The following is a 62,076-nucleotide window of genomic DNA, read 5'->3' on the forward strand; positions in this document are numbered from 1 at the left end:
AGCAGATCTTAATCTGTGGTCTGGATTAATGGACCTTTAGAAATTTTCTCATGTTGTGCTCAGTGAAAGTAAAGGACATCATATAAATGAAACCAATATAGAAAAATGGGTCCCACTTAACACAAAGTGACCCTAATATCTGTGTATTTACACTATACCTATATAGGTATAGAGGTACTACTGGGTACCTATATGGTAGCTAATTTGTCCACACTGTGCTTGTTAAACAAGTGCAATTACACAAAGTACAAACAAGTTAAAAATGATAAATCCTTGTAACTATGTGCATATACACAGTAGTTATGGGATACCTAAGAAGTTACCATGTAATTATACGGATGTTAGGGCCACTTAATGTGCCCAAATTATGAAATCAGATTTAGTATCTGCATATTAGACAAATTAACAGGAAATAGTTGTTTTGTGCCTCATATATTTTTAGATGACTTTTACTTTAGCAATGACAGATTTTTGCAAAGTACAGAATATCTTTTAAGGATACAGAATACTGTGGGCCATCTTTGCTTTGAATTTCACAGCTGCTGCTCCAGCTCCAGGGACCTGTTGAGTAATGTACAGTTTGTGTGAAAATCTGTGATCTCAGTTCATGTAAGGAAAATATTGTGCGTTTTGTTCAAGCTGTGAAAGAATCCACCAACCTGCAAGACATTGTTAACATGGTATGAGTGCATCATTTTGTTTTAGGAGAGAAGGCTTGCCAGGAGTTTTGTTTGTTATATTTTTCCCTCTGGGAAAAGCTTAGTTATTAACAAAGACATTTCAAACATCATAAATATAATCTGAAATGAATTCTTTGGTGGGAGGTATAATTCCTCCAATGTGCTATATCATTATAGTTTCCATATGAGTGATTTCTCTGCAAGGTTAGTTTGAGAAGCCAAAAACTGTTGACCAGACTAGTGTTTTAAGCTTGATTGCATAAAATTCTTTACAATAATTATTACACACTGAATTGCTGGCATAGGTTAGCCATAATGTTTCAGAAATCAATATAATCACATGCAGAATGTCTACCCTGATTTTTAACACAGGAAGACTGGGTGCCTCCCTTAGTAATGTGACTGAAGCAGTTCATTCCAGTATGGAATATAATATCCTATCTGGTGGTACTGAAGAGAAATGAAGCTAATCTGGACTGTATAGAGGGCTTGATTCCTGTGGAAAATTAATCCTGAATGGGGACAAGGAGGGAATCATAAGTTTATCAGAACTGGAAACTACACTTTTCAGGCTTGTTTTATGTGGAAAATGTGACTCCATAATGTTGTATAAAAACAGGCATTGTCCGCTTTCTATAAAAAGGATTGTGGGTGGCTGCTTTGTTCCACCTGCCTCCCATAAAGCTTTGGAACAGTAATTTAAAAGTTTAGTAAAATATTAAAATGGAATTCATTATATATATAAAGTATATATAGAATATTGTGTTACCATGTTATGAATTTGTTGAAATTTTATGTGATATCACATTTTATGGGTCACAAGTCATCAAAGTAGAGCTGCACAAGAGAAAGCATCAGTTTTGTTAAGCAGATTTTCCCTTGAATATGGCCCACTCTCTTTGCTTGACAGATCTAAACAAGGGAACGATACTGCTCAGGTGGATGTCATGCAGTTACTGTACATTCCTGAATCAAAGCTCCCAGTGATATCTCCTTTAACCATTTCTTCTTCTGTTATCATCAAGAATATGTTCATACAAATTTAATATACTGTGCTGGTCAGATCATGGGAAATTTGTAGATTGCTTATTTGCATAAAAATCCTAGTGATATCGCTGGCTTGCTGATAAGGCCTCCTAGCATGGTTCTCAGTGACATTTGAAAATTTACACAAGTGGTTTATCACACAAAGAACATTAGTCATCCTCACCCCCCTGAAGCCCACCCCCTGGATTTAGCCCTAAGCATTTTTATGATCTGCATCATACATTTGTATCATTATCTATGAATCAGCAGTAGCAATAAAACATAGAAATTGAAGATATTTTTCTTTCACTCTTGGAGGAAAGTGAAACCTGATGTTGTCACTGTACTGTATCATTTGCTTTTTCATTTATTTATTTCTACATTACATTTACACAGTCTGTCCGGTTTTGAAAAAATAGTTCTAAACAGAGTAAGGCATTTGTTTTTGACTGGATCATCAAGTGTTTGAAATGGTTATCCATGGCCCCCACAATTTCGTTGTCATTACTGAGGTATTGATCTTCTACCAGTAAGTCAATTAGAGACAGCTTACTGTAACAAGGGCATCAAGGTGATTAGGTGTTTTGGAGGTCTGGATCTGATTCTGAGAAACCTGAAATCATTTGCAAATCTCTTCAAAAAAAAAAAAAATAAATAAATAAATAAATTTGAGCAAAGACCTTTATCAAACATTCCAGGTGATGTAATTCTCTGACATTTCTTGTCACTTTTAAGTGGCACTGTTGAGACGAATAAGAATCTCATATATCCCTTTTTAAATCTCAAAATCAATACAATTGCTACCTGCCAATCTTGCTGAGAAATCAATGTACTTTCAGCAATAGTAACGAAATGTGACAATGCATAGCTGAGCAGCCTGAGGAGGGAAAGACAGAGAGTGAGGAAGACTGGAGGAGGGAGAGGGGGAGGGGAAGAGAGTGGTTGGCAAGAAGAAGGGAGAGGGAAATATGGGGGCAGCAGCACACAGTCACTCTTAGCTGAGAGGAAGAAAACTGGAACCTCATTAACATATTTTGGGGGATAGTATTTCTGAAATGGAAGCGCAGTTCATCCCTTCCAGTCTTTACACAGGAGCCCTCCACACAGCATCTCTCTGAACTTCAGGGTGTAAATTGTTGTTTTGACAACAAGCTTTTGAAACATCCTTGTTTTTATTGGATAATGTTTGTTTTTGCAGAATGGGAGCAATTCTGCTTGCTAAGAAGTAAATAACTGCAACCTCACTCTATTATTCTACCAACCATATCATACTACTACAGACTCATTACCATAAAACGAGCCATAAAACCTATTGCCAGGCTTTATCTTACAGCCTACGAAATTCACTAAAAACTCCTTCCTTTGACCCACCATTGCTCGGCACTCTTCTCATTGCACTCACTTTAAAAAAGTAATTGCACTTTTTTACAGTGACATTCTATTTTCAGATGCAGAATAATAATTCCCACATGTAGTATGTAAGTTACCACTCAAACCACAAACAGACAACACCATACAAATCACTCCATGTCCAATCTTCATAATTCTTTGACACTTTCTAATAATAGCTGTGGATCTTTTTTCATACTTGTACTGTCATTTAGAATACCACCCCTCTATCTACCAGAACAACAACTCTGTTTACATCTTTATAATGCAGATAAAACAAATGAACCATGTAAATGGAAATCACCTTTCATTATAATCACCTTGCCACAGAGGTACACTGGGGGCATTTGGGAAGAAAGATGATATTGTCATGTCAAAAGTAGTTTCTGATATAACTGATATTACAGAAACAGAAATAGCAACCACTTCCATAGTAACATGCAACATCTTGGGGGCAGCTGCCTCTGAAGACTCATTGACAACAGCCTTAATTACAGTTCATTGCTTTTTTCATGTTTCTAATAGTGGAAATAAAATGAAAATATGAAAATATCCAGAGATCCAACCCTTCATCCAAATTATTACACTGTTAAATTGTCCCCCAGTATTCAATTAAAGCTCAGAAAGGAGATCCTACATCACTAATGATCATCTATGCCCTTTTGATACCCACTTAATACCCTTTGTCAGTCTCATGCAAGTGATACAACTACGGGATGATGGTAAATGAGAATAGTTTATCTGGAGAGAGGAGTTTAAATCTTTCCCAGGAGAAAAAAAGTACACTGAAGTATACTTAATTTAAGTATACTTAGTATACTTCCATGCACTCATGATTAATGTACTAAAGTGTGCTATTTTCAAGTGTACTAGTTATATACTTAGTATGGTAATGATATATCATTAGTGCTAGTAAAGATATACTTAAATACGACTATGTGTACTTGACTGTTTTGAGACACCATTAAGATGCACGTAAATATACTTACGTACATCTTTCTGTACTTTTTACAAATGTACTTTGTTTCAACTTGGAGTATATTTGAATCCACCTTTCAGATTACTGTTAACACACTTATAATGTATAGGAAATATATTTGTAAATCAATCAAAATGTGTGTATAATACATTGTAAATATATGTATAAATATGTAGTATTATATATATATATATATTAAATTACGTCTACTTCAGTGTACTTTTTTTATCTTATTCATCTAATCTATCTAATTTATCTATCTAATTTACTTGAATTTAGAATGAGTTTCAAGTGTGTCTGCAATTAGCAACAAGTATATTTAAATACATTTTAACACACCTTAATTGTGTGTCAACATAGTCACTTAAGTGCACTTAGGTGAAGTAAAGTGGATGTTAACTGTTTACTTAAACAATACTTTAACACTAACGGTCATGTGTCTGGTATGAATTCCACTTTAAACTTTACAAGAAATATACTACTGTCTTCAAGTGTATTTAACATCTTTAAAATAAAGGTATTACTCATGAATTTAATTGTATACCCTTACTGGTAGAAACTCAAATTACCAAAAGAAATCCGAGATGCAGGACACATTTATTGTTTAGTGAAACAGTTGCACACCAATTAAAATTTAAAGCAATATTGTCAAACTGACTTGCAATCTAGCCATCTAGTTTCAGTCTGAAAGGGGGCTAAACAATAGCATAAGCACCTGGACCAGCTTTGAACGCTGAAAATACTGATGCCATAATCTGTGTGTAGGATGGACTTTAAATTACAAAATGAGTAATACTGGTTGTATATTAAAAAAACTGGTTGTACTACTTTGTACTATGTTAAAATGAACAAGGATCATGGTTATTCTAAGAAACAATATGCTTCGCTTTTTTTTTTTTTTGTATTTGTACATGAAATGCAGGCTCACATCTTTTCTGCTTTCACTTGTTTGAAGCATTTGTTGTTGCACTTCTTGCGTATGATCCTCCGGACATCTTGCACTGTTACTTCTTTGAATTTCTCCATAGCATGCCCTGTAAAATACAAAAATTAAAAAGACATACTGTCATTTAAAATAACCATAAGCACTATTCATTTTTAAGGTCTTGTGTGTATTTTGTGGGATTTTGAAGCTGTCCACAACACCGTGTCAAAAAACATGAAATATCTCCAGTTTCCAAAGCGTAAGAAGTACCCTTTTTAAAAACAACTGCAAACCTCCAGTGCAGCAACACATGCCTCAAACAATTATCGGGTCACAGATATACATTAAAAAATCCGAAGGCATGTGTCACAGCACTGGAGGTTTGCAATTGTTTTTAAAAAGGGTATTTCTTACTCTTTGGAGGCTGTTCCACTCAGCACCATAGCTGGCATTATGAACTGCTGGGGAGGAATTCAGTGCTCGTAAGTTCTTCAGAACGACACCATTCTGTATAAAGATGCATAAATGCATTTATTGCATGTCAAAACAAGTGAGATATTTGTGTTATTTGCCAAACTGTCGATGTTGTCCTTTAAGATATGCTCAGAGAAAATTTAAAGTCTCTAATTCATTAAACATGTGATGGACTAATCTAAATAACATATACTGCATCATTAAACAACAACTTCAATGGCAGTTATAACAAACAATAGATTGTGTTTATTTAGCCTACTGTACCATCCTTCATATGGGGTATGTTTATCTGCTGTAGCAGCTTCTAGTTGATACCACAGCATTCTGTGTATTAGAAACATACCTGGTCTTTAAGATTCCCTGGCACAACGCTCAAAGACGGAAATGGAGAAGGATTATCTGATGCACTGTAGGGTGAGGTGGACCATGACGATGGACTTCGCTCCAGTATGGCTTTCAAGGAACTCACAATTGATGGAAAGTCTTTATAAAGAAGTAAAGGTGAAAGAGAAGAATTATATTTACCATGCAATGAGGTAGACAATCGCATTTATAATGAGAAGCAGCCTTAAGATTTTAACAATAAGGGCATGAAGGCTCACAACTGTAATATGTTTGGGCACACTGCAGTTTTACATCATGAAATGTTTCTTTCCTAGAGAAATTACCTTTGAGGGTGTGACGGAGTGCTGTCACTACGGTTGAGTATGCGCTCTGACTGCCATACCAACGAGCCTGGCTCTTTGGTGTCATGGTCAAAGTCGCATGGTTGGTACCCCGTAGACCCGGGTTCAAGGCTGGGTGGGGTGACTGCTCTTGCCCTTCGCCGCAAATGGTGTCAGTAGTGGGATGGCTTGCCATGAGGCCATCGGAGGCATGCGCGGTGTGTGAGCCGTATGAGGGGACCCCCAGGTTCAGTTGACCCCGGTGTGTGAAGGACCCCAGAGATGGGTGAAGCACAGTGTGAGGGACCCCAGAGATGGGTGAAGCACTGGTGAGTGGGGCACTCTGGGATGGGAGAATGCGTGAGGGTGCGCTTCCTGAAGGGGAGGGCAGTGTGATGGAGTACCGTCACTATGGTTGAGTATGTGCTCTGACTGCCATATCAACGAGCCTGGCTCTTTGGCGTTAGGGTCAAAGTCGCATGGTTGGTACCCTGTAGACCTGGGTTCAAGGCCGGGTGGGGTGACTGCTCTCGCCCTTCACTACTGAGGGCATGGAGGATTTCCTCATAATTACTGACAACTCATTCCTTCAGCCTTTTATTTTCTTCTCTAAGCCTTTTTACCTCCTGCCCTAACTTCCTTCTCAAGTCCTCCTCTTCCTCTGATTCAGAGTAACTGTAAGACTACAACACAAATGTACAGTACTGTAGTAGTTTCAACTAAGCTCACACACCAAGCAATTCCACTAAACTATTCATCATGTAGCCAGCATATAATCTATCCATTTAACTCATTGAACAGATTAACAACTGCATTTTTGCTACCTAAAATTCAAATTTCAAAAAGGTAATAACATGGTAATGCTTACTTGCTGATCAGAAGTGCGCTTCCTTTTAACCATCAGCTCCTCTTTTAAGCTTTCAATCGTTTTGTTTGCTGCCTCCTTCTCATGGCAGTGTTCCTTTTTGCCATTTAAAAACAGAATAAAATAATTACATTATTGTAAGTAAATATTTAAAAAAATAAAACCACTGGATTTAATTGGTAAATGGCTAACAATTAGACTAGTACTGATTTATTTAACACATTCAAATATTATGTTGCTGGTAGATTGATCCCTTTTGAAATATACCTTTTTGACTTTTGCTGGTCAGTCTTCTTCTTCTCCATCACATTTTCTTGGGTTTTACTTTCCTTTTGTATCCATAGGTCCAAATGTCTTCGCCTTTGATGAACTGATCCCGTTTCTCACAAAGCTCATTGTAGTTGTCTGTTAAAAATAACAATAATAATAACGTTAGTTAACAAGGTAAACTCATGTTGAAAGTAAGGCACACACACAAACATGGCATACAGGCATTATAGCTAATGTTACTACTTGACAATATACGTTAGTTAGCTGGCATGTTAACGTTATACCAGAGACTAGTTATAACAATAGCTACAGTAGCGTTAGCTGTAGTTAACGTTATGTTGACAGAACTTATACAGACAGCATTCTTTTAACATTACAATATCTATGGAACATCTGGGTCAATTGCAGTGTACATAGCTGCAGCCGGTTGCACCAGCAGAGCGCAAGTTCGATCTTTACCTAGCTCAAACATAAATCGGCACTACATTCAAGTTTATGAACAACTAAAAGCTGGAGTTTAAACCTATATATCTAGGCTATATAGACAGATATAAAGCTATATACTTCAAACGTTATCTAGCTTTCTAGATAGGTCCGTTAGGTCGTCAAAAACAATTTAAAGGAACTGGTTGATCGAGTTGTTGTCTCCAACATTCCGTCATCATCAGCTAAAAAACAGACTCACCGCTTAGCATAAGAATCTTGGCGGGATATTCTGCAGCGTTAGATGCATTGCCCTTTGTTCTGCCCGCGCTGCGCCATCTCGCTTGCACCCACCAGTCGTCCCCTTCTAGATACGGACATCAAGTTATTTTTTTACCAGAGATGCATTGCTGATCCTCATCATTCATTAAATCAGTTCTTCCCACTTCCACACTTATCTTGAAAGAAATACGAAGCAAACCTCATGGTGCGAACCATAGATTGAAAAACTCCCAAAGACGATGGTTGGAGGGGAAAAAAAATAAGACGATTAGCAACGTCACTTCCGTTACCCAAGCACGCAGAAAACAAACTGTCTCGTGGTACTAGACCGTATTGCTAGTGGATGGTACAATTAGCTTGATAGTTGATTTAGTCATTTTCAAGCATATGTGCTTACATGAAAGTGTCTGGGTTACGTATGTAATCCCAGTTCCCTGAGGGAGGGAACGAGACATCACCGCGTATGGGGAAGCCCGACCCGGGCTTGACCAATCACGAAGTCACTCTGAAATCCCACCGAATGGCTAGAGAAGTGTCAGCAGCTGAATGGGGCCCCACCCCCAATACTATAATAGCTGTGCCGGACCTTATCAATTCCTCTGAGCTAACTGAGCGCTTAGTTAGGGCACAATAAGGCAGAGGTTGGTGATGTCTCATTCCCTCAGGGGAATGGGAGGAATTCCCTCCCTCAGGGAACCGGGGTTACATACGTAACCTAGACGTTCCCTTTTGGTCGTTCACTCGACATCACCACGTATGGGGAACGTATACAATAGCGCCTTATTGTGCAACCGAGTGAGAGCAAAGGCGAAAGTACACAAAAAAACTGGTTCCCCAATTATCGCTAACGTGCATCCGTGCCGCTGCGATACATAAACAGGACGGGTGGCAAGAACCAGCCAGTCGCATGAGAAATAACCCGGTGAGAGCGTATTGAATGTAAGCTCATACACCGAAGTTATGTGCTGTCGCACCTAGGACACCCTGAGCAACAGAGGGTCCCATGACGTCCAACATGTAAAAACGGACAAATGTGTGCAGTGAAACCCAGCATGCCGAGGCGCAGATGTCCTCCACTGACACCCCTTTAAATAAGGCCCATGAAGACGCGACCCCTCTAGTGGAGTGAGCACGCAGTCCTACTGGGGGTTCCATACCCATGCTCTTATATGCTAATGCGATGGCCTCAACGATCCAATGAGCCAGTCGCTGCTTCGACAGAGCCCGGCCTCTCGCCTGGGGTCTGAAACACACAAACAGCTGATTACACTGACGCACATCTTTAGTGCAATCCAAGTAGCACTGGAGAGCATGTATAGGACAAAGCGTATGGAGCCTTTCTTGCTCGTCCAACCTGAACGGAGAAGGAGAGAAGGCAGTAAGCTCAATGATTTGATTACGAAAGGGGGTAGTGACAACCTTGGGTGTGAAAGCCGCATTAGGACGTAACACCACTTTCTTACCAGCCGCCGAAAACTGCAAGCAGGATGGGTGGACTGAGAGTGCATGTAAATCCCCCATCCGTTTCACCAAAGCTAATGCGAGGAAGAGGGCTGTTTTCAGTGAAATGGTTTTTAAATCTGCAGCATAGAGGGGCTCAAATGGTGCACCGGTTAACGCCCGCAGTGCGGCCAGTAAATCCCAAGAGGGGAACAGGCACTGCCTCGGGGCTCGTAATCGTCCTACTCCCTTCATAAAATGGGATGCGAGAGCGTGGCTCCTTGGTGGTGACCTGTCCACTCCCAAGTGACAGGCTGAAATAGCAGCCAGGTACACCTTCCGTGTGGAGGGCGTCCTGCCCCGGTCAAATAATTCCTGCAAAAATGTCAGAATAACCCCAATAGGGCATCGGATTGGGTCCTGATCTCGGGACGTACACCAATTTGCGAAAATGTCGATGTGCTATCTGTCCTGACCAGGACATGCATACCCTCAATTCTGCTTTGAAAATGTTTTAGTGCAAGAAACACCATAAATAACTCCAGCGCATTTATATGGGCTTTCGCTTGAGATGGGGACCACAGTCCGTTCACCATTCTGTGGTCGCACACAGCGCCCCCTCCCCTGGAGGAGGTGTCTGTTGTGACAGTCATACGGCGTGTCACATCTGCCAGCCTCATGCACAGGCAGACAGTCGAGCTGTCAATGTTATAGTTCAATGTTATATGGGGGGAGACTGAACATCTATGTTGGGAAGTAACTATCTGCTCATAATCATTATTCTGTGAGGATGAGGGCTTATGTTCGTGTGGCCCTGTTATGTTCATGTGACTTGTGACAGGGGGACGTGGGGAGCAATGTGGTTGTGTGCTTGTGTAAACGTTATGTCTCATGTAATTTTTACAGGAGAGTGATAACGTCTTCACTTTCGTCTGGGGGTGCAATAGTGATGCTATGCCGGAAAGCGGGGTTGAGGAAACCAGTGCGCCTAGCGCCTTCAGTGGAGCTGCTGGTCCAGCTGAAACCTGTTCCTGTTCTAACCCCTGTGCTCCGTTAGCTGGTGGGCAGGGGGAACTGGAGGCTTGAAGTTGTCCACGTCCTGCCTCTATACTCTGTGCTCAGCAGAGAGTGAACGGGAAGCTGGATGTTGAGCGGGGTTAACTCTTCTCTCCAGTGAGAGTGGCTTGACTCCCCTGTTCGGCCTCGAATCTAGCCATCATAATATCCACCGCTTCGCCGAAGGCACCTTGGGCGCAGAGGGGGGCGTCTAGCAGTGGGGACTTCGCCAGATTTAACCAGAGGTGGCAATTGATAGCCACAGCTGCTGCCATAGCCCTTCCCGTAGCCTGAGCAGAGCACTCAGACAGTCTAAGAGAGAGGTCTGTAGCCCTACACAGTTCAACGATGTTCTCTGGGTCGAAATTGGCAGCTAACTCGCTCAGCAGCTTAGCTTGGTACCTTTGTAGCAGCGCTGCAGTGTTGATGGTACACGCTGCTTGTCCAGCTGTAAGGTACGCCTTCTCAGCGAGTGTAGCAGTCACTCTACACGACTTCGTAGGCAGTGACGGTTTGCCTCCAAGCCTCACAGGGGAAGAGGGTGAGAGGTAAGCCGCGATAGTGTCTTCCACCGCTGGGTAGGTGGAATAACCCAGCTCTGTAGCTTAGTCGACACACATGTAGGGAGCGAACCCCGGCACAGGTCACTGAGCCAAATACGGGCGGCCCCAGGACTTCCTTACCTCTGCGTGTGCGTCGGGGAAGAAAGGAAGGGGACCGTGGGTGGTGGGAGGGGGCTCGTCATAGAACTCCCTGTCCATCAGAGACTCTTCAGGAGCAGGGGGGTTGGGCAGAGGGAGGCTGAGTTTAACGGCGGCCCTGCTAGCCACTTCCTGCAGCTGTGCCCCGAGCAACTTATCACCTCTATTCGAGTGGATCGAAGTGGGGGTGTCATATTCGGCCATAGAGAGCTCGTCTCCCGAGGCATGCAGTCGTCCTCTGAGTAGAACGATAGCCCATATTCAGAACTTGGGCCAGGGGGCTATCGTCCATGAAGACCACTGGTTCCGAGCTCGGGGGTCGAGCTCGCTTGGGGGCAGGGCGCATCAGTGCCGAGGCGCCAGCTTGCCTGTGGTGTCCCTCGTCGACAGAGGCCTCAGGAAGGTCCTGCACAGAGCCCACTTGAGGGCTGGCAACTTCTTCACTGGCGGACTGAGCCTCTGCATGGTCCAAGTGCACCAAACGACCCTTGAGAGTTCTGACGTTCATACGGGTTTAGTGGTCGCGGTCGGTGGAAACGTTGAGGGCGGCCACTGCGTGTTCTCGGCCCAGGCAGAACATGCACAGTCGGTGTGTGTCGCCTTTCACCTTCCCCCGACCACAAGGGCAAACATTGGATATATTCCGGTCAGGGAAAGATGTTAAAAGCAACAAATCTACTTAGCTAGGCAACAAGTTAGCTAGCTAGTAGGGAACAGAGGTAGCTGGCTAGCTGGCAAGCGAGCTAGTCAGCCTCCTCGAAGCAAATATCTATATGCTCACTAAAACTCGACGATGCTCGAGAGGTAGTTGCTTCACCAGCTGAAAAGAGCAGTTAAGCCATCGAGTAAGCAAGTCTGAATAGGCAATACGAAAATCAATGTAGATAACGAAGTGATACGTGCGGTTCAAGCGCGAAGTTGGCTCAGAGGAAGTGATAAGTTCAGTCACAGCTATTATAGTATTGGGGGCGGGGCCCAATTCAGCTGCTGACACTTCTCTAGCCATTCGGCGGGATTTCAGAGAGACTTCATGATTGGTCAAGCCTGGGTCGGGCTTCCCCATACGTGGTGATGTCGAGTGAACAACGAAAGAGAACCGTGTAATCTGTGGTTGTATGAAGCACTGCTGTGTGCTAATTGAGGAACTTCTAGCAGGCCACCATGTCAAGATGTACAAGTAAACATAAAGAATAGCTTCTTACACAAAGATAGAAAGAAAGAAAAAATTAGCAGTCTGCCCTGATATGATAAAAATGAAATGTATCTGCCAGTGTATGTGGAAAAACCTACATCGTCCCACTGCCAAATCCATATGAATGGGAATAAAGGTCCAGCAGCAGTTGTTCTTCTCTTTTGTTGCATCTGTAAAACGTTTAAAAATATATTCATTTTCTGTCTGTCCGGGACTTTCAGTCCTATTACTTTTGACAAAATGTGGAACAATAAAAAATATAATCAATAGGCCGACTAAATGTTTCATCTGACTTTTCTGTATGTTCCATACACACAATACATACAGTGAGTGCTGTAGCTGAACTGATTTGTAGACATTCAGTATAATATAAGCAATATTCCCTCTAGTGTTCAATGCAAGGAAAAGGAGATGAATCAAAACGTAACTCTTACTCGTGTCGGTGTCATCATGGAATGAATGCAACGGTGAAGCAACCTCTATTTATATGTCAAATGAGCGGCAATATAATGGTGGGAAATCACAGCGGTAGAATGGGAGGGAGATAAAGTTTTCAAATCAAAGTGATAAAGATGATCTGTAATTCTTAAGGTTATTGGTTAAAGCACAGTGTTTATGTCGATGCAAAAGGTTGCCTGATTATGCAAATTCTTTCTTCAAAATATGTTTAATCAACTTACTCACTTTTATTGAACTTCGATCACTAGTCAAGCAACTGAATTGAAGGAAACAGCCCGTTAGCTAATTCGTTTTACCAATGCCATTAACTTCCTGGCACACAGTGCATAGCCTACAGTCTCTCCGAAATCCACTGCAAAAGTTAGTTTTTTCAACGCACGCGAAGGCAAATTCTGGACCTTAAAAAAACGAGAAGGGTCTGTATGGCATCAGATTTATGTCAAAAATCGCGAGCGCAGGAAACATGCTGTGAGCGTATAAAACATTCTCGCGAGCGCAGAAAACATTCTCGCGCACAAAGCAGCCACCAGGCGCGAGAGAATTTCTGCTTAGCGAGCGCTGCAGGGCATACGCACTCGCTGCAGGGCATACGCACTCGCTGCAGGGCATACGCGCTCGCTGCAGGGCATACGCGCTCACACAAATCAACCTGAGTTTTGACAATTTGTGGGTGGAAACCAAGGGAGGCACTGGCCCTCTTATGATTGGTCACTTTCAACGCAATCACACCTACACGACCTCCTTGAACCTTAATTGACAGTTTCCATTAACTGAAAGACAGGCAGACACCAGGTGTTGTGTGCAGTCTTCCTCCGGAGTGTCGAGCTCATGGCTGCTGTAATTTCTGCAAACCACCAGATGTCACTGTGTCTGTCTTTGATGCTTCGTTCGAAGCTTCGGATCTTTTTTCGGCACAATCAAGAAGAAGCTTCAAAAGCCTCACAAGGCTTTGTCCACCCATCACTAGTACGCAGTAGGTCTTTTAATTACAATATTAGGTACTGCCGCTAGGCTAGGTTTCTCACTCTCCTCCTTTCCCCTCTCTAACATGAAATGTTTGACTACTCCTTGGACTATTATAAGTGTAATTGTGCAAAAAAATTGACTTTTGACAGAGGAAGATCAGCCTAGTTAGAGATTTGTTCATTTATTGTCTGAATTGTGTGAATAATTCATGCTCTGTCATAATTGTGTTTTGACACTGAATTGAACAGGTGTAGTGAAGTGGTACACTCTTTCAGTGAAGCACAAAGAGACCTACAGGAAGCCCTACACCATTTCCAGGTGCAGTCGCCTACAGTGTAGCAGGCTTTACAAAGACTGTGGGGCTGGTTACCGGGGAAATGGTCAGCAGGGAGTCCTTTGGGGGTTTTACTCTTCAGATGACCACCCTGGATACTGCAGCTGGGACTGCTATTTAGACGATGGAGGCCTTGAACAATAACTGACTCCCTTTCATCCCTCAAACCCGTTCTGTTTTCTTGTCCTTTTCAATTGTTGTTCTATTGTTGTTGGTCTATTACTTCAGTGGTGTTTATATTTCTAAAGATAAGAAAGCAATAAATAGATGAATAAATGAATGAACAAGTGTGTTGTTAATATGTTTACGCTCTAAAATGTATGGAATGTTACGTTGGCTAGTTGAACTGTATGCGGAAAAAAAACATGAACAAAGTCAAAATATGTAGGTTAAACGTATTGTGATGTTTTAATGTAAGTAGTCCAAATTGCTGGGGAAAAAATACAAAAATACTTTCGATGCCTTCGTCTCGTATACAGTAAAAGCTTCGTCTACCTCAACTGTCAACTATCTCAAGTGGAGGTGACGTACTTCCTGTTTGAGAGTGGAGCTCCACTCACCCCATAGGTCTGCAGCCAGACCCTTGTGTAAAAAACGGAAGGAGGAGTTTCGTAAACACATCGGAGATCACGGAGGTTCCCATAGGAATGAATGGACTTCCGGTTGACTTTCATACGTACACAGGGCTATATGAAAATGAGGCGTAAATTGAAGATTTGCACAAAGGTTCTAAATAAAAGGAGACAATAATCAAATGTGAGTAAGTACCTTTTATTTGTCGAGTATATAATTCAAAATGTAATGAGAAATAGGCCTTTCCATGTGGTCATTTTATATAAACTATTTATTCATTGAATTTACAGAAAATGTGCTATATCGTGATATGTATTGTTATCGAGATATGAAATGACCTATATTGGGATATGAGATTTTGGTCATATTGCACAGCCCTAACTCCAATTGATAATTCTTTAACAGTATAAGAGTATATGGCTTCATAATGATTTATGAAGTAATAAAGGTTACAGCTTCAGTAACAAAAAAGCTTCAGTATGCAGTGCATAATAGAATTTCCTTGGCATGAATACTTAGTATATACAAGATGAATCTCAAAAAAGTAACTTCTGCTGTACAAGTATTTTGACTGTTTTGGTTGTGTAATGGAAGTAAACTTACATCCTACTCCAGTATAAATGTATACTATTTTTTTCTATTTGGTAGTATACTTAAAAGTATAAAGTGTTAAATAAATAAACTATTTTCTAAGTGTACTTCTTGAAAGTATATCAAAAGTAAACTAAACTATCCAATTTTTAGTATACTTACAGTATACTTTAATAAACTTCTTTATTAAAATGCGCATTATAATTATTAATACACTTATTTTAAGTGCACTTCAAAACTGCTACGCTAACAGTGTCTTGAAAACATATTTTGAAAGTGTGACAAAAGTAATTTTTGTCAAGCCATTAAGTACACTTGATAATCATATATGAAAATTCACTAAAATTGAACTTGTATTTAAAGCATTCAAAGCACGCTATTAAGTAAGGCACTAATAAAACATTTCTGTATATTTCTGGGGTAGTGTACTTTTATCTGAATACACTAAATTTAGTGTATTAATATATCAATTTAAGTATTACTGCTAATTAGTCCGCTTATATTAAGTACACTGAAGTACTACTGAGGTAGAAATGTACTTGTAATTAGTACATTTGAAATATATATTTTTTGCACTTACATTTAGCACACAAAACATTACTTGCTGATATTAATGTACATTTTTAGTACATTAAAATATACTTTATTTTTACCTGAGTTGCTTTATTCTTGTTAAACAGAGAATGGAAAAACTGTGTTTTCTAGGTTTTGATTTCTTTTTTTTATTATGGTTTTATTTAGCTTGATAATGTGACTGCAAGCTTCACTTAGCCTACAACTAGCTAGCTAGCTATAGCTGTTAGCTATATTGGTTAGCAGAGTAACAGAAAGAAAAGTTTTGCAAAAATTGCTTGCATGGCTGTAATGGTGTACATTGTGGATGTGATTTTATATGACTCATAAGTGTAAAATTAACAAAAAACTACTACTGATTTGGTAGAAAAGTCAACATATAGAAATCTTTTTTTTTCAGTCCTTCTAGAGTGGTTTACTGGCAGCATGGTCATTAAGCGAATGTACTGCTAGCCCAGAATGCACTACTGCGACCCAAATATAGTGCTAGAGATGGCAGATAGATGAATCTATAGCCGTTTTCACATATGAACTTCAGACAATGTCCGGAGAATCAGGTCCGCACATTGTCCGGAGTTGCCCTTTCACACATGAAGCACACAACAGGAGCTTGTCCGTGTCAGGCGCGTTCTCACCTACTGGAAATACTCCGTTTGGTTTAGGCGAGGGGTGGTGCCTGGGTAGAGCGTGCAAGAGGCAGGACACGACACAAAAAGTACGCTGCAGAAACTGCAGTAGCTGTATTCGAAACCGCTTACCTCATACTTTGTACTGCGTACTACACAAGTATATAGTGTATACTGCATGCTATTTTTCAGTGTAGTACCCAGTGTGCGAACATTAATGATTACATTTGTAGTATGTTACATTGTCGCGTGAAATCATTGCGAGTTTAGAAACTTCCAGATTTCCTGGTGGTATTTTCCAGTTAGACGCCACTTGTATTCTAGTGGGTGAAAAGTATTGACGAGTTCACGAAAAGTATTCGTGCATTGAAGTATTTTCAGGTTTTTTCTTTTCAATGTCTTACCTTTCAGTGGTATGGGCACATAATGTGGCACGGAGGAGAAGGCAATCATAGCTTGTAGTATCTTAAGTACACAAACAGACACGCACATGAGAGGGGTCTTTTCTTAGACCCCTGCACTACATGCAATTACAAATACTATAGTGCCACCTAGTGGACTTGTGGTAAATCCCCAGGTTACTACACTCCCCAACCATTAAGCTAACAATATATGGTACAGGCAATCAATGCCTGCCTTCTGTGAGATCAAAAGGCGCATTCTTGCCTTTCCGTGAACAGGATCTCACAACTATTTAATATAGTCTTTCAAGTGTCGCGGTGACACCCGTTCTCTGGTGGATCGTTGCAGCACTGCTGGTGGAGTTCCTGGTAAGTTCAGTCTTTCAGGGACTGAACACTGATTTTCACACTGATTTTCCAGGTCACCAGAAGGCTGTGGCTCTGCCTCTGCCTGATGTATAGATGTCTCGGCCTCCTCGTCCTGGCCATTGGCCTTTGGGGGTTCCAGGAAAGCATTTAAATGTTCATCAAATTATCAGATTGCAATGGTTAAATGGATATTTGGTATTTAAATGAAGAGTTGAATCCTGTGTTGCTGTTTTCCTTTTTCCTCAATGGAAGAGTACTTTTCCTTGCCACTGTCACCCTGGTTTTGTTTCTTCACATATTCAACAACATCCCATGAGCCATGTGTTTTAAGAGTCTAACTGGCAACAATAGTCGCTGTAGTGGTTTAACTTAGCTAGGTAAGTGAGTATGTTAGCTGTCTAGCAAACAGGCAGTCTGAGCTTGCTAGCAAATACAAATGATGAATGATTCAGTGTAGATCCTTCCTTATATAAGGGGGCAGTAATATCCAGAAGAAATGGCACATCTTACTGTTTTCAAGCCAAAAATCTGCTGCTACTTGGTGAGAGTTAAGCTGTAATTTAGTACCCAATAGTATAGAGTATAGAGAATTTTAGAAGTGTCATCATTATGCAACACATGAAGCTCCGCTACACATGAGTTTTGTATACTTAAAAATAGGAAATGCCTTAACAAGCAGTTTCATAATTAGCAATCATAAATCAATTAAAACATGTTGGAACACATTGATTAGCCATTGATTTTTTTTAATCCATGCATTGCTGCACACCTTTTGATGTGAGAACTAAAGTGGATATAAAAAAGTCGACATACCCTTATGAATTTGCAGGTTTTTGAAATGTAAAGACAGAAATAGCAACAATGTAAACGTCAGACTTTTTCCATCTGTAATGTGATCTTCCAGCAAACAAAAATCCAGAGAAAAAACAAAGAGTTAATTATTAGGAACATTTTAAATAAAAAAAAACAACACCCTGATTGCATAAGTCTGCACACCCCGCCCCACTAATACCTTTTCCATTTATTACAGCAGCAAGTCTTTGTGAATAAGTCTCTACTAACTTTTCACATCTAGACTTTGGAAGTTTGTCCCACTCTTCTTTGCAAAAAAAGTTCAAGTTCCTTCAAATTGCAAGGGGAATCTCCTGTGTACAGTTCTCTTTAGGTCATTTCACAGGTTTTCGGTGGGATTGAGGTCTGGGCTCTGACTGGGCCATTCCAAGACTTGGATTTTCCTTTTCTGAAGCCATGCCTTGGTCGACTTGAATGTGGGTCATTGGATGCTTTGTGTCATTGTCATGTTAGAATGTGAAATTCCTCTTCATCTTCAGCTTTCTGACAGAGGCTAGCAGGTTTTGTGCCAAAATATCTTGATATTTGAAGCTATTCAATATCCCATCCATCTTGACAAGAGCCCTTGACAAGAGCTGAAGAGAAGCAGCCCCAAAGCATGATGCTATCACCACCATGCTTCAAAGTTGGTATGGTGTTGCTTGGATGATGAGCTTTATTGGCTTTGCGCCAAACATATCTTTTACAAAGATAAGTTAAATTAAGCTGAAAAGTTCAACCTTTGTCTCGTCAGACCATAGCACATTTTCCCACATGGTTTGGGCTAACTGAATGAATCTTTTGGCATAATTTAGACGGGCTTGGATGTTCCTTTTTGTAAGAAAGGGTTTCCGTCTTGCCACCCTACCGCATAGCCCAGACATGTACAGAATACAAGGTGGTCACATGCAAGGATTGACTGGTACCTGCCAGAAATTCCTGTAGCTCCTTCAGTGTTGCTGTTGGCCTCTTGGTAGCCTACCTGATAAGTTTTCTCCTCATCCTCTCATCAACTTTGGGGGTCGTCCTGATCTTTGCAATGCCTCTGTGGTGCCACATTTTCTCCACTTACTGATGATGGTTTTGACAGTGCTCCATGGTACATCCAGTGCCTTCGATATTCTTTTATATCCCTTTCCTGACTGGTACTTTTCAACAATTAGCTCAATTAGTTTCTTTGGCAACTCTTTGCGGACCATGGCTCTCTCCCAGTAGGATGCAACCCCAAACATTCAAGCAAATCCTACAGCAACAGTTTACTTTAATCTGGGATTAAGAATAACTTTCATTGATGGCAGGTAGTGGTGTTACCCTTGAAACCGAGGCTTCAAAGCTTGTGTCAAAAACATGAATCACGTCCCGTCGGAGCTCTGTATCGAGGCTTGTATTGTTTTGGCGAAATGACGTCACCAGTGACGTTCGAAGCCTCGTTTAACCGCTGCTTCAAGAAAAGTTTCAAGTTTGGTGCAACATTTCGACTATTTCTCTCGAATGGATGGGTTGTTGTCAGTGTTTGAGGTAGTTGGAGATTTTGAGTTGCGATTTTGTGATAATAGTATATTGATTGAGATGGAGCCAGCAACGTGTAGACAACTCTGATGTGATTTCTCCAGCTTGTAGGCTATGATTTCTATGAAACATTGCCTTTAGTATAGTGTTAGTTACAATTAGTATAGTGTTATTTCGTGTTGTAACAGATAATTTTGCAACATGTTTTCCACTCTGTCCACTTTAAAGAACCTTAAATGTCAGAATGGCTTACACTACCCAGGTAAACACTGATCGGATTATTTATATTCAGTGTGCAAAATACCATCATTTAGGTTTCAAAATACGGGGTTGGGGGGGGGGGGGGGGGGGGGGTTGTGGATAGTAAATAAATAAGCATTTGAAAAAAATATATGCTTAGTCCCTAACAGAAATAAATATTATTGTTTTATTCTCTGTAGTTTTGTCACTGAATCATTGGATGAAGAATGTGCTTTATTTTATGAAAACCTGCGCACGTCTTTTGAACACAACTTTTGAATCATGGCAATGAAAAGCAAATACATTATTTTATGTTTATTTTTCATACAAAGTGGGATGTAATGTCAGTCCTATGTTGGAGACAATGCAGAAATTTGCTGTGATCTCAAAACCGGATTACTCAACAAAGCTTTGTCGCACAGAGAAACTAGTATCATCGGAAAGGGTAAGGTCTGCTGTTTATTTTGATATGCAGCACGTTGTGAAACAATAGGGACTTTGTGACTTATTGCAGCTGAGAAGCAGGAGTATGAAAATGGGTGAAGAAATTAGTAAAGATATTACTTTGCAGAAGTTTGATCTGTCTTCATAACGTGATTACTTCGGTATGTACAACTATGTGACTAGCATCATTACAAAGCTCCGGTTCCGCTCTTTCTTGTGATATGTGTTCCATATATCCAATGTTGAGTTCATGAGTAATTCACACAAGAGTAATGGGTGTGGAGATGGACGCAGAGCTGTAGGCAGATTTTAACTACATTTACAATTTTTTATTACATTTACAAAATAAATTTTAAATACTTAAAATGAACTATTTCTTTATTTGACATGACTTTCATGTGTAAGCCTATGCATGTTGATGCATCAGGCCTTTGCTAACCCATAGGCTAGTGCACATCTCGGTGCTGTCACCATGCCGAGAATTTTTCTCGTATCGTATTTCCATTGACCAGCAGGTGTCCCTAGAGTGCATTCGAAGCCTCGAGAAATGAACCACTTTTCGACACATCTGGCTGGAAAGCTTCAGGGCTTCATGAAGCTTCATCTCGCCATCACTAATGGCAAGTGTATGCTGTTTACCTACAGGCATGATTTTGACTGTGATCGGTTAACTTTGAACACAGTTAGAGCCACAATTATGAAAGGGTGTGCAGACTTATGCAATCAGGGTGTTGTAGTTTTTTATGTAAAATGTTCCTAATAATTAATTTTTTTTCTCTGGATTTTTGTTTGTTGGAAGATCACATTACAGATGGAAAAAGTCTGACATTTACATTGTTGTTACTTCTGTCTTAACATTTCAAAAACCTGCAATTTCATAAGAGTGTGTAGACTTCTTATATCCACTGTATGCTGCTGCCTGGCTGCCATATTGCTAACCTTCTCTTATCCTTTTCGGTCTTTTTTCTTAGTACATTTATACTGTTTTTATCTTTCTGAATTCTGTATAAATAGTCTTGCTGCATTATGTCTGTATAATGTTGTATTTTCCTTTCTTTATATTATCTTAAGTTTTTAAAGAGAGGACCCCAAAATTTTTACACTTTTTTGTAATGATATGTAACGAATGCTTTTAAACTTACCATTCCTGTCTGTTTTAATAATAAAATATATTTTGGAACTGAACTGTCAAAGATCCAAAATATTGATTCTGTAATGTTTATAGACAGGCCACCCACATTTGGTTTATAAGGTCTGATTGCTCCATCTGTTTTGTTTGGCTTTCAGGTCTGGTCCTTGGCCTCAGCCAATCACAGCTCATGGATTTCCTAACAGAATATGCCTACAATAAAACGTACTATGGCAATGGGACAGGGGTGGTCAACATCACAGAATATGTGGAGAAGCACCGGTACAACTATTATGCTATGCTCCTTACATTGCTCATCTTCATCATCGTCTTTGGCAACATACTGGTGTGCATGGCCGTCTCCAGGGAGAGGGCACTGCAGACCACCACCAACTATCTGATCGTGAGCTTGGCTGTGGCAGACCTGCTGGTGGCCACCCTCGTCATGCCCTGGGTGGTCTTCCTTGAGGTCAGCCTCTTCTTTCTTCTTTTTTTAGACAAAAAATAAAGAAAGAAATCGTGAATGCATGAAATGAGATACAAGGTTTTACAAATTTCACATGAGACACAGTGGGGATAGAAATGTTAGTACTCAAGAACAAATGATAAGCACAGAGCAAATATAAGGAACTGAGATGAAAGAGAGAGGAATGAAATGAATACATTGAAGAACAATGTTGGACATAAGGGGATTACATTGGAGTTGAATATTTCACTTTTGCTCATAAATCCCTTGCAAATATATTACAATATGACTATAGATGCATACATACACATGCACATACATCGAGATACATATCTGTAAACATAAAAGAACAGGCATGCATGTGCTATAAACAGGAAATGTGCTTATGTAACGTAGGTAAGTAAGTATTCAGCCACAAGCCATAGTGTGCATAAGCCCCAGTATCTGCCGCTGCAGCACTACAAGCTGCATTTTATAGTAGACTGTCCATGTAACAATGTCTTTATTTATTGTCTTGTAATCTTTGTCAGAAACATTATTTTATTTTTATAATGTTCTGAAAACCATGACTTATTTTACTCAAGAATATTTCTGATAAAAGCAATTACAGTGGCTATTATTGTCGCTGTTGTATGTTTCATATGTTGCTGTCACATAACAGATGGGAAGACTTTTGAGCACTGTAAGAAATACAGAATGTTACTCCCTCAAAGCTTTGTTTTATATTTGTTGCTTTTTCCTCATTAAAATTGCATCTATTGCACTGTTGGAGAACATGGATGCACTATTCACTTTTTGAGCATGTCAGGAACTGCGCACATTGGGAATTTACAGTGCGTTACCAAAAAGGACATGATTGTTCTGATTAAAAGGAAACCATACCTTAAAATATTTACAACATCTCAGCCTTATCAACAACACTGTATGCCCTAGGATGCTTGTGTGCTGCAAGTGTATGTCACATAACCAGAAGCATTAATTGCTGTGGGAACACACGCTATCATGTTTTATTAAATTAAAATCCTCTTTGTGTTTTTGAGAGCTTAGGCTAGGACCAGATCCCTTGATTCATGCACATTAAAATCTGATTTCCTGTTGCTGTATAGATAACCATTTTTGCTCTTTCCCCCCAAGCAATTGCTAAATAATATTGCGTATTATTGTTTGATGATACAGCCCATGTTAGATCCAGTCATTCAACACGTTCACAGGGATAAATATCCAGAGTAAATATTTTCAGATCGTTTTCACCATTACCATGGATGTGTCAATGCAACATTTCTTTTGTGGATAAGATACCCAGGAGTTCATCTGCAGTAGAATACTTGTGTGGAATATTATGGCAATGCATGATAATGTTTGTGAATTGATGTAGAACAGAGTTGAGGAGGTTGGTAGAATCAATCAGCCATTGCTTTACAAATCCAGCAGGAATGACTGGGAGCACTGCCTGTTTAATACAGTTTAGTGGTATAGTTGGTATAGTTTAATTGCAGCTATAGTCAATGAGTAAATATGACGTGTGACCATCTGGTAACAAAATTCTTCTTTACCACATATTAGCAGTCTGCAAGTATGTGACCATGCAAGTAATCAAAATGACTCTGACCTTAGACCTACCCCTAGCCCTAGCCTTGAGAGTCATTAAAAAGATGCAGTCAGCTATTTAGAATGTTGACCTCAATGTAACATTGTGTCAGAAGGTGGTGTCACAATTGATTATTCTTTTCATTGGGGGTCTCTAGTAGTTTATGAGGTTTTATTCACCATTATTGCCATGGGCTGATTGTTTATATCACTTTTTGTCATGACTCAGACAGGGACTCGGGCACAGACAGGGAGGCAGGATGCACAAAGATTATTTAATAAATCCAAATCGGTATCCAAAGAACGAGGTCAAAAACAGTCAAAGTCAAAACCAGGGAAACACAGCAAACAATACCAAAATCAGATCCAAAAAACAAGGTCAAGAGAAACAGGCAGGCTAAACAGGACAAACCGGCTCGTAACGAAACAGGAGAACTGAGACGAGACATGAAACAAACGGGGAATATAATGGGGCGAGGCTGATGAGGTGATGGGATGCAGGTGCGCAGGCAGGCGGGTGGAGACAATCAGGCAATCAGGTGGGTGGAGACAGGGCGGAGAGCAGGGCAGGGCTGGAACACAAGGAAAAACAGTAAACAAGGGCACATGGACAAGGAAAACAAAAGCAAGGAGCCACCGTACTGACACTTTTAATGTCAGTAGAAAACCGAGTCCATCTGCTTCAATGAATATCCAAGATACTGTGGGTGTCACAAAATGTTCCCGATTAATTATAGGCAATACACATTTGCCTAGCATGTCTTTGTAGAGCAGAAATTAGAGACAACCCCAGCAGCAAACAGGACAATCTGAACTGTCAGTTCAGGGTTTAGTTTAATTAAATACATACGGTGCTAAATTTTCACCATGTGGACCTCTTCCTAAAATGTAAATTCACTTCAGCTTTGAAAGTGAAGACCAGACTTTGTATTCACTAGGCACAGAACTTTTGTAATGCATAGTTGAAAGAGAAAATCCCCTTTGTTGGACCATGTTAAGTTAAAATCTTAGACTGATGCTGTTGTTGAAGACTTTAGCAAGGTCCTAACCTGAACAGCTTTAGTTACAACCATGCTATGCAAATCAGATGTTGGTTCTGTAGATCACCCTGGATTAGGTCATCTGCTGAGGTAAAAACTGTAATAGTAATTAATAAAATGTAAAATCTAAAAAACCTATAGTGATGTCCCATAGTCATCAGCAGCCATACCACTCTGTAGCTTTTTTGTGCCAAAGAGCTAAAGCTGGGTTTGGTGTTTACTTGGATGGGAGACCTTTTGAGAGAACCAGCTTGCTGCTGGAAGTGGTATTGCTATTAACATTCTCCCTAATGCTACACTCTCTATCCTTTGTTTCAGGTTGTAGGAGAGTGGCGGTTCAGCAAAATCCATTGTGACATTTTTGTCACCCTAGATGTCATGATGTGTACAGCAAGCATTCTGAATCTCTGTGCCATTAGTATTGACAGGTAGGTCTCATTTTAGACTCATATTAATCTTGCTTACAATCAAACAGATGACCAAGTGTTCAACGCATATGTGTTGTTGTTCACCTGAGACTGCAATGCAATCAAAATCTCAATGTTCTGATTCCTTTTTACTGAAAGCAGTGTAGCACAGTGGTAAGGACTTGTTACTGAAAGGTTGCTGGTTCAGTTCCCTGCTTGGACACTGCTGTTGTACCCTTGGGCAAGGTGCTTAACCCAAAATTGCATCAGTAAATATCCAGCTATATACATGGATAACATGTAAATTGTAACCTATGTAAGTCGCTCTGGGTAAGAGCGTTTGCAAAACTGCCAATAATTTGTTTAAACATGGCATTTGCATGATCACAGTTGCAAAACCAGAGAATCTCATAGAAAGAGAATCTCATAGAAAATGTTCTGAAGTCTCTGTTAATATTTACTATAATGTACATTTACGTTAATCTGAAGTAACCAGTCTGATAAGAGGAACCAGTGAGATAGGAAAAAAGTTTTTTTTTGGTCATAGATGTACTAAACTGATGGAGTGTTTTATCACCAATTAGTTTTCAGCTGACAAGGACATATGTGAATTTGATAAGGTCCAGAGCCACATATTGTGCCCTTTGATGCTGATTACCTGTAATCAGCATCAATCTAATCAATGCAATATAATCATGAAAAAAGCCTATGTTCCCTACAGGGGTCTCTCGCATATTAGAGAGTACACTTTAAGTGTCACTCAGTCTGATTCGTAAGACCTTATTGTGTGAAGACAGATGATAATAACAAGGGCCTAGCGTTGGGCAGTATAGCCGTCGCGGTATATCAAATAGCTATTTTTAGCACAATAACAGCTATCCCCGGTATGCGGCATTAGGTTTCTTCCCGTATTGTTTTCCCTTTAGTCATACCTGATGCGGGAGGACACCTCCAAAGTTCAGTGAAATGCTTCCGGGGCAGAAAAATATCACTTGTATCTATATGTTGGTTAACTTACCTGTTAGCTTCGAAAAACACATAGCATATGTTTTCAATCTCTTTATCTTTGTAACCATGTGTTTCTATCTACCATATGGAAGCAGCATAGTGCTGTTGCTGTGATATCAACATTGAATAGATACGAGCAGTGGCGGGGGTGAACTGGAAACAGGGGAAGCCCGAACACTACCTTTAAATCTGTCATTACTTTCAATCTGTTCCCCTTTATCATCCTTGATTAACAAGTTAATACGAGTGGCGTTTTTTCCCCTGGAAGCATTTCACATGGCCTTGGAAAACTGGAGGTGTGCTCCCTCATCAGGTATGACTAAACCGAAAACAAGACGGTAAGAAACCTAACGCCGCATACCGGGGATAGCTGAGGGGATATTCGATATACCATATGGCTACACTGCTGAGTCCTACAAGGGCCTATAAGAAAGAAATGTGAATAAACAAGTGCAAATGAATACAATGTTAGCTGAAGGCTTACTTTTATTGACTCACTGTGTAAACACCATTTTACAAATATTTGAACATAAAAAAGTGGTTTATTTTATGAAGATTTAACCCTCAAGACTGCTATGTCCTTTTAGAAAGTTTAGAGTCAATTTTCACCAAGAAACACATTTTATTGCAGTGTATGTTGTTTTACATCAAATTTAGTCCCCTCACATGTGGTTGATATTTGGTAAAGCATCTGAATGGAATCTTACACGGCCTCGCATAGCAGACATGTGTCTAGCCTGTGCATGACAAATGTGTGCTTAACTGAGATGTATATTCACAGACTGCAGGGAGAAGCTTTGTTTCTTACCCCACTTGCCCCTTATGAAAACCTCCTACTGCATGTTGATTGAACGGGTGAATCATCCATGGCTTTTGATTGCTCTGCGTTGGCAAACACATTATCTCAATTTAGGGCATGGTTGTCACCAAAAATTCTGTCAGGCCTGACACACAGCTGGTAAGCAAGCTTACATCGAAGATGCAGTGCATCTTTTGGAAAATAATCACATTTTTTTAGAAATAGTGAGTCTTCGGAATATATGTATGATTACATTTTTGTCCAAAAGAATATAAAAAATCAATCCATATGGTTAGGTTGTAGGGGACGTTTCCTGACATGTATTACAACAAATTATATAATAAACCTAACATTCATATGCACCTCACTTAAATAAATAAATAAATAAATAAATTTGACAGGTAAATGAAAAAACCGCAACATGATAATGATTTCCTACGTGCTTGACTCAATATAGCAGAACCAACACAATGGTATTTACTTTAATACTTGCATTAATATGAATATAAGGGAATCATACACAAGCCTAAATATTAAATTAAGCTTTATTTAGGCCATCCTATCTGTTGTTTTGATCCCTAAGTTTGAGCATACGTAACACCTTAGCAGGCACTGCATAGACATTCATAACTGCCTTATGGCCGATAACCAAGTGGTATTTTGAAGATGTGAATATTTTTGATACAGTTGAGAGCACAAAATATTTATGACAAATATGATTCAAATGTACTGGAAATGGATATGATTGTATGTCCACAAAAGTAAATGAATGTTTTTTGAGTAGTTTATTATTATGTGTTGACTGTTGACATTAATATTTGGCCATTTCTGAAAAGGTTTACTTGAGATGTCAGAATGATTGTTTTAAGGATTTAGGCATTCTGTGTGCAGTGATGTCAATTTTAAGATGTATACCACCAGAATCACAGTCATAATGCATTACAATGTGTGCTTTTATTAAAAATTCAGTATCACATAATATATGCAAACATTCCATGTGTGCAGTGTTAAAAATGGAATGAAAACAGCATACAAAATGGTACTTTCAATGATGACATCCACTTTGAAAAATTGTGTGATCTCTGACAAAAGCTACAAAATTCAATAAAGCCATTTATTCATTTCTAAGGCAGCAAAACATAAACAGAACACCACTTTGATTGGCAAACAATGAGTTCACTGTTAATTTAAATATCTTTCACATCATTCTGTTTGTTCCTTCTTTTTGTGTCATTCTGATATAGAAATAAATATGCACCAGAGATTTTTGTCCTCACCTCTCCCTTTCCCTTTTTGCAGTCTGAGTGGTGTGAAATCTATTCTGTATTTAGAAAGCTTCAGTCAGACAGCCACAGCAAGAGAGGAAAACATCACCTCAAAATATCAATCAGATTATGTACAGAGGACAGTAACTGAAAACTGGAGTTTTGATAATATGTGCTTGTGTTCTCATGCAAAGCTTTATCTTAATGCACAATGGTATCTGTTGTTTTAACCTTGAATGAAAATACGGTAAAATTGGTCTGTATTACATATCGGAATTTGTGATGCTGTTTTGCCTCTTCTTCATGAGAATATATCCAAAAATGACAGCTAATAGAACTACAACAGAATTTTTATGAGTGGTGAAAGTAATATCATGCTGCATGAAGTTATGATGTTTTCCATGCATGTGATGTCATACCTTATGATTGTTTGAAATGTTTTGAAGTGCACATTGCTAGAAACCCTTAATGAATGTATCTTACATGCATGCACACAATGTCCAGGTCATAATGCCCTTTAAGACTCATAAGGCCTTGTACAAACTCTTCAATTGTAAAAATATAGTTCCCAACCTATATTTGTCAATCAGCAATAAATGCTTGTGCATTCTGTTGTAAACAGTTTAGAGATTGATTTGTGCCATTTCTGTAATACAGGGAACATCTTCAAAATTTCAACTGCTCTATGGTGGGTGATGGGTGGCAAGATAAAAAATACAACATTTTAACTGTAATTTCTGTAATTTTAACTGTAACATCACATTTTAAAATATCGTTATGCTTATGGGAAATCATATGTTGTTTACCCAGCCTGTCTCATTATTTTTCTTCCTCCTCCACCCCCCTGTCTCTCCCTCTCCCTCTGTTGTTTTCCTCTCCCACTCCTCTGCCCCCATCAATATCTCTTGCAGGTATACAGCTGTAGCCATGCCAATGTTGTATAACACCCGGTACAGCTCAAAGAGAAGGGTCACAGTAATGATCTCTGCTGTCTGGGTTCTGTCTTTTGCCATATCCTGCCCCCTGTTGTTTGGATTAAATAACACAGGTAATAGAACCATATGATTCCGCATTGGACTGAAGAACCACAGTTCATTTATGATGGGAGAGTGAGAGTTCATGAGCCATCCCACAGATGGATCTGTCATGTACTGTCATTTACTAATTGAGGTCACCAGAGTGTCAGCCTGTAAAAAGTAAAATCATTTGATTGGTTCTTAGGAATCAGTCATTGACAGCAGCTGTTTTCTCCACGCATCATGAAGTTCATCTAAAATCACTGCAGTTTTTCACATCCCCTTAAAGGGTAGTATTTAAAACCAACAACTACCTACTAGTGGAAGCTAGATGGACAGCTCACTCATTGGAACAGATTAGAAAGGTAACACCACTAGGCATGAACATGTTACATCTATCAGTACAGTCCCAATGGATCCTCCCACTGAGTCTGCACAAGAATAACAAAATGAAAAGTCAGGAACACAAAGGCTGATTTGGGGAATTATTTCATGTTTGTTTCCATTTATTTCTGAGTAGTACAGAAAGACTAAAGTATTACCTCTTATTATCTCTTTATTGAAGGTTGTCTTCAATTATATCCACCAGCTCTTCTTCCTTGTCATCCTTTCAAGTGTTTGTTTTGTTTTCTTGTAGTAAAACTAAGGAGGTTGGAAAAAGTAATGTCAATCTACATCTACAGCATAAATCTTCCACTTCTGTATACATCCTGGTGAAGATGTTTGAACAGCATCCCCTCCACTCACACACCAAACACACACGTAGTTAGCAGAGGTGGAAAACCACGGCCTATCATGTATTTGTTCTAGCCTTTCACTAAACAAGGTGATTTCACTAATTAGCTCCTCCACCTGGCTGAAGAGTGCTAATTAAATTCAGCTGGTGTAGTGCGTGGGTGGAACAAATATGTGGCAGGACTTTTACTTTCTGAAGCCGGGGTTTTCCACCTCTGATCGTTAGTTCCCCGTCATTTCGCCTAGGGATACCCAATCTATCTTCAGGACTCTACATGTAAGGCAAAGGACTTGATAAAGATCCTGAAACTGATATTCTTCATTGTCAAGACTGCCAGCTTTAGTAAGGATCACCCACTAACAGTTGAACTGTCTCTAATGTGGTAGCATTACCTTTGTGCCCTTCACTTTAAATTTTCTTCACATTTTGACTTTACAAAGATCAAAAAAGAATTTATTATCAAAATTTCTTATCAAATTTAGCTAAAATGGTGACTCGTGACACCTGTGTAACAGGTAACACATAATCTTTTCTGTTTTTTCAGCAACCCGCGATGATGCCCTCTGTGTAATTGCAAACCCTGCTTTTGTGCTGTACTCCTCTATTGTGTCTTTCTACGTTCCCTTCATCACCACCCTGCTGGTGTACATCCAGATCTATGTCGTCCTTCGCAAACGACGGAAATGTGTCAACACGAAGAGGAGTACCCAGAGGACAGATGCAGAGGTAGCACCGAAGGTGACATATTCAAGTCAAGTATTTAAGTTGGGTCACAGAAATCAAACACAGTGATCATGCAGATAGCAGCAGCTCATAGTATTTTATAAAGACACTGAATCATGAGTTGGGTGGCCTTGCTTGGTTTTTACAAATCCTGCCTGGGACCTTCCTGTGGTACCTTTGAGCAAGGCACATAACTTGAACTTCTGTAATAAATATGTAAGCTAAAGTATGCAAGTCTCCTTGTGTACAAATATGAAGTGTGCATCATGCCAATACAATGTGCATATTTACTTATCAATGACTCAGTCAATTACACAAGTATATTATAAGCCTTTACCTCCACGTCACATTTAATGCAAGAAAATGGGCATTTAAGGCTAAATCATTTTGGGTTTTTTATCTTCATCTGTGTCTTTGGGTTATTATTGTATTTTGTGGAAATGGCAATCCAGCAGTAAATGCAGTTTGTCACACAAACGCTTTGACCTCTGTTGGCATTGATTTCTGCAACTAGTGCTTGATAATGGCCCATTGCAGATCAGTGGTGTCTGTGAGATGATTATAATCATTTGCTTTTTACTTTGTGTGGATTGAGGAGGTGACAATACATTTGTAAGTAACAGCAAAGTACATGTCACCATGGAAACAATAGCCATCCCATGGTTTTGCTGTCAGCTTTAAAATTATTGATGTAGTGAGGATATGTCACGTACTCCTGAGAAATTCAGTCCTGAACCAGCACCTCTGCAGCAGCACATTTCTTTATGACCAAAACAGCACAGCTTGATAAAGCTAAAGCGTAATGACTGAGTTTACTGAAACAATTTTACCCTCCAGACCCTCCAGAGGTGGGCTGTAGATTTGAATATACACGCACACACACTACATGGGCAAAAGTATTTGGCCACACCTGTTTTTCAGGGTTTGGGCTAGGCCCCTTATCTCCAGTGAAGGGCAATCTTAATGCTTCAGCATACCAAGACATTTTTGTCAATGCTATGCTTCCAACTTTGTGGCAACAGTTTGGGGAAGGCCCTTTTCTATTCCAACATGACTGTGCCCCAGTGCACAAAGCAAGGACTATAAAGACATGGTTTGATGAGTTCGGTGTGGAAGAACCTGACTGGCCCGCACAGAGCCCTGACCAGGCCTGACCTGATCAGAAGCCAGGCCTTCTCGTCCAATATCAGTGCCTGACCTCATAAATGCTCTACAGAATGAATGGGCACAAATTCCCACAGAAACACTCCAAAATCTTGTGGAAAGCCTTCCAAGAAGAGTGGAAGCTGTTATAGCTGCAAAAGGGGGACCAACTCCATATTAAAGTATATGTATTTGAATACAATGTCATTACAATGTAATGGTCAGTGTATATATATATAGCTACCTGCTTCCGGTAGCTTGCTTCCTGAACGTGAGATGCAGACGCCAATCGGCTAGGTCCCAGCCAGGACACAAACTCGGAGTGTTTGCGGTTTCCAACACCTTGTAAAAAAGAAAAGTTACAACAAAACAGAAAATTGCAACGCGAACTACAACACTTATCTAAAGAAGGAAAATATAGACGTAAGTAATCTCTGAGATAATGGCTTCTACCAATACTTCTACCAATTCTTCTGTCTCGCTTTTTCTCAACTCTCCTCCCTCGCGCTGTCTCTCCTGCATTGTCTGTAATATGTATAGTTACTCCTTCTCTGCCGGTAGTGCTAGTTTCACCTGTGAAAAATGTGAGTTAAATGCTAGGTTGATGGAGAAGATAGCAGAATTAGCGGCACGCATCCGCACCTTATATAAGATCAAATAATATATAAGATTTTGCAGCAAGGTGAGTGGGTTACGGTTCAGGAAAATAGATGAAAACGTAAGCCTTTGGTGCACCATCAACCCCTGGTTCACGTTTCAAACAGGTTCTCCCCCCTCAGTAACACACCAACTGAGAAACCTGTTAAAAGAGCCCTGATAATTGGCGATTCTATTTTGAGAAATGTGAACATAGAGACTCCAGCAACCATAGTTAATTGCATTCCCAGGGCCAGAGCATCTGATATTGAAGCAAATCTGAAAGTGCTGGCTAAAGGTAAAAGTAAATTCTCGAACATTATTATTCATCTCGGCACTAACAATATCTGTATGAGACAATCAGAAATAACTAAGTTACCAATCAAATCGGTGTGTAAACTCACAAAACATAATGTCAGAGTCAGTAACTTCGTCTGGTCCCATCCGTATGCGGTGTGGTGACAAGATCTACAGCAGATTAATGTCACTAAATTGTTGGCTGTCTGAGTGGTGTCCCTCCAACAACGTAGGCTTCATAGACAACTGGCACACCTTTTGGGGGAGGCCTGGTCTTTTAAAAAGAGATGGAATCTACTCCTTGAGGGAGGGCACAGCTCTTATCTCCAGAAATTTGGCCTATAGTCTAGGCAGCAGACTTTCTGTCTTAAACACATCTCTGCTTCTTCCCTTGAACCACCACTTAAATTTAGTTCCATAGAGACGGTGTCTGCCCCCGATCTTTGGTCCCATACTGTTTAAAGACATCTATTAGGGGCATTTGCCTTGACAACTTGATAAAGCTTAAATCTGGTGAACCTGAAATTAATACCTGCAAACAAGTGGTCCTTAGGATTGGTTTATTAAATATAAGGATACATTAACACCCAAAGCAATGCTAGTAAATGAATTGATTACTCACCATAAATTCAACATCCTATGTCTGACTGTGACAGGACGGCGAGCGGCAAACAGGTGACGACAACAGAGATTGGGGTGAACGAAGACAAGACGTTTAATTGTGCTATACAATAAACAAAAGATATAACTATTTACAATAATAAACAAACAACACCGGGCAATTATTCCCAGGTGCGTCCTTCTTTCACTGGCTCACAGAGTTTATACTCTCCTACACCTTCTCCCCCAAATGACAGAACTTGGGTGCTTAAATAGCCTGAGCCACGCCCTGGACTAACCCATTACCTGGGTCAAAATATTAAAATCAATTTACAGGAATAAAACGACAAAGTTATAACAACAATTCATCCCACAATGAAATACACACGTTCCATTGACAAACCCACATGTTTTGTTCCAAATAAATAGATTGCTGCATAAAATTTACATTGGCAGCACAATCTCCCCCTTCCACGTTTCAACACATGGGAACTACGCTACCCATAATACTATATAATTTCCATGATCCGTGTATGCACTCCTTTTGCCTGTTCCCGGTAGCAGCTCTAACCCCACAGGTGAGTCATTTCAAACTTAATTGCAATTATCACATTTGTTTCAAAGTAACAATTATAATTGCTGTCTGTTAAATTAGCAAACCCGATCGCTTGTCTTCGTGTGCACCCGAAAAAAACGCTTGTGTTCGCTACCTTAAAGTTTTAACAAATCCAAACAACAAACAAACAATCCAAACATATATGGCTGTAGCAATCCTATACATAGTGGTAACAGTCTTCTTTCCTCTTGCAGGACTGAACACATCTCACTAGCTGAAGAAATAAACCGAAGCCATTTAAATCGAGTCCGTGTATATTTAAACGTTGCACAAAACACATGTATTGTCACACCCCCCCGCTTCCTCATAGCGAGGCGGATGCGCCCATTTGTGCGGAGAATTCTTTCTCCATCACACTGACTGAAACCTGGCTTAAACCAAATGAATTTATTGCTTTAAATGAATCAACGCCTCCTAGTTACAGTAACTACCAGGTCCCCCGTTCAACTGGTAGAGGTGGTGGTATTGCTGCTGTATATAACTCTAATCCTTGTGCCACTTTTAAATCTAGCCATAGCTTAAATTCATTTGAATTGCTAGTACTTTTGTACATCCTGGCAAGACTGCATCTCAGGTATTTACGCTTGTAATTGTTTACAGGCCACTTGGCCCTTATACTGTTTTCTTATCCGAACTTGCAGACTTTCTATCCAACCTGGTTGTCAATACAGAAATGGTTGTGGTAGTAGGCATTTTCAACATTCATATGGACAATGAACATGATCCATTCAGAACAGCATTTTCAGTCCATCATTGACTCCATTGGATTCTCTCAGTTTGTGGATAAACCCACACATTGCTGCAACCATACGTTGGATCTGGCCCTCTCTTATGGCACTGAAATTAACAATGTAGTAACTATGCCACACAATCCTGTACTGTCGGACCATTACCTGGTGACTTTCAACCTTCCTTTAGCTTGTTACATGAACTCAGAGCCCATATTTTCTCTCAGGCGCATCTCTTCTGCTACTACTAAAGCCTTTACTGATGAGCTCCTTGCATCATACGGTCTGCACAATGAAGAATATTTAAACGTATGCCCTAGTTTGGCTAAAATAAATCAACTCACCGAAAATATTGAGTCCACACTACGTAATACCCTAGATGCCATTGCACCCCTTAAAAAGAGGAAAGTCCCAGACAAAAAGCATGCACCTTGGTATAATGACCAGACCCATGCTATCAGACAAACTGCACGGAAACTTGAAAGAAAATGGCGCTCCACCAAATTACAGGTCTTTCTCCTAGCATGGAAAGAAAGTCTTGTAAGCTACAAGACTTTCTTTCCATGCTAGGAGAAAGACCTGTAATTCATAGTAGCAATGACTACGTGAATTACAGGCTATTACAGACTATCATAAAGATACGTGACACAACATAAAACTCTCCTCTAATTCTGCCTCCAGCCTGGCCTGTCCAGCCTCAGATAACATAGAGATGTCCAATAGGCCAGCCACATGCCTAGACTCTTTCACACCCAATTAAATTTAGCGACTTCTCCTCCCTAATTAATTCATCTAAAAATGCTACCTGCCTACTAGACCCCATTCCAACAAGATTCTTAAAACAGCTGCTACCTGAAATTGGCACTCGGTTATTAAATCCCATTAAATGCCTGTGAGTGCCCCCATTGTGTGGCGCATGCTCTGCTGTGACAACACAGTCTTCCGCATCCGTATCATGTCTGGTCTCCGTCTGTCAAGTCTGTCAAGTTTTGTTCCAGGTTTGTTTGTCTAATCTGCTATCATGGCTACTATGTCCAGAATCGTAAAAACGCTGGGGATCACCTTGATCGTCCTACAATTAATCTACGTCTCAGTAGTGCTGCGTTTCTCCCAGAGGTGCACGGTGAAAACAAACTCACCTACTCCAGAGAGGATCTCCTCTTTCTCCGAGGCTCTGTCCCTCCCAGCCTAAAACCTGTGGATGTAATTCCAACTGACATCCAAAACAGGCCGAGGAAACAAGGACGACGAGGAGGGATCCGGACCAGGCTCAGGCGGCGTCCATTCAAACTTCCACTTCCCTCGGTTGTGATGGCAAATGTACAATCTCTCCGGACTAAGATGGACATCCTACACGCCAAGTGCCGAACGGAGAGAGCCTTTCGGGAGGCTATTATCATCGCCCTTACCCGGACCTGGCTAAGTGAGTCGACTACTGACGAAGTGGTTGGCCTGGACGAGAGAATCCGGTAAGGAGAGGGGCGGGGGTATTTGTGTCTACATCAATGACCGATGGTGTAATAACATCAAGATTCATGAGAGGGTCTGCACCCCTGACATTGAGATGCTGACACTATCGCTTCAACCCTTTTACCTCCCACGGGAATTCCCAACACTGGCCTTCTGTACTGTTTACATCCCACCCAGCGCTAACACCAAGTCCGCAGCTGAGGTAGCTGCCCGGTGTGCTAATGCTATGCTCGAGAAGTACCTGGACAGTCCGGTCTTCATTTTAGGGGACGTCAACAGTTGCAGGCTTGACAGCGTTCTCCCGTCATTCCAACAATATGTCAATATTCCGACAAGAAGGGACAATGTCTTGGACTTGCGTTATGTGAATATAAACAATGCTTACAGTGCTCGAGTGCAGCCACCGCTGGGCTCAGCAGACCACAGCATCGTCTTCCTGCTTCCGCAGTACACTCAAGCACTGAAACGTCTCAAACCAACAACCTACAGCGTCAACCAGTGGTCAGAGGATGTAACTGCAGAACTGCAGGGGTCACTTGCCTGCACAGACTGGAGTGTTGTTGAGGATGAGCTAAACACTAAAGTCGAGGTCAAATCACAGATTAGATCAAGTTCTGCATGGCAAATTCCATCCCAGCCAAATCCATGAAAAAATACCCCAACTCCAGACCATGGATGACAGCTCAAATAAAACTCATGCTCAGGGAAAAACATCAAGCTTTCCACCGCAAGGACTGGCTCTCACTCAGGAACATAAACCTCTCTGTGAAAAATGAAATCAAGAAGGCAAAACTTGCATATAAGGACAAATTAGAGCAGTATTTTAGCAGCATGAATACCAGACAGGCCTTTCAGAAGGTGAAAACACTCACTGGCTCCACTCCAAAACCCTGCACATCACCCACTGATCCCGTCTCATTCACTACAGACCTGAACAACTTCTTTGCCAGGTTCGACACCACTGACTTCTCTGCCGAGTGTGAAAGACTATTCAGGGACCTACCAGCTCCTCAGCAGCCATACTCTCACCCCTTCACAGAGAGGGATGTCTACCATCAGCTCAGGAGCTACAGAACCAGCTGCTCAAAAGCTGTGCCCTGGAGCTCTCACCTGTCATTTTTACTGATGTTCCTACCCTCTGGAAAACATGTATTATCATCCCTGTTCCCAAGAAACCCCATCCCTCTGAACCGAACCACTACAGACCAGTAGCACTTACTTCCATCCTTGCAAAATGTATTGAGAAACTGATACTGAATGCCATCCTCCCATTTGTCAGCCCACAGGTAGACCCACTCCAGTTTGCCTACAAGGCTAAGAAGGGGACAGAGGATGCAGTGGCATGCCTCCTCCACACTCTCCTCCAACACCTGGATACCCCTGGCCACTATGCCAGGGTCAACTTCATAGACTTCAGTTTGGCATTCAATACTATTCAACAACATTTGGTCATCAGTAAACTCAACAATCTCCACATTCCATCTCCTCTCATCCGATTCATATACAATTTCCTCAGTAACAGATCCCAGGCTGTTAGATCAGGTACCACTACATCTCCCCTCATCATCATCAATACCGGTGCCCCACAAGGCTGTGTTCTGAGTCCATTTCTGTACACACTCTACACCAATGACTGTCTCAGCCCATCTCCCATTACAAGGTACTTCAAATACTCAGATGACACAGCCATACTCACTCTTCTTACGGACAAGGACTCACTCGCAGCCTACCAACAATCTGTTGCTCACTTCTCCCAGTGGTGCACAGACAATTACCTCCTCCTCAACGTCACAAAAACAAAGGAACTCATGTTTGATACCTGCAAGAACACCACCCAACATGACCCCATATACATCAACAGCCAACCAGTGGAGATAGTGGACAGCTTCAGATACCTTGGTGTCACTCTGGACAATAAACTGAACTTCAACCAACACACCACAGACATCCATAAATGTTGTCAGCAGAGACTCCATGTTATCCGTACACTCAGGTCCCTCTCAGTCAAATCCCACCTTTTACTCCTTCTGTATCGCAGCATCATCGGGTCCATCCTTCCGTACTGTGCCACCTGCTACGTCACCATGCTCCCCATCAACAATAGGAATAAGCTCATAAAAACCACTCACACATGTTCCAAAATAATCGGCCTTCCCACTCCCAACTTATCAGCCTCTCATTGACACTGCCATTATTCGCAAAGCACAAACCATAGCACAGGACCCCTGCCATCCTTTAAATACATGCTTCTCACTCCTTCCCTCCGATACAAACAGATAACTTATAAAAAGACAAAATTTGGAAAAAGTTTCATCCCATCTGCCATAACTGCTTTGAATAACCTGTGCAGAAGATAGCAGCATTGCTGTAGTTGCTGTACTGTCTCTGTGTTAACTGTTAGGGTTGTTATGCTGAATGTTTTGGTCTGTTATGTTGAATGTTTCTTATGTTGAATGATTCTTGTTGTGGTACAGACTGTGAAAACAAATTTCCCCACAGGACAATAAAGAATGAATCTGAATCTCAATCTGCCTCCCTTACGTTTGGACATGTACCTCAGTCCTTCAAATTAGCAGTCATCAAGCCTATTCTGAAGAAGCCCAATCTAGACCCGAATGACCTGTCGAACTACAGGCCCATCTCAAATCTCCCATTCCTTTCGAAAACCTTAGAAAAAGTTGTAACAAAGCAACTTTGCTCCTTTTTACAGTCAAATAATATTCTGGAAGTCTTTCAGTCCGGGTTTAGACCGCATCACAGCACAGAAACCACTCTCCTAACAGTACTTAATGACCTACATCTCTCCTCTGACAATGGCTGCATCTCCCTACTTGTGCTCCAAGACCTAAGTGCAGCCTTCGATACCATCGATCATCTTATTCTATTAGACCAATTTGAGAACCTGATTGGCACTTTGTGTTCATTAACAATAAGTCCAAACTCTCCATAGTAAGATATGGAATACCACAAGGATCTGTGGTTGGACCTTTGCTCTTTTTGTTATACATATTCCCTCTTGGAAATATCATTCGTAAACATGGCATTAATTTCCATTGCTAAGCAGATGATACCCAGTTATACATATTGGCCAAACCTGACGTCTCCTTGGAAATATCGAACATGGAAGCCTGCCTCAAAGACATAAAGACATGGATGGCCCATAATTTCCTCCTTCTAAATTTGGACAAAACAGAAATATTGGTTATCAGCCCAAAGTCTATCAGGAGAAAACTCACTGATATTACATTAACTCTTGATGGTGTCTCACTGGCCTCAAGTGCAACCGTAAAAGACCTTGGTGTCACGATTGATCCTGAGCTCTCTTTTGACACACACATAAAAAACACCTCCAAGAACTGCTTTCTTTCTTTTGAGGAATATTGCCAAAATCAGGAAAATTCTATCAATACACAATGCTGAAAAGCTAATCCACGCTTTTGTTACATCCAGATTGGACTACTGTAATGCCCTCTTGTCAGGATGTGCATATGCCTCCCTAAAGCCCCTTCAGGTGGTTCAAAATGCAGCTGCTCGTATTCTAACCAGAACAAAGTGCTTTGAACACATCACCCCAGTATTAGCCTCTCTTCACTGGCTACCTATCAAATACCGCATTGATTTCAAAATACTTTTCCTTACATTTAAAGCTTTAAATGGGCTTGCCCCTCCCTACCTTAAGAACCTTCTTCACCCATATTCTCCAAAACAAACTCTATGTTCCCAAAGCGCGGGACTTCTCATCATTCCAAGAGTGGGTAAAAGTACTATAGGCGGTAGAACCTTTTCATACTGAGCCCCTCTTTTGTGGAACAATTTACCCACCAAAGTTTGGGGAGCAGACTCTCTCCGCCTATAAGTCTAGGCTAAAAACCTATCTTTATTTCAAATCCTTTAGCTGAGGGACACGGCACGGTGCTGACATTGATCGTAGAGTCTCTGGTGGACTAAGTGGTCATTGCTGTCACTACATCATGGCCTGGGTACTCTGTGTTCAGCTGATCCGGCTGTGGTCTGGTGTTGACTGCCTTAGGGTCACCCTCATGATTGTGCTGGCCCCTTGCCTCCCGTCCCCTAGGTATGCTGCCATAGTGCTTATCTTCCGGGATTTTTCCTTATTACACACATGCATCCCTCTTCCCCCCTCTTTTCCCCCCTTTGCCTTTATGTTTCCATTCCTGAAATTAACATCCATTAATCACCGTTTTCTATTTGTTTCCTATCCCTACTCCGGGCTCCTGCCTGGAGCTGTAGCCCAAGCGTCACATCCTGATTTCCAGTCCTGCTACTTTGCTGCCCTGCATATTAAGCCAACTGCGTGCCAAGAACCGGACATTCTAGGATACATTTTATAATTACTCTGTTGTAAATTACTACTGTCTAGCAAACTCAAATGTCTTAAAGTACATTGTATAATTTCAAGTATTCTATATAATTCTATCTGCCCAAGGCTGGCCAGAGGCAGATGGGCTCCCCCTCTGAGCTGGGTTCTGCTCAAGGTTTCTTCCAGTTATTTAGGGAGTTTTTCCTTGCCACTGTTGCCTTAGGCTTGCTCTCAGGGGGTCTCAGGCCTGGGAACAATGTAAAGCTGCTTTGTGACAACTTGTGTTGTAAAAAGCTCTATACAAATAAAATTCAATTGAATTGAATTGAATTTGAAGAGTTTCATTCCAAAACGTGACATATCCATTTGCCTTACTTTTTATGAATTGACATTTGTTATCTAAGATCCAAATAATAAGATTTGCGTGCATTTTCTGAAAAAAATGCAAAGTGTGGTTGCCTGTGTGCATTATTGAGCATATGCACGTTGCCGTGTGCCGTCTCCCTCCTCTCTCTGTGTGTGACGCTGTGAGCTCCCTTTGACAAAGTAACGTGTTTACATGACTTAGAGCAAAGATTGAACTGGACGCCTATTTCAGCTCATAATTCAAAAATTGTTAATCACAGCACTGAACCGAAGGCATGGTTAGAATATGAATGTGCACAAGTTATCCTCTTTTTTGATGTATAATGTATGCGTGTAGAGCCAGAATTGGCGGAGATACGGCTGTTTAAGAAGTGAAATACTGTTACCGCTGTTCTGAGTCCTTACCAGAAAGTACCGAAATGTAGCACCGAAAGCGTAAACAGAAGCGTAAACAGATACTCGGTAGTATTGATGTTATTCGGTCGGTGATTTGGTAGTACCGAGCCTCGATACCCAACCCTAGTCAGGACTATTTACTTTTTTGTGTGGACACTCTGACTGACAGTGTGTTTCAATTAGCGGCATACACGTTGACCCTTTTGTTTTCAATAATTTGGAGGAAGTGGCTGAACATGTCCATATACCATACAAATAATGCTGGGACAGTTGGGCACCCTGTCTCTCAGTAAAATTGCAAGGCTTTATTTATTTATTTATTTATTTATTTATTTATTTAGGCTATTCATCCATTCATTTATTTATACACCCCAGTAAATATTGATGATATCTAGCCTATAACAACTTAGCAACGTAGCAACGTAGCCTATCTGTCTCAATTGGTTAAGACGTGTTTATCAATGAATAAATTGGTTATCAGCAATAATTTCCTCTTGTTAAGGCATAGCCCTATTATGTGGGTACCAACCTTACAGCTCACGAATAGGCATGTCTTGAAAAATTAGCCATTGCACATGATGACATGACCTGTTCGTTATTGATTTGTATAGTCTACAATATTGTCTATTCATCAAATGGAAAACAAAAAAATAAAAGACGTCTGCAATTGGTTATAAGCCAACGTTTTGCTAACCAGAAATAGGCCGGATGGTTGGATTGTGACGTAATGCAGATTAGCTGCTGTCCAATGTAGAAATAACATTACCCCAACTGCCAAAACGATGTTGACCCAAAGTCAGTAATCAACGTTACGCCAACGCTTGTCTATTCAATTCAATTCAATTCATTTTTATTTGTATAGTGCTTTTTACAACACAAGTTGTCACAAAGCAGCTTTACATTGTTCCCAGGCCTGAGACCCCCTGAGAGCAAGCCTAAGGCAACAGTGGCAAGGAAAAACTCCCTATCGGGAAGAAACCTTGAGCAGAACCGGGCTCATGGGGGGGCCCCATCTGCTTCTGGCCGGCACTGGGCAGATAGAACAATAGTAGCTAACAGTAGAGTAATTATAAGAATGTCTCCAAGGATGTCCGGGTCTTGGAATGCAGTTGGCTTTGATGGGCAGGGCAGCGAGGTAGCAGGACTGGAAAACGGGATGAGACGCTTGGGCTACAGCTCCGGACAGGAGCCCGGAGCAGGGAATAGGAAGCAAACAGAAAACAGTGGTTAGTGGATGATAAGAATGGCAGGGATGTAGAACAGAGAGGCAGGAGAGGAGGGGCAGAGAAAAAGGTGTGCAACAAGGAAAGACCCCCGCAGGCTAACATTATGGCAGCATACCTAGGGGACAGGAGGCAAGGGAGGCATAGTCATGAGGGTGACCCTAAGACAGTCAACACCAGATCACAGCGCAGGGTCCATGAAAGCAATGACCACTTAGTCCACCAGAGACTCTATGATCCACGCCAGCACCAGGCCATGTCCCTCAGCTGAAGGATTTACTATATAGATATGTTTTGAGCCTAGACTTAAAGGTGGAGAGAGAGTCTGTTCCCCGAATCTCAGAGGGTAAACTGTTCCACAGGAGAGGGGCTTGATAGGAAAAGGCTCTACCGCCTACAGTAGTTTTGCCCACTCTTGGAATGGTGAGAAGCCCGGCATTTTGGGAACGAAGCCCTCTTTGTGGAAGGTATGGATGAAGAAGGTCCTTAAGATGGGGGGACAAGCCCATTTAAAGCCTTAAATGTGAGTAAGAGTATTTTAAAAATGATCCGGTATTTAATAGGTAGCCAATGGAGAGAGGCCAGAACTGGGGTGATGTGCTCAAAGCGTTTAGTTTTAGTTAAGATTCGAGCAGCTGCATTTTGCACCAGCTGAAGGGGTTTTAATGAGACGTTTGCACATCCTGACAAGAGGGCATTACAGTAGTCTAATCTGGATGTTACAAAGGCATGGATTAGTTTTTCAGCATCGTTAATTGATACGATTTTCCTGATTTTAGCAATATTTCTCAGATGGAAGAAAGCAGTCCTAGAAGTGTTAGTTATGTGAGTTTCAAAGGAGAGCTCGGGATCAATAACACCACCAAGGTCTTTGATGGCTGCACTCGGGGCAAGGGAGACACCATCAAGGTCCAGTGTAAAATGAGTGAGTTTGCTCCTGATTGAATTTTGGCCTATGACCAATATTTCGGTTTTGTCCGGGTTGAGGAGGAGAAAGTTTCAGGCCATCCAATTCTTTACATCTGTTAGGCAGGCCTCCATGTTTGAAATATTCAGAGGGACATCGGGTTTGACTCATATGTATAACTGAGTGTCATCCGCGTAACAGTGGAAATTAATGTCATGTTTACGGATGATATCGCCAAGAGGCAACATGTATAACGAGAAGAGCAGAGGTCCAAGCACAGATCCTTGAGGTATACCATATTTTACTCTGGAACGAGCGGAGGATTCGTTGTTGATGGAGACAAACTGATATCGTTCTGATAGATAAGACCTAAACCAAGATAGGGCCTGTCCACTTATGCCAACCAGGTTTTCGAGGCGGTCAAGGAGGATACAATAGGTATCAAAGGCTGCACTTAGGTCTAGTAGCACAAGAAGAGAGATACAGCCATTGTCACAGGAGAGTAGAAGGTCGTTGAGCACTTTCAGGAGAGCGGTTTCCGTACTGTGGTGAGGTCTAAATCCGGACTGGAAAACTTCCAAAATGTTGTTAGAGTGTAAAAAGGCACAGAGTTGCTTTGATACTGATTTTTCCAGAATTTTTGAGAGGAATGGAAGGTTCGAGATGGGCCTATAGTTTGACAGGTCATTGGGATTGTTAGTCGAAGTCCGGAACACCAAAAAGTGTTTCGTTACGACAAGAAGCGGATTCGATGTTCGTAGCAAAAGACAGGAAGTTTATTAGCACAGCCGGCCGTGGGAACATCAGCATTGAGCAGAAGTTCAACAGGTATAGAATTCAGTTCATTTTTTATACAGTTAATAGCAGTCACATTTGCATATGAGTTATGATAACCAGCAGGGGTGCTGTTTCTGATTGGTCTTGCGGAGCTGTGCATAGCTAAACAGCTCCCTCTCTAATTGGGTATTTCCTGAGCCCTGTAACCCAATTGGCTCCATAGGGTTCACAAGAGGTGCCGTTTGGCTCCGGTCGGATGTAGCGACATCGCTTTGTATTCAAATACACATCGCTTGTCTCCAGCGTTTGTATTTGAATACACATCGCGTGTCTCTGGAACAAACGCCATGCCACTCCACAAAACTGTCTCCCAACAGTCCCTCCTGTTTGACCCAACATACAGCGAATGATGAGGTCAACCTTACGATTAACCTTTAACAGAATAAAAAGGGGAGTTACACATGTAGAGGCAGTATGAGTTGACCAGTGGTTGTGTGTAGGAAAATAGCTTTGCATAGATCCCAGGCCTGAGACCCCCTCAGAGCAAGTTTATAAGCGATAGTGGCAAGGAAAAACTTCCTGACTAATAGGAAGAAACCTTGAGCAGAACCTGGCTCAGAGAGGAAGCCCATCTGCTTCTGGCCGGCACTGGCCAGACTATGAGTGGAATAGTCCAATGTAAAACTGTGACCGACTGTGCATAGGTAGGGGTTCCATTACATGAGAGGGGGAAAAAAACAAAACAAAAAAGAAATACAAAGAAAAAACAAGAAAGGAAAAGAAAGCCTTCTAAATATGTTGACAATAATCATATACACAGCCTAATGCTGAGTATAGGCACCTCTACCTATAGTGTAAAATAAAAGACGACGTTGGTGTGGTAGATGGTTCCACACTTGGGTGTCAGACTGCGTCGGCGGTGGAGATCTTCTGAAGCAGATGTCAAGTGTGTTCAGAGCAGGTGTTGGATGTCAGCAGCACCAGCAGCAGCAGAGAAGGTGTCAGATGTCCTTCAGTGCAGGTGTCTTCAGGCGATGGACACGGCTTGGCACGAAAGTGGTGGACTGGACTGGAACACCTGCGACTTGAAGGGCAGACTCAGAGGTTAAAAGCACTTGGTATGATCCTTGCCATCGGGGTTGGAAGGACTTCGGATGATGGGCTTAACCCATTGGATTCATACTCCTGCTCATGTTGTTCACCCTCCTGTTGTTTGTCCTTCAGATCCTGTAATGATACAGCATGAGTGGTTGCACTTTCAATCCAAGTCCATTTTTCTTCGCTGGTACAGTCATTCTGTAATTTGGCAATGTCCAATTCAGTCGGGCCCGACACTTTAGTAGTCATTATTTGGTAGATGGGTAGTGAGTGATTTACAACCTTGATGTATTTTTTTTTTTTTTTGAGATTTTGAACCATCCATCCCCCCCTTTTTTTATCGGGGTGCCTGATGAAGACAGGAAACCCCGAGAAGATCAGTCACGGCTCTTCAAAAACAGCAAAGCCCAAAGCCCAAGTACCGAACAGTCTCCCGAGCAATTTGAGCTTTCTCCTTCCAATTGCTTGCAGAGCCTGAAAATGAGAGTCAGAGTCAGAAGAAGCCAGCAGAATGTCATCAACATATTGGAGGCACTGAGTCCCTCCATACTGAGACCATGAGACTGTTGCTAGAATTTCAGTCATTGTACAATGGAAGAGTGCATGACTTTGTGAAAACCCTGGGGCACACGTGTCCAGATATATTGTGTACATTGGTGTGTGAAGGCAAATCATGCTCTTGAGGTCTCAGCAACGGGCAAAGTCCAGAAACCACTTGCAATATCTATAATTCAACTAGCACGGGTAGAGATTTATATGCACGAACTGACTTACCCCCAATGCCAACAAGATCAATGAAAGGTTTAGTACACGGAAGTGGCAGATCAGTAGTAGAAACTGAAGCACCAGTATCAATTAGCATATCACATGGCCGGCTTCCTAACCACGCGCTAAGATACGGTCTACTGGAAGGGGGGGGTGCTTATACTACTGACTGCAGAGGAAGCCGGCAATTCCTATTGTTTTAAATTATCCAGCATAGTTGTTCTCTATTCAGGTGCGAACTACTATCGTTTGAAGATTGCACCTTTGGTGTAGGGGCGGGACATTCTTTGTTTGGATCAGCTTTGAACATCTTTCAATTCAGCTGGTCTACACGCAAGCGCGGCGCTCTGATCAGAGCTTTTACATTTTCTTCTAAATCACTTTTGCACAATTCCAATAATTTACCCTGTGTTTGTAAGCGGTCATGCATTTTATCACACTTCTCGATTAGCTTTCTATGCTGTTACCAAAATAACAGTACCACTTGCATTTTTATCCTTCTTCTGATTCGCCCACCATTCTAACGATGTCTAAGTGGATCCGTATTGGATCCCAACCATGTCTCAACATTTTACTTTCCTTCTTCACATACTTTCCCAACAAATACATAATGCTGCCCGCGTAACCACGAGGGGCTTTAGATGTTTCTTTAGTTGCCGGCATTTTACCGCAGTTTATATAGTTTTTATTAATATTAATTAAATATAGGCCTGCGTTAATTGTTATCTATAAACGTACGTAATTGGCACAACATTCAAACAACATAGAAACAACGTAAATCACAATGTGATCCCACTCCTAAGTAACAATTGTTACCTAGCTTCCCAGCGATCCGTAAGCACAGCGGCAACTGTCTAAACGTGATCAACGACCTGTAAGCACAGCGGCAACTGCCTAAACGCGATCACTGAGGCGGCCACCGGTCCAAACACAAAAAGACAAACGAACATAAACCTCACGATAATCCCTACCAGAATATACGCGAGCTTCCCAGGTAAGCCCCCTGGGGTACCGGTGCCGTTGATCCACGTCGGACAACAAGCGCGCTTTTCTAGGTACCACCTAGCTTCCCAGGAGACGGCTTCTCTCCTGAGGCTCCCACCGGGGAAACACAAAACGCAAATCCCGGAACCCGGGCTCCCAGGAGACGGCGATCTCTCCTGGGGCTCCCGATGGGGTCAAAAGACGACAGACAACTTATAATCACGATAGACGAAACTAACACTTAACCTGACAATACGAATGGACAGACACTACAACAGACGAACTTCAAACAAACGACATGATCAATACTTTGAACAAACACATTTAAACTAATTCCACGACAGACAAATTAAATGAAAGACACAGTCTTTAACTATGAACACGGAATCTCCTTATCGCAATATAACATGAGAGGTTTGTACTTCTAGGTGGAGCGCTCTGATCCCCGCGGGTCTGTCCTGCGATACACTAACTATGGAAGTGGTAAAAGTAAACGTACTCACCTCGTGTATCACGATGAGAGACCCGCTGAAGTCCGAGTCGGCCTCCACCCTGCTTGCAGCGCCAAACTGTTAGTCGAAGTCCGGAACACCAAAAAGTGTTTCGTTACGACAAGAAGCGGATTCGATGTTCGTAGCAAAAGACAGGAAGTTTATTAGTACAGCCGGCCGTGGGAACATCAGCATTGAGCAGAAGTTCAACAGGTATAGAATTCAGTTCATTTTTTATACAGTTAATAGCAGTCACATTTGCATATGAGTTATGATAACCAGCAGAGGTGCTGTTTCTGATTGGTCTTGCGGAGCTGTGCATAGCTAAACAGCTCCCTCTCTAATTGGGTATTTCCTGAGCCCTGTAACCTAATTGGCTCCACAGGGTTCACAAGAGGCGCCATTTGGCTCCGGTCGGATGTAGCGACATCACCTTGTATTCAAATACACATCGCTTGTCTCCAGCGTTTGTATTCGAATACACATCGCGTGTCTCCGGAACAAACGCCATGCCACTCCACAAAACTGTCTCCCAACAGGATCAAGATTAGGCTTTTTCAGAATAGGCTTGATAACTGCTACTTTGAAGGGCTGAGGTACGTGTCCAGACATAAGAGAGGCATTGATAAGATTTAATAGTGGTGTGCCAATTGCAGGCAATAGCTGTTTTAGGAAGCCAGTTGGTATGGGGTCAAGTTGGCTGGTAGAGTTATTAGATGAATTGAGAAGAGAAGAAAAGTCGCCAAATTCAATGGGTATAAAAGAGTCAAAGCACGAGGCGGGCCTAATAGACATGCTTACATAATCTGGAATGGGACTGGCCAGGCAGGAACCAGAAGTTGATGAGAATTTTTGTATTGTGTCTCTTATCTTTAAGATTTTACTATCAAAGAAGTTCACGAAGTCACTGCTCCTATAAATTGCTGGTATGGTAGGGTTAACTGATGCAGGACTCCTGGTTAATCTGGCGATAGTGCTAAACAGGTACCTAGGATTGTCCTTGTTTCTCTCAATAAGAGTAGAGAAATATTTGGATCTGGTAGCTGTGAGGGCATGCTTGTAATTTAGGAGACTTTCCTTCCACGCCAGGAGAAAAACCTGTAATTTGGTGGAGAGCCATTTTCTTTCGAGTTTTCGTGTGGCTTGTTTGAGAGCACGAATATGGTCGTTATACCAAGGTGCTAGCTTCTTGTCTGCGATTTTCTTCCTTTTGAGGGGAGCAACGGCATCTAGAGTTTTACGCAAAGTAGAGTCGATTCTGTCCGCGAGTAGATTAATTTCAGTTGAGCTAGGGTTTGAACATAAACTAGAGGAGATTTTGTTGTGCAGGTAGTATGATGTAGGGAGCTCGTCGATAAAGGCATTTGCTGTAAGAGAGCAAAACGTGCGCCTGGAAGAAAATCTAGGCTCCGAGTATGTGAAGCACGTTAGTGGTAAATTGAAAGAGATGAGATAGTGGTTGGATAACACAGGATTGTGTGGCATGATTTCCACCTGGTTAATGTCTGCTCCATATGTGAGGACCAAATCAAGAGTATGGTTGCGGTAATGTGTGGGTTTGTCCACAGCTTGATAGAGTCCAATGGATTCGATGATGGACAAAAATGCTGTTCTGAACGGGTCATGTTCATTATCCATATGGACATTAAAGTCGCCTACTATTACAGCTTTTTCTATATTGACAACCAGGTCAGATAGAAAATTGGCAAATTCCGATAAGAAAACACTGTAAGGGCCAGGTGGCCTGTAAACTATAACAAGGGTAAATAGCTGAAATGCAGTCTTGTCAGGATGTGCAAAGCTAAGTACTAATAGTTCAAATGAATGGAAGTTATAGCCAGGTTTAAGGGTGGCACAGAGTTTGGAGCTGTGTACAGCAGCAACGCCGCCACCTCTACCAGTAGGTCGAGGGACCTGGTGATTACAATAACTGGGAGGAGTTGATTCGTTGAGAGCAACAAAGTCATTAGGTTTAAGCCATGTTTCAGTCAGGCATAAGATATCAAATTGGTGATCAGTAATCAATTTGTTTATTAATAAAGCTTTAGGTTGTAGCGATCTGATATTTATTAACCCAATCTTAAGGACCATTTGTCTACAGGTAGTACTTTCAGGTTTGTCAGACTTAATTTTTATCAAATTATCAGCACAAATGCCCCTACTGGATGTTTTTAAGAAGTTTGGGACGGAGGGTCGTGGAACAGACACTGTCTCTATGGGATTTTTAAATGGTGGTTCCAGGGAAAAAGCAGACATCTGTGTAGGACAGAAAGTCTGCTGCCTGGCCTTGGCCCTGATAAGTCAAGGTTTAGTGGAATTCAGACTATGATCCATGTTACTAGAGATGATAGCTGCACCCTCCCTCGAGGGGTGGATGCCATCTCGTTTTAAAAGACCAGGCCTCCCCCAAAACTTGTGCCATAGCTATAGATCTCGTCACCGCGCCGCATGGGGATGGGGCCAGAGAAAATTACTGAATCCGACATTTGTTTGGCAATCCTGCACACCGACTTAATAGTTAACTTTGTTACTTCCGATTGCCTCATGCGAACATCGTTAGCGCCGACGTGAATAACAATTTTTGAGTATTTCGCTTTACTTTTACCTTTAGCTAGCCAGCACTTTCAAATTGGCTTCAATGTCGGAAGCTCTGGCTCCAGGAATGCAATTGACTATGGTCGTTGGTGTCTCTACGTTCACGTTTCTAAGAATAGAATCGCCAATAATCAGGGCTCTTTTAACAGGTTTCTCAGCAGGTGTGTTACTGAGGGGGGAGAACCTGTTGGAAACGTGAACCGAGGGTTGGTGGTGCACCGGGGGCTTGCGCTTACGTCTATTTTCCCGAACCGTAACCCACTCGCCTTGCTGCGAAGGCTGTTCCGGGGTTGAGCTAGGGGAAAGGCTAATTGGTGCGGATGCGTGCTTCTAATTCTGCTACCTTCTCCGTCAACCTAGCGTTAAGCTCGCATTTAACACAGGTGAAGTTGGTAGTAATGGCGGAGAAGGAATAACTAAACATGTTACACACAGAGCAGGGGAGACAGCGAGAGGGAGGAGAGCTAAGGATTGGAGAAACAGAGCTGCGAGAAGCCATCGTACGTAACTAGTGGCTACTTACGTAGTTTTGCGAGGGTGTCGAAAAGTAGTGTCGGCGAGTACTCCGGGTTTGGGTCCTGGCTGGGTCCTAACCGATCGGCGTCTTGCGTCTGGCGTTCGGGGAACGAGCAACAGGAACTGCGGGGAACGAGGTGAGGAGCAGCAGGTAGCGAGCGAGAGCGGGCCCTTGTTCCAATGTTGGGCCAACATATGCTTGTGTAGCAAGCGAGCAAGTTTCGAACCTGAATTCCCACAACCAATCCCTTACGGCCAGCGTCGCTGCCAGTTGAGCTAAACGCAACAACGCTAGTTAACCAGGTTTCAGGTAGTGACGTTGCCGCTGCAACTGCTGGTCTACCTGCTACCCGCTACCCCACAATCTTTACGCAGGGATCACACGAGCTACTCACTTCAGCTCTGCCACACTTGGTATCTGGGTAATGTCTAGCTGACGCCGTCATTACAGCCCTCTACCTGCTCCTTTTCAAACCTTTTCTCCTTCCTAAAGCTACTTCCTGCCTGCCTTTTCTGAGATTGATTGCTAAGACTGAACATGAGAGCAACGCCTCCTCATTTGCATAATGAAGTAAAAAAAAAAAAAGTAAAAAAGTAAAAAGAAGAAATGCATAAAGAAAAGTAAAAAGAAGAAGAAATGCATAAAGAAATGTATTTTATTTTTTTGGTCATTTATTTCTGTATTTATTTTTGATTTTGGCAGCTATCGCTGTAGAGCCAGAATTTGGATACAGCAGATACAGCATTTTTAAAATACATGTTTTCTAACGCGTCGGGCTTGTTGTCTCACTCTTCCTTCAAACACACTCTGGCTGTATTCGAAACCGCTCTCTGGTGTCTCTGGTGGTGGAGCCTGACACAGAAGAGCAAGTTCACTGATTGGGTCCATTGCAACAATTTAAATATCGAATGTTAATGTAAATCTAGTTAAAGCGAGGGGATACCAAACATCGAATTAAGGCTCATAATTCAAAAAACATTCATCATAGCGCTGAACCGAAAAAATAAGGAGAATCTGCACAAGAGTAACTCGGTTTTGATGTATAATTTATGCGTATAGAGCCAGTATTTGTGGAGATATGGCAGTTTAGAAAGTTTGTAACTAAAGAGTGCAGGCCAAGGCTGGCTCTCTATACTAACTTTTTTAATGAGGTAAAATTAGCTAAATTAACTAAATTTAATTCCAATAAGTAGCTAGTATCATGTTCAATTTCTCACATTTATAACAAACCAAATTTCATGAAAATAGGTTCAGAATTAAGCAAGTTCCAGTCGATTTTGCAGAGAAGTCTGCATCTCTCAGTACACATTGTATTTGTTTACTAGCGGATCTTGACCGCTCCAATATGGCGACCACGCAGACGCATAGCTGCGACATACAGCAGTGGCCAATGAGGTATCTACGTTTCTATATCTATGGGTGTAACCATGCTGTCGATCCAAGTCAAACCCACCAATAGAAACTCTTCACTCATCCATCAGCGTAGATCCCGCCCATTACATCAAGTTTAGCTTGCAAACGAAACGTCTTGACTCATAACACTGTTTAACTCGCAGAACTTTTTGACTCGCAAGCAAAGAGGACTGATTCGCAATCAAAACTTTTTGTGACGCAAAAAAGACAAACTTGATTTTTTGATTGCAGTGCGAGAAATTTGCTCTCAAAACTGTCTTTTATGTTTGCGTTAAAAAACACACAAATAAGTTCATATTATGCAATAGTTTTATCAGTGTGATTACGAAGTGAAGCTTTGCAAGCACACTATTGTTATCCGATAGTTTTATTAGTGTGATTGCAATGTGATGCATTGCAAGTACAACTATTGTTATCCGATAGTTTTATTAGTTCGCATTGCAAGCAAACTATTGTTATCCAATAATTTTTTTCTTTTTCTTCTTCTTCTTCTTCCACCAAATTTTGTCCCGCTTCTCCTCCCACAGTTTTCGAGATATCGACCCCAAACCAACTGTAACCCATCCAGTCTGACCCCGATCGGGTTGCTTGTATACAGCTAAGCCGTACCCGCACTCATTCTCTGGTTTTTGTCGTTTTTTCATCCCTTTTTCCCAGAGACTCCCATTCATTTTCAAAATCACCCCCTCACACTTCATGGCCTTCCCACTCGCTCACTTTTCACCCCATAGCCACCATACCTCACATGTTGCCTCGGGACAAATCAACCAACACTCATCCAAGACCGTCTTGACCTGCACTCGTCTTTTTGTCATTTTTTAATCAGTTTTTTTACTCATTTATTCATCCATCCATCCTGCCATTGACTTCAATTCATTTTTCAAAGTCTTACAGCTCAGTCATCTTTCGGCCTACGGTCACAGTACTGCATATACTGCCTCAGGTCATGCCACCAAACACTCATTGAAACCCATACTGACCCCGCACTCATCCTTTACTCGTTTAGTCATCCCCCCATCCTCCCATTCACTTCAGTGAATTTCTCAAAGCCTTACCACTTGGTCACTATTTAATCAATAGCCATGGGACCTGATTTGGTGCTTTGGGTCATGTGACTCAATACCCACCATAGGTGGGTGTGTCCCTAACAACCATATTGTTTACCTTAGCAACCGCGTAGCAAACATGTAGTAACACCCTAGCAACCGCCTAGCAACACCCTAGTGACTACCTAGCGACACCTTAGCAACACTTTGGGAACCACCCAGCAACGCCCAGCGATCATATTGTTTACCCTAGCAACCACTTAGCAACACCCTGGCAACCGCCCAACAACGCCCTAGCAATGCCCCAGCAACCATATTGTTTACCCAGCAACCACCTAGCAACACACTAGGAACCAACTTATATACCTTAGCAACCACTTAGCAACAGCCTAGCAACCACCTAGTAACACCCTGGCAAACACTTAGCAACAGCCTAGCAACCACCTAGCAACAACTTAGCACACTTTCGCTGCTGGGTCACAATCACGCTGCATTTTCTTCAGGAAATGCACTTTTCTAGGTCTTCTTTTTCTTTTTCGTCTTATTCCACCAAATTTTGTCCCGCTTCTCCTCCCACAGTTTTTGAGATATCAACCCCAAACCAACTGTAACCTGTCCGGTCTAACCCAGATTGGTGTGCTTGTATACAGCTAAGCTGTACCCGCACTCGTTCTCTGGTTTTATCATTTTTTCATCCCTTTTTCCCATAGACTCCCATTCATTTTCAAAATTACCCCCCTCATACTTCATGGCCTTCCCACTCGCTCACTTTTCACCCCATAGCCACCATACCTCACATGTTGCCTCGGGACAAATCAACCAACACTCATCCAAGACTGTCTTGACCTGCACTCATCTTTTTTTCATTCACTTATCCCCCGATCCTGCCATTGACTTCAATTCATTTTTCAAAGTCTTACCGTGCAGTCACCTTTTTTTCAAAGGTGGGTCTGTCCTACTATATTGTTTACCCTAGCAATTGCCTAGCAACCACTTAGCAACAGCCTAGCAACCACCTAGCAACACTTTGGCAACCACCCAGCAACGCCCTTGCAATGCCCAGCGACCATATTGCTTACCTTAGCAGCCATCTAGCAACACCCTGGCAACCACCCAGCAATGCCCTAGCAATGCCCGAGCAACCATATTGTTTACCCTAGCAATCACCTAACAACACTCTAACAACCACCATATATACCTTAGCAAACTAGCAACATCCTAGCAACCACCTAGCAAATGTCTAGCAGCCACATCCTAGTGATCATCCCATATATGTTAGCACGTCTTCGCTGCCAGTCACAATCGCACTCTGCATCTTCTTCAGAAAATGCACTTTTCTATCTTTCTGTATATATCTTTATATTATAGATCAGATTATATTATATTGATTCAAATTATGTAACAGATATCAACCTCTGTTCATTTTTCAGTGCAATAAAAGCCTTGATTCACAACAACCAACAACAAACAAAGTGCCAACAACCTGTTTGTGGAGTTTTTCCCCTCCCCAGCATGTTGTCTGATCTTGTCCTTTCCTCGCCTGATGTTCTTTCAAAGTGTTGCATTTTTCCCCATGAAGATCACAGGTCACAATAATCTTTCCAAAGAAACAAATTTTTACCTTGATCATGATGAAAATTAAATGGTTGCAATTATTCTTTACACTGGAGTCCACTGTAGCAAGCCAGCTAGTTGGTCAGTTGCTTGAAAGTGTAAACAAACAAAAACAACTCAAAATCACCTTTCAATTAGACTCGGTAAGAAATTTTTAAAGATTCTCAAATGTTATAGACAAAGTGAATGGCTTGAATTGTGAAATGTTTTAATTGTGCAAAGTTGTACCTCACACCTGGTGCAGGAACAGTTTAAAAGTTCCATTGCAGGTCAGCAATAGATACAGTTTGCGCAATTTGATTAAAAAGAGGTGAAAAAGATGTTTTTGAACATGTGTGCACTCTGCCTTGTTTCCTGTAGGAGAAGTGCACGAACGTGGAGGATGTGAGATTGTGCACTGCAATTGTAAAGTCAAATGGCGGGTTTCCACTCAAAAATAAAAAAGTGGTACGTTCATCCATTTAGTGTCTTGTTGCTGTCCATAGACCAAAAAGTCTCCCAGTTTTGTATGTCGAGGCAGTGTCAAAGTGACATGAATGGTGGCATAGCATGTCTCAGGACAGTATGTTAGCTGGCATGAGATTTTTTATGAATGTTTATGAAGTGTCTACAAAGTTTCTATGCAATGCTTATTACAAAACTATATAGTTGTTTAGAACTCCAAATAGACAGTTTTACTGTCAAATGTGATTGAAATGCAGTAATAACTGGCTTTGCTCCTTGCCATGGCAGATCCTTATTCAAGAGGCAGTACAGCACAGCAATGGTATGGAGCTGGATTTGATGAGCAGCACCAGCCCTCCGGAGAAGAAGAAGCTAACCCCAACAGCTGCCAGCCACCAGCTGTGCACGCCTGATTTCTCAAACCCTTGCCCAAGCTCCACCCTGGCCTCCCCAGCCATGAGCCGACTCAGTGCCAAGAGCGGCCACGCAAAAGATACTCCCAAAGCTGCCAAAGCATTTGAAACTGAGGCCTTGCCCAATGGCAAAACTCACACCTCAATCAAGACTCTGAACAAGAGAAAGATTTCACAGCATAAGGAAAAGAAGGCAACTCAGATGCTGGCTATTGTCCTGGGTAAGATTTAAGTGTCCATTTCAAGCCATCTTAAAGGGATGTATTTAATTTTGGATATCTGAAAGATCACAATTTTTGGGGGGCTTCTCAATCATAAATCATCTACAAACCATTTGGAGAGAGAGGGAGTAAAAAATATGAAGGGGTTTGCATAGGTGTCCAAGGACTTCAAAATGGAAATGCTTGCACCACCCAAAGGAAAAGAGTAACAATGTAATTAATCTATTAAGATGTTCTAAAAGCATCCTTTACACGGATACCCCTGCAAACCACTGCAATTTAGTCTGTAATGCATTGTGAAACAAGTCTGAAAAAAAGCCTAAGAAGCCCACAGTTTTCCAGGTAGTGATACGGATATATTTGACAAGGATATGATTAAAATAATGAAATTTCCTATCATATTGCCTTTCAATATTTTAAGGATCACATTTTGTGGAATTATAGGACATCAGTGGAAACAAACATGTTTAGACACTGAAAAATCTTAATTCTGTATACCTCTGTATACATATGCAATTAACTAAGTATGCGCTCAATATTCAATATTTACAATAAGATATGCAAAAGTTCCTCTTTTTCCCATAATACCTAGATGATTTGTTTTTGTTTTGTTTTTAAGTTTTAGTTAGGAATCTGGAATCGGATCAGATTACATCTAGATGAGATTTTCCAGTATCTTTCCAACATATTAGATGGGATCTACTGAATATCATTCAGGAAACAATCACAAGGTTTAGCGAGTGAGCTGAGGACAATTACAGTTTTTGATTGATTTTTAGAAAAATCTCAGAAACTGACATCGCTACACGTAAAGTAAACATAACCAGCAAGCTACACAAAGTTAATTGGAGGGTAACTCTTGCTAGCCACTGGTACAGTTAACACGCAAATTCAGATTAACAAGCTGACTGTACTACAATGTAGTACTATTCAATTCAGTTCAATTCAATTTTATTTTGTATAGCGCTTTTTACAACACAAGTTGTCACAAAGCAGCTTTACATTTTTCCCAGGCCTGAGACCCCCTGAGAGCAAGCCTAAGGCAACAGTGGCAAGGAAAAACTCCCTAATTTACAGGAAGAAACCTTGAGCAGAACCCAGCTCAGAGGGGGAGCCCATCTGCTTCTGGCCGGCACTGGGCAGATAGAATTATATAGAATACTTGAAATTGTACAATGTACTTTAAGACATTTGAATTTTGATAGACAGTAGTAAATAACAGTAATTATAAAATGTATCCTAGAGAATGTCCGGTTCTTGGCATGCAGGGCAGCAAAGTAGCAGGACTGGAGATCAGGGTGTGATGCTTGGACTACAGCTCCAGGCAGGAGCCCAGAGCAGGGATAGGAAACAAACAGAGAACAATGATTAGTGGATGGTGAGAATGACATGAATGTACAGCAGAGAGGCAGGAGAGGAGGAGCAGGGAAAAAAGGTGCCAGTGTGCAACAAGGAAGAAAACCCTGGCAGACTAACATTATAGCAGCATAACTAGGGGATGGGAGGCAAGGAACTGGCATAGTCCCTAAGGCAGACCCAAAGGCAGTCAACAATAGTTCAGGGCACAAAGTCCATGTCATGACAGCAATGACCACTTAGTCCACCAGAGACTCTATGATCCATGCCAGCACCAGACCATGTCCCTCAGCTAAAGGATGTACCGTATAGATATGTTTTTAGCCTAGACTTAGAGAGAGTCTGCTCCCCGAACCTCAGTGGGTAAGCTGTTTCACAGGAGAGGGGCTCGATAGGAAAAGGCTCTACCACCTATAGTAGTTTTGTCCACTCTTGGAATGATGAGAAGCCCGGCATTTTGGGAACAAAGGGCTCTTTGTTGAAGGTATGGATGAAGAAGGTCCTTAAGAGGAGAAGGGAGGGGCAAGCCAATTTAAAGCCTTAAATGTGAGTAAGAGTATTTTATGGGTAACCAAAAGAAAGAAGCTAGAATTGGGGTAATGTGCTCAAAATGCTTAGTTCTAGTTAAGATTCAAGCAGCTGAATTTTGTACCAGCTGAAGGGGTTTTAGTGAGACATTTGCACATCCTGACATCCTGACTAGTAGTACTAGTTTACTACCTTCAGTTGTTACCTTTCTAATTTGATAGGATTTTATTAATGGTAATTAATGCTAATAGGGAATGTATTTTTACTGTATTTAAAGTATTAAACCTCCTGTGTATTGGTTTAAGTCTGTGCCCTCCTCCAGTTTCTTAAACATTGCTTGTCAGTGGGAAAGATTTTTGTGTGAGAGCATTCATAATTAAAAACAGCTCATCCCAACACATATTAAGTGTATTAATACACATATTAAGATAGTTACAAATAGGCAACCATTTCTGTCAGATATCTAGTTATTCAACACCATCTTTGATTTAAATTGTATGTGTAAATTCCATTAAACTGACAGCCTTGGCATCGTATACCAAATATCATTAAATGTATAGACCTCTTCCACTTCAAAGGAAATCATTTTATTTTCTGGCATGACAAATACAGGGGAATCCAACATGTAACATTTGAACATTATAGCTTGAGATAGATCCATGGAAAAGCTTCCAAAAATATATTATATATGGATATGTGATAGATAAGTCAGAATTTTTTTGAAATGTACATCTGTTACAATTCATAATGGACAAACTATTATGTGATGCAAGTGATGCAAATATTTCCAAAAAAAGGATTGATATGTTTTTTCTTCTTATAATTTTGCATATAGAGTCTGCATGCATATTTTTATTTAATAACATGAAAAATATTTTTAGAAGACTATTTATATACTAAAATATTAAAGCTAAGTTTTGTTTACCATCAGTTTACTCTCATTCTCTCACTCTTTCTTTTAGGTGTTTTTATTATATGCTGGTTGCCATTCTTCATCACGCACATTTTAAACACTCATTGCACAACCTGCAGCATTCCAGCAGAGATGTACAATGCTTTCACCTGGCTGGGCTACGTCAACAGCGCAGTCAATCCCATCATATATACCACTTTCAACATCGAGTTCAGAAAAGCTTTCATCAAGATATTGCACTGCTGAAAAGATGCCCTTACCTGGATTTACAGCACAACATATCTCCTCAATATGTGAGGTATGAGCATATCTGGGTGATGGCTTGTTACCTTCTGTTGGAAGAGAGTAAAAAGATGGATTCCTTTTGAGGAAGAAATGGAGACTGGTACCCTTGTCCTGTTCTAAAAGAATGTAAATGTATGAGTATTTTTGTGATCTCACTGGAATGTACAATAGCTCTAGACCAGCTAATGAGACAAATTTGGATAGCATTCTGCTCTGCAAGACTGAGCTGAGTGCAGTGGATACAAGTGAAAAAGTTTGCCTGTTTTCCATTGTATAAGCAGAACCAGGCAAACACTAACTGGAGTTAAAGTTGGCTGATACATGACAGCATTAATGTTTTTTTTTCATTGAAAAGACTATCTGCAATCAGAGGTGTAGCACATGGCATCAGGCTGAATGGTAGTGCTTGTGTAGATCTTGATGACTGCCTGGACTTTGTCAGCCAGCCAAGGCTGAGGTCTTCCCAAAAATAATACATTCCATATTACTTGTATCCACCAATCTACATAGTGAAGGTGTTCTCCTTTTTCAATTGCTTGTTTATCTCCTTGCTCTGTAAGACCAAATTCATTGCAAGCAAGATAGTTAAAGAGCAGGCCAACCCTATCCAGGCCTGCATGAGTGTCACAATTCAGTATGATAACAAAAAATAAGGGAGAACCCCTTAGAACTTGCTACAATAGAAAAAAGACAATTTGTCACATTCAGTCCAGCTCTACAGTGGAAAAAAATAATTGAGCTATCCTGGTTATAGCTTTACATTGGATTTTTTTTTCAAACTTTGATGCTGTTGACTAACACAGAAAGAAGCACAACAGTCAAGTCAGGGTTATGTTTGGCCAGTTGGGGAGTTCTGCAATAAGTTATTTTTGAAAGTTGTAAAACTCTTTTTGCTGGATGGCATGCTGCTTGAGTAATTCATGTAATATTAAAAAGATTAATCTTTCCATAAACAATTCCTTCACCACATACATTAAAGTGATACTAATTATACATAAAGAAAAACTGACAGGATATTAAACAAGGAATTAACATTCTGTAATGCTTTAATGAAATGGACATACCTCCTCACAAAGACTACAAATCCAGTATGCAGAAATATTATATTACTGTACACACTCATGATGCTTTATATAAATACATAAAATGTAAATATCCTAATGTAAGCCCATGTCAAAAATTTTAATGCATGTTACATTGATTGTTTATCATATGTATATTCTTTGTTGTTTGGTGTTTACAAATGATACTAAAGGTGGTAAAATTAGGCTGAACTTTTATGTACAGTGACAGAATAGCCTACTTCTTGCACACTGTGTTCAAAAATTTATTTAGTTTTACCTGCGGATGCTACAGAAGGCAGAAATCAATCTATTTTGCTTTTAAAGGTCACTATTCACATTAAACCAAATGCACTCTATGTATTGGTAAATTTTCAAAAGAAGGGAATGCACACGTTTAGGTTTGAGGAGCTCATTCAATACAGTCTATGTAACGCTATCACCAGAAATGGTTCTCTTTTAAGTAATGTAACTTTCAGTCTGGGTTAAAAGTAGCAAAATATGGCTCCTGCAAATGTAGCACATTAAAGCACACAGAATAGAGGCCAGTCAGGCTCGGCACGAGGAGAAAACACAGAGCAGTGCAATGACAGCCCATGGGGGTACACGAAAAAAAATCATATATACTTTGTAGACATCAGGATATAAGGAGACAACTGGGGGTGCACTGAGGTCCATCTGGCAGTGCAATGCACCTCTGAGCACGCCCATAGTGCCAGGCCTAAGGCCAATGGTGTCTAAAAAGTAAGTAAGCCTGTCACCATGATTGAAAACACTGACAGCATCAAAAGTATTAACTATTATGAAAAATGGACAGTGTATTATACAAAAGGGCTGTCAAAGTATTAGAAATTGCTCTGCTTTTCAGTAATTAAATATATTGCTGATGTTTAGTTAAACATTAGCAATGAACATTAACAATAAACATTAGTAAATACAGTATAGTAAATATGTCAGAAATGGTACAAGCATTACCAGAGAAAATTCCATACAAGGTTACAATGTTCACAACTGTGATGCAAAATGCAGCATAACATATGTGTTGAAAATATACAAAGCAGACATTTTGATCTTGTAATGAAACAGATTGGGATCCAGATGCGGTTACGGGGTATAATGACAGAATCCAAGAACGTGGTCGGGGACAAAACAGGTCGACAACAAGAATCAGAAGCACACCAATCCAGAATCCAAACAAAAACACAAGCAAGGTCCAGTGAACAGGCAAGAGGTCAAAACACAGGAATAGCACAAACAGATGGCAGCAAGCAGGCTCAGAAAAGTCACAAGAGAACAATATCTCACAAGGAGGCAAACTGAACTGAGTCCTTAAATAGCCAGGGCTTGATGATGGGTTACAGGTGTGCTTGAGTGGGAGTGCTTGAGCCAGGCTGAACTGGGCGTGGCTGGTCTGACTGAGCAGGTTGAGCTGGGCGTGGCTGAGCTGGCTGATGGGGAGCAGGTGTGACAGATCTGAATTTTCTCAATGTTTTACATGGCAGTAACTTCAATATATTATGAAGTGTTACCAATAAACCATAACTGCTTTTAAGAAAAATACAGTGTGCCAGTAATTAGTACTGTTGGTATTCAAATACATTTAAGAGGAAGACACAGGTGCAATTCTATTTATTCATTTATTTTGTGAGTGGTTAATTGTTTGGTTGAATAATTGATTAATTAATTGATTAAATGTTGCCAGTTTGGGCATGATTCACATTAACATTAAATTTTATGTAATATTAGAGTTAAATTTAGAGTAGAGGAAGTGGAAGTCAAAGAGGTTCCAAATGGTCTGGGCATTGATTTAAACAAGCTAACTTCTTAGATATGTGAAGGTACCTTTGAAGTAAATTTAACATTTCAAAAATTGTTTGTTGTAAACTAAGAAGCAGAAATGTTTTCTATACTATATTCCTTTATGAAATTATAAAGGCACATCATTCAATGTGTAAATGTAAAACATGCTTTTCAATTAAAGTTATTATTATGAAATTAATGTGTATTTTGTACTCCTGTCTTGTCTATGTCACACCACTCACATGCATTTGTGGATAGTGGATCTTGTGTCCCGCCCACCACACTTTAAAATACTGCTTCCAGCAACAAAGCTTGTATTGTATTAAAATGTATGTTGATCATATAATATATACATATATTTTGTAATATTAATGTATATGACAAATGAATAAAATAAACGTCATGTAATGCGGTGTACAAGTTCTTATAAAGTATGAGATAAACACTATCAACAAATAACCATGTGGGATCCAGTGATTGTTGATACTTTGCACAGTGGCTGTATGACTGCTGTGAGTCACATTTTGCCATTTTGGGTAGGTGTTGAGGGTGTGCCAACAGATAGATGAGGCAGGTGGGCCTCTGCTGGCAAC

At 41.0% G+C, this 62,076-nt stretch overlaps 1 protein-coding gene across 1 annotated transcript; it reads left to right on the plus strand.

The window, feature by feature from the left end:
* The first annotated feature begins 21,602 nt into the window (after positions 1–21,602).
* Positions 21,603–58,583, plus strand: LOC118774740 (D(2) dopamine receptor A-like). Its single transcript, XM_036524208.1, has 8 exons — positions 21,603–21,881; positions 24,824–24,933; positions 28,896–29,032; positions 30,281–30,462; positions 45,704–45,721; positions 54,823–54,909; positions 55,195–55,540; positions 58,387–58,583. The coding sequence occupies exons 1-8, from the start codon at positions 21,603–21,605 to the stop codon at positions 58,581–58,583; spliced, it is 1,356 nt and encodes a 451-aa protein (XP_036380101.1).
* Positions 58,584–62,076: the final 3,493 nt, after the last annotated feature.

Source organism: Megalops cyprinoides, chromosome 3 (genome assembly GCF_013368585.1).
Source record: "Megalops cyprinoides isolate fMegCyp1 chromosome 3, fMegCyp1.pri, whole genome shotgun sequence".
NCBI classification, from domain to species: Eukaryota; Metazoa; Chordata; class Actinopteri; order Elopiformes; family Megalopidae; genus Megalops; species Megalops cyprinoides.

Coding starts and splice junctions, on each gene's coding strand:
- LOC118774740 (XM_036524208.1), top strand. CDS start 21,603: ATGGATTTCCTAACAGAATATGCCTACAATAAAACGTACTATGGCAAT. Junction 21,882..24,823: donor CCTGGGTGGTCTTCCTTGAG/GTCAGCCTCTTC, acceptor CCTTTGTTTCAG/GTTGTAGGAGAGTGGCGGTT. Junction 54,910..55,194: donor CACTCAAAAATAAAAAAGTG/GTACGTTCATCC, acceptor TTGCCATGGCAG/ATCCTTATTCAAGAGGCAGT.